The sequence below is a fragment of the Diadema antillarum genome, unplaced genomic scaffold, assembly GCF_040938485.1.
Source record: "Diadema antillarum isolate AM-2024a unplaced genomic scaffold, OU_Dant_1.0 seq00001040_RagTag, whole genome shotgun sequence".
Lineage (NCBI taxonomy): Eukaryota > Metazoa > Echinodermata > Echinoidea > Diadematoida > Diadematidae > Diadema > Diadema antillarum.
Window position 1 is genome coordinate 5,195 of NW_027271871.1, and position 72,089 is coordinate 77,283.

Consider the following 72,089-nt stretch of genomic DNA (forward strand, 5'->3'; position numbering starts at 1 on the left):
CAATTTCACAGACGGTTTTCAGGTTATCTTGGCTTGTCGTTAGGTCCTCCTCCCCAAAGACAAGCTTGTTCTTAAGGAGGCAATACAGCGCATCTTTGCTGAACTGCTGTAAACAGTCCTTACCTTGCTTCATTTTTTTTGCCTGCTTCTTCTGGCTTTTCTCCTTTCCAGCATAATGATCAGTTAGATGGCGAATCAATTCTTCGAAGAGTTGAGCGAATGTTTCGAGTCCTTGAATTACGCTGCGGCTTCCTTCATTCTGCCAAATGAAACAAAGCATGCTGCAGAAGATTGGATAAGGCGTCATATTTTCTGCCACAAGATTGTCTTCTTCTGTCATTAACCTGATGAGACCGTCTTTCGCTTCCTTGTTGTCGGGGAAGAATTTTGAAATGTAAGAAGCCACATCTTCTTTCTTGAAGCCCTCAACTTCAACAAATTTATATCGCTTTTCCAATTCGGTGTTAGATTTGATTTCCTCAGCTCTCCACGGTCGAGTGGTGACAACAACTGGAGAGCATTTGTACTTGTTGCCTGTTAGAACAGCAATAACATCATCGTTTAAGGCATCTTCTTCCATGTCCTTGTTGTATTCGTCAAGACCATCACAGAGAATCAACACTTTTCTTTGGTTCTTTCGAATGTGTTCTTCTACTCTTGGTCCATCAAATTCCACTTCATCAGATATCTTGCCCATGATGATGTCACCAAAGGATGTGTTTTCCTCGATTTCCCTCAGAGGAATTAAGAAAAGGAGATCAATTGCCTCCAGGCATTTCCCCGAAGCCCAGCCCAGAGTGAGTTTAGCAAGAAAAGTTGTCTTGCCAACGCCAGCCTCTCCAAATAGTACAGTACAGTTTTTCGACTCTTTATTAGCGCAAATGTTCTCCAAGTGCTTAACGAAATCATCGTACTTCATGTCTGTTTTTTCACCCTTCATACCTTTAGAGAACATCGCCAGATTCGTATAAATGTCGTCTAGACTCATTGATGATTCGAAATAAAGTGGAGAAGTGCGCACGGCGCTACACATGCGCTGATAATACCTTAGCAGTTCTTTTTTCAATTGCAGAACTTCGTCAGGTGTAAGGCATGTGGATTTTCCCTCGGAAACACTGGCTAATGCAATATCAAAAACAAACAAACAAACAAACAAACAAATAAACAAACACGAAATTATATAAAATGCGTCCATGGAAACTGACTTCGAAATGCATTTTTCTAATCGATATCATCGCTTTTTAACCACACGAAGGGCTTGATTGTCTTATATTCAATGCTAAGCTATCACTGAATGTGATTAATAACCATTTAAAACTAAGGGAGTTGGCGTAATCCAAAGGAATCATTTTTGCAAGCTTTAATTGACAAAAATGTTCTCATCACGGAAATATATATTGTTCCCGTTGACGACGGAAAGGTTTTGCTCATTTTGGCCATTTTGGTCACATATGCCATCTTTCAAGTCAAATTCTCAAAAATTAAGAAAGCTTCCGATTCCTAATATTCATTAATGATGATCAACTAAAACTACTGTTTCATGGCGACATTTTATTAGACAGTGAAGAAAGATCAAATTTGCATATCTATATACTATAGCTGTCACAAGTGCCGAAATTCAAGTCAAATGTTCAAAACTGTAGGAGTTAAGTCAATCGAAAAATCGTTTGTATGCTTTTTTTTTTGAAAAAAAAATGTGACCCTGCACCACAAAACAAACAAAAAATCGTCAGACATGGATATTTGATTAAGGGCAGATCATAAAAGAGCAGACTCTAAGCTTTAAAATGATGTATTTCAATTCAAATGGACTCCCCTAACCTATCTAAATACTGGAAAGAAAGCACACACTCTGGAAAAGTGTGAACTGAGAAAAGAGGCTCTGAAGTACACTGTCTATTCAAACGCTTAATCTTTATCAAGCCGTGCTAACTGTGCCATGAAAGGGACAAAACACAGGATGTAAACCACTGTAACAACAACAATGAAGGGATTATTAGATTAAGTTGAAATTGAGCATATTCTATTAGCACATTCTGCCCATGATTAATGCTAACTTTCAAAGCAGTAGCATTATCCCTTCAAAAGTTATTAGACTTGAAAGTGAAGAGTGTGCAAAGGACTTCAAGACATGAAAAGCGGCTTCTAAGTCACACCTGATCATTCTACTCTTCCCCAAAACAGGGTTGTAGAAAAACTGCCAACAAAACACTTTCCCATTCATGTTAAGATACTAAACTGAAGAGTAATGTAGAAGAAAGATAGCTCTCTCAGAAAATATGAGAAACTCAAGATTGACTTGGTTGAATCATTAACTTTTTTTTTGAGTCCTCGCTTAAAATCAAGGGATGTGACTTTTTGTTTGTTTTGTGGTGCACGGTCACAAATGCTTTTTGCCATGAAAAAGTGTTGTTCAACATTGACAAAAGATGTGCTTTTGCACAATTACAGTCATATTACTGAATGTGCTCCATCTCAAGTCAAATGTTTATAAAATGAGAGAGTTAGCTAAATTCATAAAACTTTTGCATGATTTTCATAATAGAATGCTGCTACCATGGTCACACATTATTCAATGGAATTGAACATTGAATTGCTTTGAAATTGTGAGAGCAGTACTACTCGATTGCAACTGATTGACAAATTGCCCTACATCTAAGTAAATAAGCACTGAATTGATCAGTGCTTTAGTAGTAGCCATGATAAAGAATCATGGGCGTACATACTCGAGCAGGATTTGAACCTACGAACCTCTGATCACCGGACAGGCATCATCTCAACTAGTTCGCCCGACAGCAAGTGTTGATTCTAATCCTTATAGCGAGCAGTGGGTACTGCGTAATTATTCAAATTCATGAAATTCTTCCGTCGAGATGTTTTCACTAGGCGTTTTCACATCAGCCCGATGTTTCGAAATAGCGCGCCATTTTCTGACTTGGGAAAATAAAAATATCTCGAGCTTGGATTTTTATCGGGCTGATGTGAAAACGCTTACTGGGCGTGTTCACATCAGCCCGATGTTTCGAAATAGCGCGCTATTTTCTGACGTGGGAAATAGGAAAATATCTCGAGCTTGGATTTTTATCGGGCTGATGTAATCTCGAGCTTGGAATTTTATCGGGCTGATGTGAAATATCGGGCTGATGTGAGAACGCCTAGTATAGGCGTTTTCACATCAGCCCGATAAAAATCCAAGATCGAGATATTTTGCGCGATTGCGAATTAGAGCGCTACTTCATTTCTTATTCACATCAGCCTGAAGAGAATTAGCCCGAATTTTTTTCGAGCTAATTCGACAGCTGAGTATGTGCAAACAGCATCAGTAATGTGTGTACTCTCTCAAAAATTCCTCTTGATTTGTGTGCAGTTCGATCGATCGATCGATCGGGTCACACACGCTAGGCATGATGGGATGCATCGCGCTAATTTCTCGAGTCGTTTTCACATCAGCCCGATAAAAATCCAAGCTCGAGATATTTTCCTATTTCCCAAGTCAGAAAATAGCGCGCTATTTCGAAACATCGGGCTAATGTGACAAAGCCTACATTATCAAATAGCGCGCTACTATCCCGCTATTTCAGAAATTTCCCGAGAAATTTTCTCGATCAGAGCGATACAATTAGCGCGCTAATTTGTGTTCACATTATCAAATAGCGCGCTATTTCGTGTTCGGGTTAATTTCCCAAGTCAGAAAATAGCGCGCTATTTGGAAACATCGGGCTGATGTGAAAACAACTATTGCAACAGATTGACAAATTGCCCTACATCGACGTAGATAAGCACTGAATTGATCAGTGTTTTAGTAGTAGCTATGATATGATAAAAGATTATGGGCGTATATACTCGACCAGGATTTGAACCTACGACCTCCTGATCAATCCTAAAACACTGATCAATTCAGTGCTTATTTACGTCGATGTAGGGCAATTTGTCAATCAGTTGCAATGAAAATATCTCGACGGATGAATTTCATAAATTTGAGTATTATTCGATACTGACAAAAAAAAAGGTGTCTTGCTCAGCCTATTATAATGGTCACACATGCCAAATTCTAGGTCAATCACATGCTTTGGTGTGAATCATTGATTTTGTCCATGGTATTCATTTTGTGCTCCTCAGACGCAAAACAATTAAAGGTCCCAATTATATCGGCAGAGTTCTGATATCTCTGCTATAAGCCAGTTCGTAGTTAGCTCATGTGCACGTTTGTACAAATGACCTTTCAATTTTCTTAGTTGGTTAGGCACTTCACTCATATTCAAAGCAACATAATGCATACCGGTAAGATTGCCCGGCGTAACAATTTATGGAATTCGTGTTACGGGCAATTCCACGATAAAGTGGACATGACCATCACATTTTCAAAATAGCCAAATCTCATTCACTTTGGTATCAAATGAAAGCTTAAGGACTGATTTTTTTTTTTCATATTTGACCATCTTGTTAAGAAATTACATCATTAAATTTGCTAAATATGCGCATAAAATCAGCATAATCAAATTTGACATATTTAATATCTGAAAAATATAATGTAGTTAAATGAATGAAGCATGGGAAAATGAAAAAGGAGGTAAAAACTTTGCCTTTGTTTTCAGAGTTTAAAGGTTGAACATCATTACCAAATCATCAAAATGAAAGATTTTCTATGTGTTAAGCTTCAGCGAACATCGCAAATACGATCATCAATAATGTCACAGTGTTACGGTAAAAACGGATGTTTTTGGTATTGTTTGAAAAGTACAAACACAAAAGGGTGTATTTTGATAGCCCAAATCATGACCACATGTAGCTACCATATACAAGTACTAAAATGATGGTATCTCATTTTGTTAATTAATTAAAGCTGATTAAAATGTGTCACGGTGTTACAGTAACTGTAACACCGTGACTATAACACTCTGACTTGCATTGCAATAACACAGGGCACATACCAGATTGCACATGATAATTAACTGTTGAAGTGACCATCTGATTTGTCTCTCACATTTACTCAAAAGATAGAGATTTTTCAAGAATTGTTCATAACAGATGGGTCAGGCTATATCCACAAAGACCATCACTTGTACTTGTTGCCAGCATAATGCAGTTTTAACCCTTTCTGTGCCAAAAATCAAGAACTGTACGTGTTTACAATGCAATGGGGTTTGATATGACAATCAACACTCAGAGAACATGGTAGGTTAAAATAGAAGTTGTTATCTACTCCCAGTGTGCCACCTACCAGATTCATAACTATCCAGAGCAAACATTTCTGAAGGTTTTGAACTTTTAATTACGGTAAAGGCAACAGTTTCAGTTGAGTTACCCTTTGTTTAATATCTTTATCATAATTGACCATTTTATCACATGGTTTGACTCTTCTTTTGGAGACTCAAATGTGTTCCTAACATGATAAACAGTCTGAAGTCTTGCCGCAGCGTCCCTGGTATCCTAAAGAATTACTTAGGGCATACTGAAGCTAGATCGATGTGTCCACCAAAAGTTAATCTCACTGGAATACTTCTTTCCTGTGCATGGTGCTGTGCACAATCTTACAAGTTTCACCATAAAGAGAGCCAGACTCACTAGGATTTATGTGTATAAATGAGAATTTGCATTGTAATCAGTTTTATGTACATATGTTCATTTTCCAGTACATCTTTGAACAAGAATAATGATTATGGTACATATTGTACCACACAAATTGCTTGAATGATTCTTTTTATTGCTACTGAAATTGCTAAGTGGGTTCACCTGGCTTTGTGACCAAAGGTATTAAAATCAAAGTTTCAAATTTGTATGTCATCTTTAAATAAACAAATTGGACTTTTAAAGAGTAGTTGTAAACGCTAAAAGTTCACTCAGAAATATTTAACACGCTTTCAATGATGACAGAGTGAATTATGTCTCAAAACATAAAGTATATTTTACTGAAAGAGCAGTGTTCCTGACTGTAACGTGTACAAACGTACATGTCACGGCTTTACAGTGCAAAGTTTTTCTTCACTTTGTTATTTTTGTTAATCTGTTATGATTTCAATAATTTTCTGTTATATCTGGAAGTGTTATACTGTGATGCCAAACATTCATCATGAATCATCATTTCATTCTACCTAATGGAGAAACAATATGAGCTGAAAGTAAGACAACAGGATTCTCCATAGGTTTTCTACACACATTTCAGAGGTCACGGTGTTACAGTCACGGTGTTACGGTGCACTTATTTAAAATCTATGTCATACTTTTCATGTCAATTGATTCTTTAATCAAATTTTGCTTCATTATTATCATTGAGTCTCTAGTACATCCAATGAGCAGATCCACTTATCAAAATGTTCATTAACTTCACAGAGTTTTATCTGTAAACAAAGTGCACAAAAACCCATGTCCATTTTGGGTCACGGTGTTACACTGCTAATTAATCGTGCACAACTCATTTACCACAGCAGTTTTTCTTCCTTTCTTTTGTTTTCAAAATTGCTTATGACAATATGCATAGATAAACAATAAAAGATTTTTCTCAAGTCTTACATTTTGATTATTATTTACATTTGATGAGTGAAATTATACTCATAAGTGTCACGGTGTTATCGTGGAATTGCCCTTCAACAAAAAAAAAAAAAAAAAATGATCTTGCACAGCGAGACCAGGTGACCAGAATAGTCCGTCAGACAACCCTCGGGGGAAGCGTCCATTTCTTTGTTTTTGTATTGAATGCATTAAAACATGTTAATACACGTAATGCCAAATACCAGTTTTGCAGTCAGGTGGATGTAATGGCAAGTATCATGTACAAGGATTGCATGAATAATCATTATATGACAGATGCTTATCTCCGTGAATTAAAAAAAAAACATCATGCGCTTTAGTGCCAAGAACCTTTTTCTGCTCATGCGCAAAGTGTAGCTACGAACTAGCTTATTCTGACTAGTCTGCTTACAGTGTAAAGAAATTAGGTATTACAGAATGTGATTCCTGCATCTCTTCTCATTAGTGGCGAGTTCTCTATTGAAACTGAAACAGATCTGCAGGGAAAGGAAAGCCGAAAGAAATGTACTTTGGCTGCAGAAGGTAGGATATTGGTGAATTTACCCTGTTACCGCATTAAAATGTTATAGTATATATCTAATGACAAATGCCTAAAAGTTCAAGTCCGATACAGAAAATGACATGAATGTTGATACAGTCACACTCTAAAGACTAGCAGAGTGTCATATATCTGAGTAGAGAGCTGATATTTCTTTTATTTTTGTTATTTGACTATCTTCTATAATTTGTCCAATGGATGTGCTATTCTTGAATTCCACGAACCATGAAGATTTACGCTAAACGCAATATGATGCATTTTTATATTAGGTATTACGTAATTTTGTTTTACGTGCTGGAAAGTATTCTAGTTCATTAGTGCTGCTGCAATCGGTTTTATCTATGACTACTGTTAAATCGAAAATGGTTAATCACACACTCATACACACAAAATTCTGACATTTTGTGCCATCAATATTTTACATTTTATGGTCATGTATGTTAAGAAAAAAAATAGAGAAAGGAGCAGGTGGTGAAATGCAGCATTCAAATCACACACAATGAAATCTTTCTTTCATATCTGCTATGAATTGCACATGTAAATATCCTTTTTTATCTTTTGAATTCCTATCATCAATACATTACACTGACAATAATCTGTTTTGTAGCGACAGTTTTTTTTTTTAATTTTCGTTTATATTCCTCACTCAACGGGCCATAATACATTATACTAAGTGTTACAAAAAACATTTCCCACTTTTGAGTTAGCTCAAGAAATATACATCAGATAACACTAACCTTGATATGAGCAGGGAGGTGTTAGAAAAGGAGAGTAACTCTTCGTAATTCATGCAAACATATGTTTTGGTTCAAAACGTTACAATGAGATGTCTAGCATTCCACTATACGCTTTGAAGTCATGCTCTGCACCGCTCTAGTTGCAAGGCGAAGTTCGGAGACGAAGAACGCATTTCACTTTTCGTTGAATTACAAGCTTTATTTCCCCGTAAAATTTGAAATGAAATGCTAAAATTGATTAAGAGTAGTTTAGGAAAGAATTCAATATTATAAACATGTATTTCTAGTTTCTTCGTAATGCGCAAATTGAAATGAAATGAAAATTAGGCCATCTTAAAAAAATAATATTTTTCTATAATCCGCACATTTTCGCATGTCAGTTTTCTATACTTTAATCTGGGATATTTTGATCTTTCAAATAAAGTACTCCGCTAGAGCGTGCACCAGCGTGCTTTTAAACTATTTGCTGTTAAAATTGTCAGTTTTCACAGCATTTTGATTCGCTGCTCCAATTCAAGGTACACAAATTCATTGTTGCCATCACATTGAAAGAGAGAGAGAGAGAGCAAAATGCAGTAGGGGCAAGTTAGTATTTCTAGATGTGAGAGCGTTAGTCCCGATTATTGATGCTCTCTTTTGTCAAAGCACCTGATTTCCACCTGTAGTTATGCGCATAACTTCTCGGCGGTGCCGCGCATGACTTCGAAGGAGAGCAGGAGTTGTCTCTCCTCTTCTAACACCTCCCTGGCCAAACCTTCATCTGTTGTTTGTTGGATAATTGACATAATTTCACTTCAAGGCAAGCTCGCGGATTGACGGAATCTACACTGTTTCCGTACGTCATGTTTCTGAGATATTGTGTGTAACAAGTTGAACTATGTCACTGACACTTGAGGTGAATCCTCGGCTATCTTGTTATAGGTTCACTGAGGAGATCCTCATTTTGTCAATTAGCGCATAAATTTGCATTATATTTCCTTTGGGGATTATTGGGGAGAAAGGTGAAACTGCCCACTTATGATTACGATAGTAACAGACCAGAAACTGCATCATCCAGACAATCATACCTATTAAATTTGAGCTCTATAATTTTGTGACTTGTAAATAGGATTATCATCGCAGCTTCTTATTTGCGTTTATGAATAATCTTGATGATCCACGATTACACATCTCCTGAAGGTTTTTATTTTGATATTTTAAAGCAATCAAAGTGAAACAAGGGAAGTCTATTTATTTTTTCTTTAACAAGGCGAATTAGTCAGCAAAGTGAAAATAACAAAGGCTTACGACAGTGTGCACAATCAGTTGCTGGATTTTAGTTTCACATTTAAAATTAATTACGATAAGATGCCACATAACCAATAAGCCATTTCGTAATTAGCTCATGTGCACGTTGGTACAAATGACCTTTCTACTTACTAGGTTAGGCACTATACTCATATTTAAAGCAACATAATGCGTACCGGGAAGTTTGCCCGGCGTAACAATTTATGGAATTTGTGTTCAACGAAAAATGATCATGCATAGCGAGACCAGGGGGTGTTTCATCAACGTTTGTCGGCGCTGACAACTTATAAATCACCATCGTAACAGTCAGTGATGAGAGCATCTCAGCCATTCAAAACCAAGGAATTTGCTGAAATTGGTCAGCGCCGACAGTTGTCGGCGCTGACAAGCGTTGGTGAAACACCCCCTGGTGACCAGAATGGTCCGTCAAACAACCCTCGGGGGAAGCATCCATCTCTTTGTTTTGTATTGAATGCATTAAGGCATGTTTATATTCGTATTGCCAATTACCAAGTTTTCAGTCAGTGGATGTAATGTCAAGTATCATGTTTCTGGACTGTATGAATAATCATTATATCACAGAACATGCTTATCTCCTTGAATTTAAAAACCATCATGCGTTTTGGTACCAATGACCTTTTTCTGCTCATGAGCAAAGTAAAACTACGAACTGACTTATTATGAACAAGGTTGAATGAAGCATTTCTTCTCCAACGGCCGAAAGGCAACTATACTGAGGACTATTGTCTTGATGATATGATGCTTGTCTTCCGAGTCGCTCTTTCCAGAAAGATCACCTGACATCTCATTTCCTAACGATATTCTGCAGATGTATACTTTTATCTTTTTTAGTCTTTTAATGGGTAAAACAGTGTGATGACTCACCGGATTTCAGATGTGCCCTAGCAGTCCGTCGTTCCTCGGCTCTCATCAGAGCTTCTTTCAGCTCCGATCGAAGTGATGATGGGCTCACTCTCTCACTCCACGTGCGAAGCATGCACGCGGTACCATAGCTTGTTATTTCATGGTAACGGTGATTAGTTCGTATGAAATTCTGGATATCTCCCCTTGAGAACCCCAGTTCTCTCCCAAGATCCTCGATGCCTTCATTGTCAGTGATATTACCGGCAACAGCTCTCAGATAAGAGTCGATATCACTTGACTGTTCCGCAGCCCTCCTGCAATAAATTGTGCAATGACATTTATGTTGTTTTTTTTTATCAATTGAAGCTCTCTGTACACTGGACAATGTATCCATTTTGTACCATCACAACTGCTGATCAACATTTTTAGCAAACATGGGGGGGGGGGGGGAATGGGATTAGAACTTGTCAGCTAACTTTTCGGCAGCGACTCTCCCATCAGGTTATTCCTGGTTGCCGACGATTAACTTGGAACATCAAGGCTCTGACATTCGGATAAATGGTCAGAGGTATAAAAGGATTATTGAACGAAAGCAATACTACTAATGCAGGTGGGTGAAGGTGCGCTATGACAGATTTTTTTTTTTTTGTCTCGCCCACCAGAGGTGAAGGCGAGAGTCAGACTAAGGGATCCAAATGGCGTCCGTCCGTCATCCGTCCGTCACAAATGTTAAAGTTTACCTGCAAGACTCTCTCATGATGCATAACTTGGCAACTGTTGTAGCAATGGCAGCCACAATTGGGTGATAGAAGCACTATAGGGGTATCTTTATGTTAAATGGTGTTGTCGGAGGTCATGTGATGATGTCAAAGGTCATTTCGAGGTCATATATTAAAAGTACGTGCAAGACTCTCTTTTTCGATGTTAAAGTTTACCTGCAAGACTCTCTTTTGACAAATAACTTCACATACGATGCTTGGATTACAACCAAACTTGGTTCACAGATGCACCGGGGGTACCTTCATGATATGGTGCTGTTGGAGGTTCAGGATAAGGTCAAAGGTCATTTGAGGTCGTACGTTAAAGTTTACTTGCAAGAGTCTCTTATCACACGTAACTCGACGCATGTTGCTACAATGGCAATCAAACTTGGGTGATGGATGCACTGGGGGTACCTTCATGTTATGGTGCCGTAAGAGGCCACATGATAAGGTCAAAGGTCATTTGAGGTCATACGTGAAAGTTTACTTGCAAGACTGTCACAGACAGGGGTCAACATACTTTTAGGGCCAAACGTTAAGTTTTTGTGGCGCGTTTTGATTATGGCTCACAACTTTTGATCCCTTTGTCCCTTTGTGACCAAACTTGGATGGTAGATGTCCCTTGGGGACGTGAAGGTCACCACAAGGTCAAAGGTCATAGGCTGGTCAATGAACTTCTTGGAGTTAGAAAAATATTAATTTCTTGTACGCGAATGGGCGAGACACAATTTGGCACTTGCCTTGTTTCTTCTCATAAATCATTTATCATGTAGGGATTTCTTTTCTTTAGAATTTTATTGATTTTTGGGTGATTTCTTCTTTAACCTTTAAAGTGATGCATAACTTAATTCAAAAGGACTTTAATAACCTATTTATATAAAAGAAAACACATACTCTGGAAAAGTGGTCCCAAAGTAAAGGGTCTATTCGAGCGCTTTATTTTACCAACCTGTGCTAGCTGTGCAATGAATTAGTCCGACCAAAAAAAGAAAAGAAACTTGTGAAACTCTATTCAAAACCACTTTTGTTGATTAAGTGAAGTGAAATAGTGAAGTTATTACTACCCAACTTAACTTGATGTTACTTTAGCTTTTCCTTATTTGTTGTTCTTTAAGGACACTTCACTAAACTTTTATCCACTCCCGAGGCATTAACATTGAGAGTTATCATCATATGCATGTCACGATTTCCATAAGACGTTCCTATCTGAATGAAATATTCCGCTTTGGCAATTGCATGACTTACCTGCTCTCATCAGACTGGGGTTGAAGCTCGACATGCCTTGCAATCTTGGCCGGCTGTTCTTCCCTCTCAGGTGTCAGCGAACGTTTTTCAGACATGATTGCTTGTAATATGCTGACAAAATGGGTCACCCAGATAATAATGCCCAGATTGCATGAAGACGAGACAGATGGAGGAGGTCCAGGGTTATGGGCAGTTCCACTTGGTGGACCAAAATAAGCCGGAAGAAGGGCGTGGCTAGGACCGGCTTATGGATGAACTGATCATCACACCTTACCGGACACTACTTCCCACACCGCACTAAGCTTTTAGTCTATGATCTGGAAAGACAAAAGATACAACTCTGTTTAATTTTTCATTGACTAGTTGAATTCATATTTGTGCGGGGTATCTGTCTCCACAATGTCAAAGAAGAGATATTCTTATTAAGTTATATGATTAGGCATTTGTTTTGTATCTGCATTTAGGTACCAATAACATAGATTAAAAAAATAATACTGGTGATGAATAAGTCCTCTTTGGGGATTCACTAATTGTCTTTATTCACGACGCTCTTTGTTTTGTTTTGTTTTTCCTCTTGTGTGTCATGTGTGTGTGTTTTCTGTGTATAGGTGTGTGCATAGCAACAGATTTGTGTTTGAGTGATCATAACTTCTTTTTTATTCAAACATCAGGTTTGATACCGTAACACGAATAAGAAAAACCGAAGCAATGAAGCAAATAAAAATTTAATTTTTGAAGAAACTGATACAATAGCTATAAAAAGTTAAAGTTATGAATAACGTTCTTTCCTAATTGTTGATTGGTTCTACTGTTTCATATGCGACCGTGCATCACAAAACGAACAAAAAGTCGCACGCACTGATTTTGCGTGAGGACTGAAAATAGGTGATCTTGACTTTTTCGTATTTTCTGAAAGAGCAAGTCTTCTTTCACACTATACTAAAATTTGGTATCATAAAACGGGCAGGAAAGTGTATCTTTTAGCAGTTTATATCGAACATTTTTGGTAGAATAGTGTGATTATGTGTGTCTTTAGAGTCCCCTTTTCATTTCGAAAAAAAGCCTGTACACATTCTTCACTTTCAACTCTAATAACTTTTAAAAGGATAATACTGCTTTGGAGGTTGGCATGAATTATTGACAGAATGTGTTAATGAGGCATGCTTAATTTCAGTTTAATCTGGTAATCCCTTCATTGTTGTTACTCTGGTGGTTTACTTCCTGCTTTTTGTCCCATTCATCGCACAGCCAGCACGGCTGGGTAAAGATTAAGCTCTTGAATAAACACAGTACTTCAGATCCTCTTTTCTCAATTCACACTTTTCCTGAGTCTGTGCTTACTTTCCTATATTTAGATAGGTTACGAGAGTCCATTTGATTTGACATCTTAAAGCTTAAAGTCTGTTCTTTCAGAATATGCTCTTAACTAAAAATTCATGGCTGGCGACTTTTTGTTTGTTTTGTGGTGCAGGGTCACATATTGGCTTTCATGCACACTTTCATAATTATTGGTTATCCACAGGGTATAAGCGTGACGGAAAAAAAAAATATCCAAGATGTAATGTGTGTAATAACGTGTATGTTGTTGCGCGTATGCTCACAGTGTTGGTTGGATACGAACATGGTGGACTATTAAAAGCAGACCATGACCATGAACCTACAACGTAACTCAGACATATACGCTCGAATTCACGAAGGGGGTACAATCTTGTCTACGGTTTAAACCATGGACAAAATTAAACCACCTTCGTGAATTCACACCATAATTATTATTGGTGGACTTCATTTGGGTGAACCACCTCGCAGAACAGGGTGGCTACTATAGTGATTGTCATCTCGATGAAAGAGGCATAGCTGTGAGGATTTTGTGGATTTTTTTTTTTCATCGGTGGTTACCGGCGCATCTTCAGAAATTTGAGAGCCATGCATGCATCGTGCATCCAACAACACCACCTTTGTAAGAATTGTAAGATTTGTAAGATCATATTGACTCTCTCGACCCCCAGCCTCTCACGGTATGAGAGTACAAACATATTTACAATTATATGGATACAAAAATGTAAGTGAAAATATACATGTGAAAATAAGAGATATGAATGAACATGTTTACAAAACCAGGCTTAAAGGACGTTTAACTACTCTATACCACTACGTGTACACATATTCACATCTACTTTTTTCATAACTACTGTCTTTCTTTGGTTTTGAAGAAAACTAAAAAATAATTATTCTGACAAATTTGGCTAGTTTTCAAATGGCAGGCATTAGCTGAATTGAATAGTTTGGCCATATGTAATGCACTTGGTCTACTGGCCACCAAGCTACTAGGTGAATACAATAGTCTCTCTTTGTGGAAAAGGAACAAATAAAAATATAATGACATTCGTCTCCTATATCTGCAGATGAATATACAGTACAATACAATTCATCTGTCAGGCCTGCATCAAACTTGCCCTTTGATCGACACCTGGATTTACTAAAAGTAATATAATCTTTGTTACACATGACCTGTAAATACTTCTCAAAACATCTAGTCAATTATCCTTGACTCTTTATGTGCCATGGTGAAAACCCCCTGTGTGCCATGTTATTCTGGGACATGAAGGTACACATGCTTTGAGAAAGAACTCTGTTTTTCCAATTTGTATAACTTTTACGAATTTCTGTTGAGCTGCACATAATAGTGAGCAAAGTTTGGAGGAATGCCAAACTTTGCTTCGATATAAATTGTATGGCAAAAATCTATTTAATCTTTTTTTTTTCCTTTTGAATGACCAGTTTGCTACATAAGGCCTACTGTGAAGGCATGACTATAAGCACAGGTACCGAATGCATTTTTAGATACATCACTGAAAAATAGCCAAAGCTGGTCTGTCTACACCAGTTGACGGCGTCAGACATCGATCTAGGGTGGCCTCGTTTAGATTCTGCATCTCAGCAAACAGATTTCTCCACTCCGCTTCGTCTTCTCCAGACAAAGGATCATCCCAATCATAGCCTCTCTGCAAGAGTTTCTGCAAACCGACTTTTGCTCGGACTATGATTGGTGCAGCATATACAGTTGGGTCGAATATGTGAGCAATTTGACCAAATACCTTTCTCTTTGTCAACTTCGGCGTTTCTTGGTCATTATCGGCTGATGTCACATCTCCCGACAGCTATATCTTGTATGAAAACATATCTCGTTTTCTGTCCTAGAAAACTCCAAGAACTTTCTCTTCTGCTATTTCCTCCAAAAAAATCAACTTTCCATTTGGACTTCTCTTCCAAGTTGACGATTTTATAACCAGCTCTTTATTTTGAAGCCTCCATCAGCCAGGACCTGATCTACATCTGCCATTAGCTTCTCTGCCTGTGCCACGGTCTTTACGGAATCGTCAATGTCATCCATATACACATTTATTTTTTTCTTCAGTGTAGCTGCTACCTCAGGATGAGTACCTTGTGCTTGTTCGGCAGATAACTTCAAAGCAATCTGTGCCATTGCTGGTGCAGGTTTGTCGCCACATGTCACCACTTGCATCATGTTGACATCTGGTTCTCTCTTATATACGATCCATGTTTCCCCACATGAACCTGTTTATGTGTTGGTCCCTGTCTGGGATGAGCACCGTCCCGATTATACATTTTAGAGATGTCTGCACAGACAGCAACCTAGTTTTCTCTGAACTTCAGTAGGACTCCAAACAAACTATTTAGGAGATCTGGGCCTTTCATCCAGTAGCTGTTCAAACAGTGGCCGTGGTATGAAGCTGATGAGTTAAATACTGTCCTGATAGGTGTGCTCTTCTTTTCTGATCTCACTACTCCATCCCATGGTCAAGATGTAGTGAACTGCTCCTTTATACTCTTTCATTTTCTGAACAAAAAGTTTCTTATAGAATCCCATCTGCTCCATCTCTCTTTTCTGCTTATCATAAACTTCTGCATACTCTGAGTTTCTTTCAAGTCTTTTTTTCTGTAGACTGGAGAACTTGCTCTGCTTGGATATTGTTGTCTGGCAGTAGTTTGGGGTTCTTTTTACATGGGTAAGCAATCTCCAACTGCTTCCCTACTTTGCGAGCAGGCGATCTGATCAGCTGCTCCTCTACAGCTCCCTGGTGAATCATACCTATTTCTTTGTAGTAACAAGCCTCGAATTGGATACCCTCGATCGGTTTCAACAGTCCAAAACTCCGTCAAATCTACAAGACCCTCAAGTTTTACATGTAGTACTGCATGACTGTGTACAGCATCATTTGGTGTGGTTCCAAAGATGACCCATCCAACTGAAGATTTCCTAGCAGTACAACGTCCAGCCTCTCGTACTTCTCCGGTATGAAGCCCTGCATGATCTATCCCGACCAGTAAATCCACGGCTCCATTCCCTCTGTGTAGATCCCCAGGTTGTAGGTCAAACTTTCTGGCCAGATCATCTATGTTATCTCCAGCAATATTTTCGCTGATGCATGGTATTCCGACTACAGTTATCAGGAAAGGTTTACTGTTGCTGTTCATCTCTCGTATGTATTTCTGTGTCTGAAGACTTTCCTCTTCTCCACCAATCTTGGTTATCGTGATTGTATAGTTGGTACCCCACTAAAAATCGTTCCCTGGTTTCCATGCAGTTCAACTGTCACAAGTGGAAGCAACCACTCTAAAAAATCCCGGGTCAGAACTGACCCGGAACTGGGTCTATTGGGGTCACACGCCGTTCCGGGTCAGAAATGACAAGGAATGGAGTCAGATATGACCCCATCTAGAGTCACGTATTAGGTCAGGGTGACCCCATTCCGGGTCTTCAAGACCAAATTCCAAGTCATTTTTGACCCGGAACGGTGACTCCAACGGACCCAGTTCCGGGTCAGTTCTGACCCGGGACTTGTTAGAGTGACAGTTGAGCTCACTGATGCTACTCCAACTACGCTGTCATTGGTATTGCCTTGATTACCTGTAGCCTCATCTTCTGTGTGCAGGAGCGGATGATGGTAGAATTCGCATCTCTCCCCATTCTTGACTTCAAGATATTGTTTTCTGCGTTTACAAGTAGACATATTGTAGTCTTTACTTGCCCTTTTGAAACAACTGAAGCAGGTATGGTTATCTTTCATGTACTTCCATCGTTTTCGTGGCGTCTTCACCGATAATTTCCTGAATTGGTCACCCCAGTGAGTTGAAATCTTCCACATCCAACATCTGTGAGACTGTGGACAACTGTGCATCTTAGTTGATATTTGGTCTGGCTGTTTCTTGTCTAGGGAGCGTGCGACATGACCCATGGTTGACTGCGTGAGATGATCACTTCGAAGGGGGGGGGGGGGGCCGTACATCTGATCCTGGTCTTCATTTCCGCACTCATCCAATATAGCATTTGTAGTGATGCAGGATCCTTTTGGCTTTCTTGATACCGGAACCAAACTTTCCTGTCATCAATCCACATCTTGCTCTCGACTAAGGATGATATGTGATTATTGTTCATGTCGTACTGTTGTCCAGTCTCCTTTAATGTGTTGTAGCTCCTTCTAAGTAGATCGACTAGTTCACAAAAGCGGCCATCTTCACTTTCTTTCAGCGGTTTGAATCTATTGATGTCATTTATGATAGCATCTGCTACAAATCTCGGATCCCCGTAGATTGCGTCTAACTTCTCCCAGGCAGCGTCGTAGTCCGATCCAATCCCTCGGATGATGTCTAACGTCTCACCCTGTAGGCTTGTACGAAGAATTGCGATGGCATCCCTCTCACTGTATCTTGATTTGACTAAGTGGACAAAGTCTGGCCTTAAAACTCTGTAGTCTCTTACGTTGCCAGAAAACTTGAGTAACTTGGGTTTCCGTATGGCGCATGCTGAGGGACCAGGTGTGGCAGGGGCTGGTGATACCTCTGGCGTGGACTCTACTGTCTCGTCAGCTTCTAGTCGAGTCGGTCACGGTGTAGTCGTTGACAGAAAGCTTGATCTTCAAAAAAATCTCTTGACATTCGATGATTAACTGCTCTTCTTTCTCGAACTTGTTATCATCGACAGTTATGTTGTAAGCTTCTTGCAAGTCAGTATAAGTCTGCTCATATTATTTTGTTGAATGCTGCTTCCAATTCTTTACGTGGTCTTTCCCTGTCCATTATCGTCTTGGCCTCTTGGCCAAACCTGGTGAACCTCGCCATAGCACCTCGTCGTTTCAACTTCGGTGCGTTACTGTCAGCCATGGTAGTTACTCAGTAAGGTTCCCCCCAGAAAGTGATGATAGTTATTCAGCAATGCATCCTTCAGACGCTGAGTGGGGATTACTCAGCATAACTCCCCGTAGAACTTGAATGATTGTTGCTCAGCAAAGCATCCTTCAGACCATGTCATATCTGTGCAATGCTTGAAGATATTTTATTGAAACTTAGTGTATACGTGTACTGTCAAATGAAGATTTTTTAGCGGATTAGGTCAAAGGTCAAAGTTTAAAAGGTCAAGTAAACATGTTAAAATTTCACTTTTTCACTGGGGATACAAAATTTTCGAACATGTGCTATGACAGAGAGCGTGTGAATGTAGCTCGCGCAAATTATCCTGCAAAAGGGTCTGTAAAAAGGAAAGACTAATATTCCTTACTCTTAAGGATAGTGAGCACACTTTGCGGAAATACAATAGGTGTTTAAACGCATGTAAGTCGAAGCGGTTTAATCGGTTGCTATAGACTTTCCACTTGAAAGCAAATCGCTTGGGTCTGAGCCAGATTCGGGAAATTCGCTTCCGTTTTATCCTGTATAAGGAATTTTGGCGTTATCCTTCACAGAGTATTTATCTGTTAAACATAGTAGAACTTCTTGATTGGATAATACAGACCATGATGTACTCTAAGTTTTCCAGGTCAAATGTCCACCGATATAAACCGTCATTGCCAAATAGGTAGTTCAAATGTCCATACAGCTAAATAATGTTCACGACAGAATATAGTATCAAATTAGGCAACTCAAATGTCCACTTAGGTATGAAATGTCCGCATATTTTATATCAAATCTCAGACAAGAAACAATTCAGTTCAAATGTTGCGTACCAAAATATTACAGAGAACAATGCTCCTGGAAACCAATGTCAAATAATGTTTTCAAATGTCCATTCCCAACTGTACAATACAATTAAAAAAAAACATTATTTCACATAGGTAATTGTATCGTTCAGGACACGTTTTACAAGTGAAATGTCCACTGGATCAAACACATTGTTCAAATGTTCATGTGCATTGTAAGAGAGATGAATGTATGTCTCCAATACAATGCGGTTATAGCAATAGCTAGTTCAAATGTCCATGTAGCACATGTCAAATATCAGACTAGGCAGTTTAAATATCGCATGGCCAAATAAGTATACAAATGACTGGAGCAATATCCCATAAGGGAGATCAAATGTGACATTGTGATTGCAAATGTCTATAGTCTTTTTTTTCGTATAAAAACTACAACAAAGCAATAATCGTATACAGTCAACAGAATGATATACAAAATACGGCTGGATAGCCCTACTCAGCTGTACCTACACGACACCGCTGTTCTACCGAGGGGTCCAGGAACAGAGAAAATTATGAATGCAATAGAGAACATCGAATGTGAAGAAAAAAACATACATTACTAAAAATTTAACGAGCAAGAATTAAGTAACACCCCACCCACTCACCCTATTTTATAAACTTTACCTTGATATGAACATTATGAAAAAGGAATACAAATATAAAAAAAACAGTTTATTATATGCCACATTTGAATCAAAAATATTTCGGAATGACTTCATTAATCATTTTATTAAAACTGGTCACACTTGGACAGCACTTGGGCTCTGAAGGTAATTCATTATAACTGGAAGCTCCTCTGTACGAAAACATTTTTTTTTTTTTGACAATATTCGGTCTTGGGTTTTGGCAGTGAAAGGGTACCATTTGAGCGGAGAGAGTAATTTCGGCACATGAAATTAAATGATTCTTTAAGATATGGAGCACTGTAGTCATGGAGACTTTTGAAAAACCATGGAATTTAAATGCTTTTTGCGCCTTACATTCAAAGAATCCCAGTTTAGAATTTGATGAATTTCATGATTTGATACATGCTTATATGGATTTATTCCAAGAATTATCCTACCTGTTTTGTAACTTTTGTAATTGCGAAGTATATTTCAGCGAGGCCTAGTCATAAATTTATTTTTAAATCGGCATAGTCAAAAAGAGGGAGTATAAGAGAATTGTATAATAGTTTTAAACATGTTTTATTAAGAATATGACGAAGTCGACCAAAATATTTAAAATGTTTACCAGCTTTACCAAATAATGTATTAATATGAACATCCCACTTTAACTGCTGGTCAAGTGTAACTCTAAGGTACTTAACTGTTTCTTTGTGTTTGATCACCTGCCCACATAACTTTATGTGAAGGGCATTGCGGCGTGATAATACAGAGCGAGAACCAATCAAAAAACTCTCGGTCTTTAGGGGATTTAGACTAAGTTTGTTAACGCACATCCAAGCGTACACTCTTTTTAGTTCAATTCTTTTTTTCAATATGGTCAGGGTCATTATGTGAAAAATATGGTGTCCCACAGGGCTCTATCCTAGGGCCAGTTCTGTTTGTTATTTATATTAATGACATTGTCAGTCAAGTAAAGCATTGTCGAATTCACTTGTATGCAGACGATACAGTGTTATATTTTTCACATGATGACCCTGACCATATTGAAAATGTTCTAAACAACGAACTAAAAAGAGTGTACGCTTGGATGTGCGTTAACAAACTTAGTCTAAATCCCCTAAAGACTGAGTTTTTTGATTGGTTCTCGCTCTGTATTATCACGCCGCAATGCCCTTCACATAAAGTTATGTGGGCAGGCGATCAAACACAAAGAAACAGTTAAGTACCTTGGAGTTACACTTGACCAGCAGTTAAAGTGGGATGTTCATATTAATACATTATTTGGTAAAGCTGGTAAACTTTTTAAATATTTTGGTCGACTTCGTCATATTCTTAATGAAACATGTTTAAAACTATTATACAATTCTCTTATACTCCCTCTTTTGACTATGCCGATTTAATTTATGACTAGGCCTCGCTGAAATATACTTCGCAATTTAGGAGCTACTTAACAAATCGAAAAGTCGGTACACTTTTAGATTCTTCTTTGTCAATTTTTTTAGATATGCACCAATGGTGTATATCTAAAAAATTTGACAAAGAAGAATCTAAAAGTGTACCGACTTTTCGATTTGTTAAGTAGCTCCTAAACCAAGCAAAACAGGCGTCAGAAAACCCCATTCGCTTTAGCTTTTGCAACATAATGAAAGGATCCACCGTGTCGAACGCTTTCTTCAAATCAATGAAGATTGCCCCCGTGTAAAGACCTCTGTCGATGGCGAGCAACCAGTCATCCGTAACTTTTTTGCAAAGCAGTGGTGGTAGAATGTTTATCTCGATAGCCTGACTGTGCTGTGGATAGCAAATCGTTTGTTTTTAAATAACTTGTAAGCTGCTTTTGCACTATTTTTTCATGCACTTTGGAAACACAGGGTAAAATCGCAATGGGGCGATAATTTGTAGGACAAAATTTATCACTGGACCTGAATATAGGAATGAGTTTGGTCATTTTCCACTGAGAGGTAAAAACACCTTCCGCTAAGGATTTGTTGAAGAGATGTGTAAGTGAAGGAATTATGACAGGGGTGGGCATTTTCAATATGTGCATGGAGATACCATCTAGGCCCACAGATTTCTTGTTCTTCATACACATTAATGTTTTAAGCACTTCATTCTCGGTTACAGATACAAAGTCGAAGGTAGATTCAATACTTTTCCTTTGATTGGCACCACGTGACACTTGGGGTATTTTAGACGCTAACTCTGACCCAACATTTGCGAAATAATCATTAAATTGATTTGCAAGAGATATAGTATTTAAACTGGAACGGCCAGTTTGTGATGAAGTTTTGTTTGGCATAACATCTTTTAGAATATTCCAAATTTGGTTGGAGTTTTCAGCGGCAGATAATTTGTTACTGTAAAAGCTTCGCCTTGCCTTCCTGATTTAGTTTGTTACACGGTTTCTTAGTATTCTGTATTCCTTCCATAAATTATCATAACAAATTTGTTTATCATTCTTTATCGTGAAATCATTTTCATTCACAAAATTCAATTTGGCTTTGTGAGCTTTTGTTTTTAATTTATCTCGTTCCTTAATTAATTTCAAAATAGCCAAAGTCATCCAAGGGGACGGTTTACTTTTTACACGTTTTGGGCGGCAGGGCATATGCCGATTTACAACCTCTAGAAAAAGATTTTGCCAAACTTCAACTGCATCATCTAGGCACGTGCAATCATACACCAAAGACCAATTTTGTGAGGGTAAATCCTCCAAATATATATCTATACAAAGATTATCTAGTTTCCTGTAAGTGACTATACGAGGAGTTTTATGCTCTTGGTTAGATTTCCAGATCACATAGCACAAATAATGGTCACTAATCCCTGTACAGAGAATACCATGCGACTTGATCATCTCCTTTGACTTACAAATCATGGGCAATCAGGCTCTTAGAATTTTGACAAACTCTTGTAAACTTGGTCGTATTCAATTGGATTAAGGAATATATCTCGTTGATCTGATTAAGACGTTTAGTGTCACTGTTAACAGAGTGTTTCATTAAATCACAGTTGAGGTCATCCATAACAATAATGTTATGATTAAAACCATCTAAGAAGGAAATCAGTTCTTCATAATGATCAAGAATATCAGATTTACTATTTGGAGGCCTATACCATGATAAAAATATGAACGGTTTCACACATTTGCTTGGATATATTAAAATTGGCAGGGCTTCCAAGTAGTTTAATGCATCATGATCTAGCAATCTAAATTGTAAGTTGTTTCTGATATACACAGCAGTTCCACCTCCGTTCCTGTTCCTGTCTTTCTGAACTATTTGAAAACCATCAATATCAATTTCATTGGTCAAAATAGAATTATCTAATCAGGTTTCATTTACAGAAAGTGTATGAATATCATTCTTTGTAAGTAGTTGTCTGATTTCACAAATATTTCTGAGTAAACTTCGTACATTCAGATGTAATAATTTCAGGCCTTTTTGTTTAAATTCATCAAATTCCAAACTTTCTGAAAAAAAATGAAATTCCAGTAGTAGTGGACAGATTCTTATGTAATGATGAGTTATTTCTGATTATTTGTTCCTCTTCTTGTTTTTCAATCACATTCAAAGGCAGGAAGAAGAAAGTACATTTTGAGCACATTGTAGCGGTTTCCAATATCTCTGTATTTTTTCTGCCTGGCTGCTGTCAATTATGCTGTCTGACAACCCAGCATTCTGTCAACATCCACGCGAACTTTCTTTGTGCGCCGGCACACGACAGGTGCGCACTACATTTTTCGCCTTTGTCATCTTGCCGAGGTACGCGTATTTCACACTCCAACAGTAGTCGGATTTTCATAAACACACCCCTTGTTTTGCTGTCACGGAAACAAACTGCCAATTAGTTGCGAGCTGTGCATTCTCACCAGCCAATTACAACTTCCAAAGCTCCAGTCCGTGACACGTTTTCTCCGACCACGCTGTTTTATTTTCCACGCTTCCTCACTTCACGATTAGCTTTCATCCCGAGAGCACGTCCTAATCGTTGGAGTCACTCACGTCCGCATACTACGTCGGTATGTACTTCCCACGTCTTCTCTCGCTGACGATACCTCGCGCCGTGGACTGTCATTTCATACGGATTATACTCGATACGGATACACTTTCCCGGATTTCGTACTTCGCGGCATTCGCTGCTTTTCACATCGCGGCTCGCCCTTTCTTCAGGCTACACTCCAACCTGGGGATCTTTACATCGCTACATTTAACGCGATCGGCGCCTCGTTACATCGCTGCATTCAACGCGATCTGAACGCGATCGGCGCCTCGTTACGTCGCCGCATTCAACGCGATCTGCGTCCCATCACATCGCTGCTTCCGTCCTGCTAGCGAGCTGTCCGTGGTGTGCAGACTCTACCACAACCAGGGACCGTGCAGTTCTTCTATCCAGCGCTCCAGCGGTGGATCGACTCTACCCTCGCTTGTGCTAGCCGCGGCACTCGGAGGATACTCCACGCTGCCGCTGGATCTTTTGTACATAATTATTTCTATGGGACACTGTCGTCTTCGGACACCCTAAGTGCATTCGGACTTAGTCCATATTATTTCGGGAAGTGCAATACAACCCACAAGGACACTGTTCACCTCTTCTGGTGTCCTAGTGCATTCCACTACCGATACGGTCGTCTACCACTCCTGCTGGTGGTGCCTTCAGCTCCAAGTCCCGTTAGCCACTCGGTGAGTAATAATTTAGTTTAATAGGTATTTCATTATAGGCCCGCACAACAATACCTACAACATCCAATCAACGAATTTGTGGTTAGGATTATCGTATTCCCTAAAGCGGGGTTCCCATTATCACGATTGGCGCCACGATTGAAACCGTGGTCTTTAATCGTGCAGCAATCGTGGTGATCTTATCAGATCGCGTTAATCGTAGAAAATTTTTGGACGGTTCAAAAATTGTCTACGATTAACACGATTAATTTTTGATCGTGATCATCGCATCAGATTGTCTTGGATCGTATCAAAACGCAACAAATCTTATCTAATCGTGCTTCTTAATCGTGTTGATCGAGATCGACTTTTTCACTTTCTTTCTGCTTATTTTGCACATTTGCCCTTATTTTACTCTCAAATCGTATATATTTTGTATTCTGCGAGGTTGAATAAGGGAGGGGTGGCACAATGAAATACAAAATAATAACACCACTGAAATATCCATCAGAAGCAGAATGTTTCACATACCCTCTAAGTAATTTTTGTGACTTTTGAATAGTAACCATTGTCGTGGATGTACGGTCACTCTTGCATAACTATGAAGATCACTGCCATTATTTTTTACAAGTTAGTCAATAAGTGTAGCAATACCCCTGCGAAATAATTTTGCTTACACGGCAAAAAATGCGGTGTTGAATATGAAACACTGAGCTGGTGTTAAATTTCCGGTGCTCATTCATGGTGTTAGATTAACACATCCGGGTGTCATTTCAAAAAAATAAAATTGTTTTTTGAATAGTTTCTTAGTTACTGCACTTCTTGTTAATTTTGAACTTCAACGAGACGATAAAGAATTTTCCGATAAAGGACTTGATTTTTGAAAAAAAAATGTGTAAACATATTTACACCACAGTAACCCCAGTTGGTGTGGTCTCCTATTGAAGCTGGACGGGTGTTATACCATTGAAATTGACACCACAAATATCAAATCAACACCATGCGGTGTCATTATTGAATTAACTCTAGCGCAGTGTCAAAAATATCACCAGCCACAGTGTCAAATTAACACCACGAAGTGCCAGGGGAACACTTTTTAACACCGTCACAATACACTTTCTACACCTGTGGGTGTGGTCCTCTATTGAAGCTTGATCGGTGTTAGATTTGTAACACCGATGTTTTTACAGTGTACGACTTTTTTTTTAGTAAAAAGTGACATTATTTTAGGGGAGTTACCTTTCTTTTGTGTATGTATGTCGGATTTGTTAAACACTGTTGAATAAAAACAATAAATCAAGCCAAACCAACCAAACTTTCTATACCCCATGAGATAACGACATTTTGAAATAAAAATGCATATGATACATACTATGCGAATATGAAATCAAACACACAAGCTATGCTATCAGTTCGGTCAATGAGCGTATATAACACATATTGTGTAAGCATTCAAAAAGATCCCATCCTCTTTTTTAGCTTCAATTTCATCATGTTTTCTCCATGTACTTAAGTATTTCAAAGGAAGGGAAAACATTTGTCTTGATTTTTTTTTCTGGAGAAGATGGGGCAATTTGTATTCGGTTTTTGTTTTGTTTTTGTTTTTGTTTTTTAGGAGGGAAAGGTGAGCACGTCGATTCAGTGATCTATTAATTTCTTTAGGTTAACTTAGAGGAGGGACTATCTGAGGCTGTGGCTGGCCTAGGTGATGCTTTCTATCTGATGATAACGTAATCGTCATTCGCAGTACTGCAAAGGTCACGTTCTCATCATCCTCAACCTGTCATCTCTTGCCATCATCAATGGTTGTGGATAGTAGGCCTAATCACTCTGCAGAAGTTGAGGAAACAATAAAATCCATCATCAGCCGGACTATAATATTCCCATTCGGGTCCAATCGCACCTTAAATGGGGGTCGCTTTTGATCCCGATCGTGAAAGATATCGTATCTTATCTCAACAGCCCGCATTGGTTCGCGGTATTCGTATTGGAACGTATCAGAGGATAGCTGCACGCATCAAATCGGGGATCCCGATCGTAATGATAGTGGTAGATCGGAACCAATCATGGACTCTATCGGGACAATCCTATCGGATCGTATTTGAACGGGAGACCAGATCGTGACAGATCGTATTGCTTGAAATAGACCAATCGTGACCCTACCGCATCCAAGCGAAGCAACACGTATTGACTCGCATAACCTCGTATCCAAACGTGAAATTTCAGACGAGTTCAACGAAACTTCCACGATCAGTTACGAATGTCCAATCGTGGCGTTCGTAATAGATCGTACGATAGTGGGAACCCCGCTCTATGCTAATACCAGCACATGAGGCATGAACCCAATGACTACAAAGCGTACATTGTAGACCTCTTTGGTTACTTTTAACCGGCTTAGTACAACCTACACAAGGATAAGCTATTCCCATTTCGAAAAAAAAACTACGAAGAGTAAAATCTAGGGGAAACTAGTGAAAATTCACTCACACAAAAACATGAGAAAACAACATTATAGTACTTGAGACATGTTAATAATCAATAATACCACAGGGAAAATCATGTAAGTGAGCATATTTGGAAACAATTCGTAATAGGAAGTCGAATGTCATATAAAATCTAAGTGACTCTCTCTTGTGATTAAACGTTTCATTGTTCTTCCCCCCACTGGCTGGGACTAGAGCAAGGATTCTGCCGTCTGAAGGCCAGGCTGCAAGAACCTTCGAACACTCTTTGGTTTTTTTAGCAGTTCGGCGTTGGCTTTCGTGAGGTCCTCTTCGATCCCCATTTTCGTCCCTTTGAGAACGCGACGCCTAGAGAGGACCAATTTGCGTACGCGATAGGAGACGAACTTCACGATGATGACACGCGGACGCATCTCACGAGGCTTGTTGTTCCTGGTCACTCTTGCGTTTCCTGACTGGGGCTGATCGAGTCTGTGCGATCGCTCGATGTCATCTTTCGAGAGGGGTATGTCAACCCTAACTAGGCCGGGCTATTTAGGTAGTTGATAGAGGGGGGGGGGGGGCTCCCAGGCCCCCCCCCCCTCCAGATCTCGGCCGTCGACCGCGCGATCGCGACGAAAATTGGTACACACATTGCCTATGATGTAATCTGAAATACCATGAAGTGAATTTTTCAAAGCATTATAATTTATGCTAAATTATGCCAATTTATGCATAATGATGCATGAAATCAGTCTATTTGGTATAAATCACAAAATAAAGCTCAAAACAGGTATATTTTTTGTGTAAATATTCTTTTTAGTGTTCTTAACAAGTGTAATAAAAAGATTGTAATATCGGAAAAAATTCTTAAGTATTTTATTGTTTTTTGAATTTCTTATATATTTCTTTGTTTTTTCGACTTTATTTTTTCATTGTTTTTTCGATGAAATTTGTCTGCGACATCGCTCCGAACAAGAAAATATGTTATTCATTGATTTTAATCAATAAAACAGCAAAATAATCATGCTTTTATGAAATATGCCTGTAAGCACAGTTTGCATTGAAATTGTACACGAATTCACGTTTTCGAGCAATTTTTGGTCTGACATGCATGTGCATATTTATGCGTAACTTCGGAACCGCGCGCCCGGGCGTCGCAAATTTGGTGTCAAAAGATGCAGGAGACTCGAAAGAAAAAAAGTCATGAAACGTCGCGGAGATAGCTTTTTGCGATTGCGATACATCGCGCGGAACGTCGAGGGGGGGGGGGCTCGGAGGCTCGGAGGCCCCCCCCCCCCCCCCCGGCTTAAATAGTTAGGGTTAAGCTTATCTTTCGCGATTTGGCAGATCAGTGCATCTGTATTCTCCTCTTCTGATTCGCTAACACCATGGAACCGCAGACAATTGCGCCGGGAGTATTGCTCTTGGGTGTTGATTGCACGCTGAACCGTGACCAATGTGTTTTGTTGTTTATTATTATCATTATTATTTATTCGGCAATTCAATATACAATATACAATGTGTGCTTGGATAAGGGACACTTTCCTAGGGGATGGAAGAATGCCTCTGTGTGTGCTGTGCCGAAAACTCCCAAAGCAACTACATATGATCAACTCCGTCCGATATCTGTCACGTCCGTTCTGGCAAGGGTTTTTGAAAGCTTCATTGCGGAGTGGTTGACAGCTGACCTCAAACCAAACATCGATCCCTCACAATACGGGAATATGAGAGGAAGCTCCATCAACCACTACCTCGTTCATATGCTTGACACAATTCATCGAAATCTCGACAAACAGGGTTATTACGCCAACATTTGTACCGTGGATTTCAAGAAGGCCTTTGACCTCGTCAACCATACGAAGGTCATTGAAAAACTCATCCATTTAGGCGCCAATGTCTCCATCATACCCACTGTGTGCAGTTTCTTGACCGGTAGAACTCAAACCGTACGCTACCTAGGGCAGAGTTCCGGACCCCTCGACATAACATGTGGAGTACCACTGGGAACAAAGCTCGGCCCGATCCTATTCCTAGTTCTTGTAAATGATGCTGCCCTTACTACTGACCTGCGTTGGAAGTATGTGGACGATGTCAGTTTGGTCGAAGTACTCCACAAGTCACAACAGAGCTCCTTGCAGACACATATGGATTCGCTCAGCGAGTGGTGTCAAGCCAATGACGTCACACCCAAACAGGAGATATGCAAAGTTCTACAAGTCTCCTTCCTCATGAGTTCCCCGCACCCGTTTAACATAATCATCGGAAATGTCTCGTTGGAGAAAGTGTCATCACTGACCCTGCTGGGTATCACCATCCGTTCCGATCTCAAGTGGGATGACCAGGTCAGCCAAATGGTCTCGCGTGCTTCTAGACGCCTGTACATACTCTGCACCTTGCGAAGGAATGGTGTCTGTGTCTCCGACCTCGTCCTCATCTACAAAATGTACATAAGGCCATTGCTAGAATTCGGGGTGCCTGTGTGGGGATCTAGCATAACTGCAGCCCAGAGCGAAGCTATCGAAAGGGTACAAAAACGCTCCCTCCGGTGTATTACGTACCCAAACACCACTTCGTACAGCCAACAGTTGAATCACTCTGACATTCCTACCTTGAAGGACAGAAGGCAGGAATTACTATGTCGCTTCGGCGCTGCCCTTCTTAAGTCTGAGCGGCACCGCAACATGCTCCCACCCACTCGTAGATCTGTCTCTCGCTACAACTTGCCTCTGAGAAACGCTGAACACTTGAACTTACCTTTCTGTAGAACTCGGAGGTATAAACAGTCATCTATACCTCATCTTGCTGCATTAAGGCCACCGCACACTACACGATTCGACTGGTCTTAAAGTCTTAAGCCAAGCTGGGTCTTAAGACCAGTCGTACGACCGGACACCGCACACTATACGACCCGACTGTAAAGCGCGCGCAGTGCGCACTGCGTGCGTTTGCATTTTGCTGCATTGTGAATGGCTGAAAGCTCACGACTGGTCGTAGAGATTCAACATGTCAAATCTCTACGACTGGCGCTAAGACCCAGTCGTACGACTAGAAAATGGCAAGACTGTGACGTCACACTTCTAGTCTTAAGGTCTTAAGACCGGTGAATCGGGGCAAAATCGTGTAGTGTGCGGCGGGCTTTACTTAACTCCAATCTGTAATGTAACGTGCATTTGAATGAGTCTCATACTGTTGGATATCAATATAATTTCATATCTCATACTTCTGGCGATTACAACAGAAGCTAATGATGTCTACTCTGATTTTTTATATTACGTGATCGCTGTCTGCTCGGTTTTGATGTTTATATTTGATTACTGATAACTGGATATTCATGATACCCCAAGCAATGTGTATAAAGAGTGTACTGAGTATGTTTGTCATGAAGTGCTAATCATAAGCATGACACGAGGCGTGCTTCAGTTACTGTGCTACAATTTGTAATTCACTGTGCTGTTGCTCACTGGTGTTAATACTCGCTTGGCCCTCATTCGTTTTTGATATATGGAATGATCGAGATGCCCTTTTTCCTTGGTTTTTTTTTTCTTAATAGAATGACCGAGATGTTTTTTCCCCCTCCCCGGTTTCAGTTCACGTATAATGGTTTTAGATGAAACTGGGCTTTTTGGCTGTAATAATTTTGCTGCTGGACAGTGTGAAGTAGTTTTGTTTGTGAATAACTCGGGTTTTTTTTTTTTTCATTGCTTCCTCTTTTTTTCACCAAAAAACCCCACAAAACAAAACAAAACAGGTACAAGATGATAGATATAATCATATGACGAAATGATAATTTGAATTGTTATGGAGTTTTGCCTGTGGTGTTTGTCAGATATCATGGCTCTAATGCATTTTTTTTTTTGTGTGTGTGTGTGATTTGTAATGAATAGCGCCCCCATAGGGAAAGTCCGAGGACTGGAGATCATCTGGAGTTATGAGTTGTTTTATCTGATATGTATAGCAATCTATGACAGTGATATGTGAAATACATATGTAATATGAAATTGCAGAGGGAACTCATGATTTTAATGTATTTGATATGCATTTTTTGTGTGTTGGCATTGGTGGCACTGCCTGTGGATGACCTTGAGAAGGCTAACGTGTAGGGTTATTCAGATTTTGAGTTGTTTTATGTATAATTTAAAGACATGGTTGCGTAAATAACAATGTTTAAATAGTGAGGTTTTGAAGGACTGAAATAGTTGGATGTTTTTAAAGTCAACGTGGTTAAGGGAAGACATTTGTATATGTGATATGATATAATATGAAGTATTTGTTAGTTTGTTTTACTTTTTTGTTGTTTTATGGTATGATTCTGTATGCGTTTGTGATGCCATCTGTCATATTTTATGCCACCTCAATCGGTTATTTTCCCCTTTCATTAACCATGGGAAACACATCCTCACGTTTTGAATGGTATTGAAATTTTGATATGTCAACCTGCAATAATTTTTAGGTTTTCCTTTTCAATTTTATATCAAAATTTCGTCTCCTTTTTTTTCCAGTATTTGAATATATATCCCTTTTCTATCCTTTTCTTTTTTAATAATTTACGGATTTTGTATGATAACTATAAAATATGTATTTCCGCTTGATGTTGTGTCGATATGACAATCTTAATTTGTAGTTTTCATGCTTCGGTGCATTGAAATTTTTCACCCACTTTAACATTTTTACTTCCTTGCCCGCTCGTCTCCATCTTGCAATATTGGTTATTCTCTATACAAATACATACTGTATCTCTTTACCTGTTGTGCAATACTCTCACCTATCTCATTTTCTGATGCCCCGGTCTGATGTGTATCATGTCTTCTTTTTTTTACATATTTCACGCATGCTTATTCTGTCAATGTCATTTTATTTTCTAATGATTCTAATGTAAAGCAACCGTACCAGCCTTCGAGCTGCTGGATTGTTATTTTATTTTTTTATACTTGCACAATAAGCCATATTGAATTGAATTGAATACAGTACAAGCTGACATAAAATACAATCAGAAAATCGTAAATACATGATATAAAAATTGTGGTGGTTCCAGGTGCATGCTGCTGGTTGCCAGGGGAGGAAAAGGCACACTTAATCAGCGAGGCTCGAGACCTTCCTCCCCGACCAGTGCATGCACCCAGAATCAGCTATATCAATGTAAAACAGATACAATCATTATCAAATAATACATCATTACACAAAAATGCTCTGGATTCAAACACAACTAGACTTGGACTTGTCGATGACTGACTTCAACTTGGTGATCTCCTTGTCCGTGCATCATTTCGCTTCACTGGTCTCAGTTCGATGAATGATGTCATTCGGTTCTTCATGGACAGCTTCTTTGACTGCTGTCCGGATAGTGTCGATAAACATCGATACTTTTATGTAGCGCTGAATGGCGTCGTTGACAATTGGTGCAATCGAATCACGTGACGAGGATGCCGCCATGTTCAGAAAAGCATGTACGATGCAAGTTGTGTCAGAGGCTGTGTTTATCAACTCCTTTTCTCGGCAGAAACAGGTTATCCAAACAGCTTTCAAGGAATTTTTACGAGTTGATAAACGCAAATCTGTTTTGAAAGCCCTTTAGGAAAGCCTTTTACGAAAGGGTGCATTTATCAACTCTCCTTTCTCGGCAGAAACAGGTTATCCAAACAGCTTTAAAGGAATTTTCACGAGTTGATAAACGCAAAGCTGTTTTGAAAGCCCTTTAGGAAAGCCTTTTCGAAAGCCCGAAATTTGTGACGATCCAAACAGGTTTCCTAAACAGGTTATCAGAAACCTGTTAGTAAAAGCCTTTCGAATTTGATAAACGCAAAGCTGTTTTGAAAGCCCTTTAGGTCGCCCTACTGCGGTTACGCAACCATGCGTTTCCAGTTTCTGAAAAGACGCGCGCCACGTAAAGTGCACACGAGTACGTGTACACAGGTGTATACATACAGCTATGTGTACTGCACGCATATGCAGAACAAGGAGGTGTTTCTCTCACCAACAAGGTTTGAGAAATAGAGTAACAACAGTCTCATTCCCTTTGATCCCATGTCTAATGCCGCCACTCAGAAATATTTGAAGTATGTGCTAAACTGGAGCTGCCTCACAGATAGGAAGACAATTGGTTCATGTGGCATTGTATCATGACTCGTCACTCTCAAAGGAAGATATCACTTTATGATGGTAATTGCTTTTCGCCGTCCCTTCTTAGAAAACAAGCGCACGTTAATAGTACAGGCAGCCAGGGCTATGGAAAGGGCTCTCGAAAGGGCTATGGAAAGGGCTATCGAAAGGGCTATCGAAAGTTGGTAAACGCAGCCGACGAAAACAAGCGGCACATTAAAAGTACAGGGAGTGGACAGGGCCTTCGAAAGGGCTATCGAAAGGGCTTTCGAAAGTCGTTTAAACTGGGGAAAGTTGATAAATACAGCCAGAGTCAAACACACGCAATATTTGGACGTGTAGATGAAAAATATAACTAAATATGCCAAGTTATGAAGTTGATTAACGGTGAGGCGAAGATATAAAGTCAAGGTGATTCCGAGAGAGTCGTTGATTCACGATTAATGGCAAAAGTTAACTCATTACTCGTTGTATGTGATCAGAGAGAAAAGAACGCTTATAAAAAAAAAGTGAAATGTTAAAATATATGCGTTCCGATCATTGCAGCTAAATATCTGGTGCACTCATAAAAGACTTACAAATAGGCCATGCTGTTCACAGTCTCAGCATCACATTTTGAGATCATAGGTTCGTAAGTTCCACTTACCAAATTCAACCAGTCTATACAGTGACACATACATGTATGTAGATCGTTGCACGTCTCGAAGTCCCTATGCGTAACAACAGTAGATGTCTTTCACCTTCACAACAAGTACGGAGTATAAAGGTTCAACAAATGATATGACAGTGACGGAAACAATGTGTTTGTTCACTAGAACTCCAGATGAAAGCCAAATACAGACATAAGTGACAATAAACACAACACCCGCGAACAAAATGCGAAATTTTGATGAAAAAACTGTGGCTAAGGGGAGAGCTCACAAATTCGCGTCACACCACGCTCACGCCCTCTAGTGCACTCTAGTGCACTCGAAAAAAAAAAATGCTTATTTAAACCATATAAATCGCATAACCTTACATGCATAAACGCATTCCTCAGCAATTAGTCTTGCATGTACTTGCTACGCACACAAACACAGGTCCATACGGTGTCAAGATAAAAACATTCTTTTGAAACCTTTTTTTTTTTTATGTATACACAAAAAATCAATAGAGCTAAACTGACATGAATCTCATGATAGCGGTGTGACTTCCTTACGTGCAAATCATTGTTTAAAGAATGAACATTTCTGGCATTAGACTATTCACTTTTATTATCTAAGACATAATGGAAGTCATTTTCTTCAAACTGTTTTCTGTGATATTTTGCATCATCTCATACATAGAATGGAATACCAGTAGTTGATTATATATATATATATATATATATATATATATATATATATATACGTTTGTATATACAGAACGGCCAGAACTGTTAACCTGTCATTTTGATGTAAATTTCTCAAGTTTCAGTTTTCTAAAGAGCGTTTTCTCTCAGGCTTGTCGGACGGAATTTGAAAGTGGAACGGTTTCAGTCGGGGCTATAACCATTTACCCTTTATCACCATCCAAATTATCTTCTTTCTTATTTTTCTAACTCTTTCCTTCTCCCTCCATTCTCTCATTTCTCTTCCCAATATTTCTCCCTCCCCTTTTCTTTTTCGGCTAAAAAGTGGTATAAATGATACCTCGCAATTCACTTCGGAAGACCTTCTTTTGTATTTCTAGATTTTTTTGAAATAGAAAATCAACAAGAGAAACGAAGTTATTTCTGTGATGTCACTTAAACTGTGTAGCATAATGTTGTCATAGTCTCCATACGCAATACTTATCGTCGTATTTTCGAGTCAAAGGATATTTGAATTACCCTGAATTCTCTATGACCGACATGATACTTTCATTGACCTAAGATGACGAAAGAATTTATATTGTGTGGACACTTGACTTGACTATGGACTGCTTATGTACCTATATGGACATCTTAATGGCATTAGAATGGCTATATTACTGTATACTTGCTTCGCTACAGAATTTGATTCAGAAAGCCTATGTTGTTATGCGTGCAGATCATCATACATCAAATGCCAGACTACGGTGGCAAGAAAATCTTTGCACACCTACACAGAATTACCGAAAAAAGAAAATATTTGTGAATCTTATGATATGAATTCCATCAAATATCTCATAGTTTTTGTCAATAGAACTTTCTAAGGTCGGACTATTAACTTCCTTGGTCAGAAAAAAAAATACAGGAGGTCACTCTTCGTGATAATGATTCTTCACTCTTTTGCATCACCCTATACGTGTGATACTTCTTTTGTCCATTTTCTTGCAGTTCATTAATGTTTTCCTGTCATTTTACTGCAAATGCAAAATTGCGTCTCAAGTTTCGAATTTCTAAAATATGCTTCATCACCCTTTTGAAATCCCTGGTTAAAAAGAAAAACAATGCTCTTCAGACAAAGGAAAAAATGATTGAGACTCGCTTTGTTTTGACAGATTGTCTGTGAATGAAAACGCAATTGTCTACGCCTGATAATGTTCATCAATAAAATGTGTATTAATTTCATATTCTTGAGAATGATGATTCTTTTTGCTGTGTTTTGGAGTCAACTGATATCTAAATTACTTACGTGCCATCTGAATCACCTATGAATGACATGAAATGCTCTCATTGACCTGAGGTGACGCGAAAGTTTACATTTTGTGAATATTTGACATGATGGACATCTTACTTACCTTACAGGATATTGGTTTGCTAAGTGGACAGTTGATTTCCCTGTTGACATTCGAATTAGCTAATATGATGCTTGATCTGATATTGCGGATATTTGACCTGGAAAACCTACACAAATCGGTTGGTATGGAATTAGGCCGTTTTGCCAGGAAACCCTTCATATGGCTGCATAGAATAAATGTCATGTATTTCATTCTATAATATGAATTGCATTATTTCTTTAGGAAAATAATCCCAATGCAATCCCATCTCTCGAGTGGGTTTCGACCAAAATTAGACAGAATTTGGAATGGCGATACTTTAATATTAAAAAGCACGTATTTTTGCTTAAAATTATGTTGCCAGTTAAATAATAAAATAATCATCTCAGTGGGATTTTTTCCATAGAGAAGAACGATTGATCTTATGCTCGATTTATTGAGCGTAACTTGGTGAATCCAGTGTAAGTTCACTATTGAGCCTAAGTCATATTTCATAAAGACACACTCCATACCCACATGAAAAATCACGCATAAAATTTCAATAGATAAAGCGTAACTTGCGATCAACTGCAATTGCGATTGATCGCAACTTATCCTCAATTTTTATCAAACAGGCGTCAGACATTCAAATTTGAAAGTCGGTCTCGATCAAAATTTCAACTACTGTGAAGCCCTGATATTAATATCCCAGATTTAGCGCGCCACATCATTATGTACTAGTGTAGGATCCTCGGCGAGAGAGTGAAGCTACCGAGCTTTGGGAGGGTGGATACCTCCGTCCCACGATAGGGACTCTTTGTCAATAATTTAATATACTAGTACAGTATGAAATTAGCCAATATAGAGCATTTCTTTTACCTTTTGGGGAGCAAAATTTGGACGGGGCACATTTATGAGACAGTATGAGATCCTCTGCGAGGGAGCGAAGAGAGCGAGTGGAGTGAGGGTATGGGAGGGGTGACTATAAAGAAAATGTAGTATAAAAGTCGCATTTATAGCGAATTAAAGAATTCCTTTTAGCTTTTGGCGAGCAAAATCTGGCCGGGGATATTGTGAGATCCTCGGCGAGAGAGCAAGGAGACTGAGCGGGGTAGGATGTTATACCCCAGAGGCATAACACTCTATGGACATTTTGTAAAAACATATACCATAAAGTCGGGTTTAAAGAGCATTGCCAAACCATTATTTAGGGAATTATGACATTTTGAAAAAAATACAGCACTATGAACATGAAACTAAAAAAAACAATTAGCAGGATGAGGGAGAGAGAGAGAGAAAGGAAGAGAGCTTCTTAAAGGGAAGCAGTCCTGAGATTTTCACTGTACTGATAATTAAGAAGAGTAAAAAATATAAACTTTCACCAATTTATACGCTTGGACATCAAAAATTGTCTCCGTACGCGATTTTTGAAAAATAATTCCTGCAAGCGATCATGAAAGAGCCGGCAAAAAGATGCTACGTAGTGCATGCCCTACTCACCAAGTTGACAGCCGTGCCTCTAAAAACCAATTTAAGTGTTCAAATGATTAGTTGCAATTTTATCATATAATGTGAAAGTTTGTGGTTTTATAATTTCAAACAAAATATTTCAAGCTTAGATATATATAATTTACGAAAAATTAATATTGTAAACATAAATCTATATGTATTTTTAAACCAAATATACCATGAACTTGACATCAAATAGGCACGGTCGTTTTCTAGCTTCCGTCCGTGTTGCATACTTCTTAGCGTAGAAACCACTCTCGCGCGCAAATCCTTACCATACCAATGTATACATACACAGTACACTCGACTCCGTCCAGTCAATTTTGGCATTCAAACCGAAGATAACCTGTGCATGAGAGAGTCGAATTCTTAAGAAAATATTGTTTGTATCTCAATATTTCTGTAAGTAGTCAGATAATCGCCTTTCCTCGAAAAAAAAAAATTGACGTGAGCCGGGAAGGATAAACACAGGGGGTCGTAGGGATATGATTTCGCTCCACTTTGCCGTGCATGTCCAGTCGGCACTGGCAGCAGCTAGCTCAGTGGCACTGTACTGCAGTCCAACCCCGGCTGCAGGCCCACGGTAAATTAAACATAGCTAGCCACTTTCCTTACCTCTCTACGCTTTTTTCCCTCGGTTCTCTTCGAAGTCGATGCTCGAGGTGTTTCTGTTTTATAACTCATGTGAGCAAATGGTCAGGATTGCATCTGGTTTCAGGAGTTTTCTTGGTTTATAACCGAGGGCCACAGCCTGCCGGTCCACGTAAAAACATCGCTTCACAAATTGTCCACGCACAGGTAGGTCACAACACGATTTCGAGATTTTGTAGGCCCTAAGTTTCTTATGTTCGGCATCGTTGTACCGATATTTCCCAGCCATACAGCTCACCTTTCACGATACTTTTGTTGGTCTTGGACGGAAAAAAGGATTTTCCTGGGAAATTTTCTGCACGATTCGAGCAAAACTACTGATGTAAGATAGCCTGACCAGACGACGCTGAATGCGGTCGCCCCTGTAGTGTACTAGCAGGCCTGTGTAGAATCGTTTCTACCTACAAATATGTACACTCTGTACGTACTATAGAACATGCATGAGCGGTGACAGGTAGGGCTGCAGCTGCGCTTGAGACTGGAAAAGTGCGAAGGGCAAACCGCGTACGGGGTGCGTACGCGTATCTACTGTAGATCTATCATCTAGTTGTACCGTCCACACGTGCGAATATAACACACAATACATACACAACGTAGAAACAATGTCAAATACGAGTCGGAGTAGCCACCGACGTCTTCATGCATCCGGGTAAACTAGGGAGCGTACGGATAACGAGCAGAACACGGCTGGGAAGAGTTGTGCATCGACGACGTATGACTCTCCGCCAAGACTTGCTCATTAGCATATTCACCATGCAGAGTCACACTTTTTCAACCAAAATGTACGAGCTTATTTGGTGATTTTAAAGTTTGTTTTTGGTGAAAGTAGTTCATTGGAGGTACCAACAACAACATATTTTTTTTAATTTCGTGAGGACTGTGTCCCTTTAATAAAGTGAAAAAAAAACTAGTTATATCAGTTATGAAAGTGACAATTTTTAGACAAGAAAAGTGTCTTGATTGCCCCTGAGTGAAAAAAAAACAACAACAACAAAACTTCAGGGTCATTCCTATCAAAAAAGATCAGGCTGCAGTCGCGTTTACCGTCATGCGTGGGCAGCCATGCAAACTTCAGCGTCGTAATGCTGAGTGGAGGCATACAAACAACGGGGATTCCCATTTCGTTACACAGAGTAGCCATTTTGAGAAAGGGTCTATCAGCCCACTCCCCTCCCATATGCAATGCAACCAATGAAAACATATAATATTGCATTTGATTAACAGTTCTCCTACAACCCTGGAAATAAAGCCATGCCAAGCTCTATAACCCCTTGGTGAAGAGTCCACATGTCTTCTGTAGAACAAAAGTAAAAGTATAGGTATCAAGTACATTTTGTTTTTCTAGTGATGGTTGTCTACTTACCAGTTATACTTTCGAAACACAGATGGCACGTAGTCCAGTTGTGAATACACATACTAGTCTCAGAATTGATGCAAGGAACGGCGATTTTCATTCATGGACGTGCATATTTTGCACACTACATGACCGCAAGAACCGGTGATTATAAATGAATGATTACATTGCATTAACACAATTAAAATAGCGAGTCACAATGCATTGATCGGAGAGTGAAAGTACAGGGTTGATGCGACGACAAGCATACTCAATTATGCAGAGGATACGGATGAAGTACAAAGGTAAAGTACAAAGTCCACATAGCGCATTCATGATAGGAATTCCCAGTGCGATACGTAACCAACGAGGTTGTATACTATACACGCGCGAGCACATTAACGTGGGGTTAATCCAACAACCTGCCGCCATTATCAAAGAGGTAAAAAAGGGATTACTAGAACGTACGGCGTGCGATTGTTTTCTACGAGGAGATTGTAAGGGAAGTATGGCTGACTTCTGTCAGTCAAATATTTGACCACTGATTTCAAACAGTAACGTCGGTAAAGACGGTAGTGCGTCACTCTGCGCCGATTGGTAACGACGCCTTAGGCCGTAAGTTAAATCAAACGAGCTGATGAAGCGTCCGGGATCGGACGTGATACTGTTCTCGTAATTAAAACAATAAGTCCAGATGAACTGATTTGATTTTGTACTTTTATTGATCACTACCTTGATGAATCAGAACTTATACCATTTGTCAAATATTGCTTGTTTTCATAGATAATATATGATTTTTTTTTTCATGTAAATGCTACATTTTCACAGGACTGCTATCTCCATGGTTTTACGTTTAATTAAAAAAGGGACACATACAACTACGCGGTCAAATAAGATAAATGTATGCTCTCTCCAGTAGTTTCGTTGCTTTTTCGAATGTATAGGCCTACTTTAAGGTCATTGATTACTCAATATTCTTCCACATCTAGCTCATTCGTTGTCTCTTACCATCACCCGCACCGTTTTCTTTCCGCATCCAGTACAAAAACAAACAATTTATAATTATTATTTATATCTTGGTTCTACTCCAGTCTCAGCTAAGTTCACTCAATCATAACGTAATCATAAAAGGAAGATATGAAATAACGCAGGTCAATTAGACTGTGTTAATAATATTAGTTATTATGAAGAAATAAAAGAAAACGAAATTGAGATTCTTGTAGGACAGAGTAGTCCCCGCGTATTACAAAGTCAATATTGCGCATGATTGTTATATGTTACAGAAATAAAAGCAATCGTAATTGACACAGCGGATGCAAGTCATCTCAACAAAACCCTCCTCTCTATTTACACACACACCACCACCACCACCACCATCGCCACCACCGCATTAAATCCCTATGGAGGAGGGGGGGGGGGGGGGAAGGATCGTCAAAAGTCATCATATACAAGCCCGAGTACAAGCCCACGAAACGCACCCGCGCGCGATATGCACTTCAGAAATGAAATGAAGTGAAATCAAGAAAATGGTAATGTACTTGTATATATGTATGTATAATACATATACATATCTGGGCCCTGTTTTATCAAAAGATGAATTTAACGTTAAGTCAAAATAATCTATGATTACCTCTCAAATCAACTCTAAGTCCACTTAATCTATGATTAACTTCCAAATCCACTTGAAGTCCGTCTTATCAAGACACCCAGAGTTGACATCAAATCCAACTTCCTAAAAAATCAACACATAAGTTTTCTCAACCGCTCCAAATCTATGATTAACTTAACAGGTAATAAATATCAACTTTAAGTAGAAACAGTCTAGGTAGACTCAATTGTAAGGCAATTTACAGAAGAAAGATGACTGTCACACTTTCCTAGTCTAGCTGGGGTCTTGTCACAAATGTTTGTCTGTTAACTGCTCACCTTTCTCTAACATTTAGTTGCGTTTCTTTCATGTAATTATGGTCTTTTCCTTGCATGAAATTCACGATCGGCACGCACTGCTTACGCGACTGCTCCACGCAAACACCCTCGACAGCAGTCGCAATCCCAGCCTGCGCGCCCGGCGCCTCGGCACGCCGTCCGCCCGCCAGTCAAGCTATCGCCAGCAAGCAAGTAACCGAGTACAATACTGGAACTGGAACCGCGTCTGTGTGTAATGCATATCTTGCCAAAGAACCCATATGCGAGGAAACCAGTGATATCTGACGTGCGTAGGCCTACGTAGAGCTAGTTCGGCAATAGATACTAATTAAGAGTTTAGTAGGCATATGCAGAAAATAAAGAGTTTAATTCTATATAGCACCGAGTACCAGGTACGACAGTAACTTGAGATCCAGCTTAACGATAGGCCCAACTGGTTATAGATAACGTTCAGCGAGTCGTTTGTGCTTACCGTAACACGTAGTGGCGTACTGCTGATTAGAGCGTCTAAGTCATTCTAGAATTTCGACATGTTGATGATGTAGATTTGCGATCTATTCTTTACAAAGCCGATATGCGCCGTAGAGGTAAAAACAAGCTACTGTAATCACCACACTCTCACAAGTTTTCATAATCCTACACCAGTTCTGACCCCATCGCTACCTCTTTCAAACAGGGGACACGACCAGAAACTCCAAGTACCATTCGCAAGAACACAAGTCCTACAAAGAAGCTTCTTCCCAGATGCAACCAGGCTTTGGAACTCATTACCCCAGGCCACCGTCTCCTGTACCTCTCTGTCAAGCTTTAAGAGAGAGGTACTCAAGACCCAGCTTCGTTAAGACACGGATGCCTGTTTTTTAGCCGCACATAGTACGTTCCATGTAGATTTTTCTTAATCCAGACACTGTACATATGCCTGCACAGCACAACAGTACGAAAATACACCCGACGGTGGCCTGTACTTATAGAGAAGTAGGACACGTACCACGTATGTGTCTGCTAGAATCCTAGCGGCCCTTCGCCGATGTATTTTCGCGCATGCGCACACGCGCTCTATGTTCGTCCCCATCCAGTCAATCATATGACCATATTTGGGTTGACTTTTGTTAACCACAACCCCAAACCACGCCCTTTTTAAGAATGATGGAAGTCCGATGTGGCTGGTACAAATACTGAATGATCGAAATACATCTTACAAGTGGACAAAATAAATCATTTTGACTATTTATTCTGCTAAAAAAAAAGACCTTACAATTTTTAAAAAATGCAATTAATGTCATCAAATTTTTTTTCTCTATTTTTAGGTCTAAATATCAGCTAAATAAAAGTTTTTCTATATTAGCCGACAAGTGTCGTGGAAACAGCCTATTCTCATGAGTTCCTTGGTACGTCGACCAACACGTAAACATTTTTTCCCTCGTCGGAAGAACTACTGAAAGTGACTGAGAAAATCAATTTCATCATTCCGAGGTAATGAAAATGTCCGTTTCATTAATAGCCCCATTCGTAGAATTCAATGTATGTTATTTTATCTACATATAGATACGAGGACATGCTGTGTTAGCTGTGTGTGGTCATTTGTATTTACTGAATCCTGGCTTACCTTGTAATGTAGGCTGCATGCTGCCTAAAATTGAATCATTCGACACGAATGGCCAATGTTCATACTTCCAGCTCAGACCTCCCACGTCACGTCACGATAGTACTTTCTTATAAATACCAGTACCTAGTAATTTAGTAAAGTTACATGTACTCTCTAAAAAAGAAAGAGTGAATTTTCACTCGATTTTCACTCCCCTTGGTAGTGACGTCAAGGATCACTAGAAGTGGAGTGAATTTCGAGTGAACAGAAATTTCACTCCAACAGAGAGTGAAAAAAGACGGAAATGTTTTTGGTGGGATGTTCACTCCTTTCTCACTCTAAATTCACTCCTGACGTATTTCACTCTTTTGTCAGTCGTTTTTCACTCCTTTCTCACTCTCAATTCACTCCTATTGTATTCACTCTTCTTTAACTCCGGAGGTTTTTCACTCCTTTTTCACTCTTTTTTCAATCCTTTTTCAATCTTTTTTCAATCCCAAACGGAATTACACTTCACATGAGCACACATCTCTATCACCATTGATCACAGCACTCAGTGCACTAGTTATTCAACCCTGGAAGAAAAAGTGACAATATGGTGATGAATTTGGGAATAATCTAGGTGGTCTGGAGTCATTTTTGGAATAATGAATACCAATCAAACCGATACAAACAAAAACAGCAAGCAACGTTCATAATATAGATATTTGTTAATATTAATGCATGTATTTAGAAGCCAACGATCCACCACTGGTAGCCCAGTGCATTGCCAACTTTGTGTTCCAGTTTTGAAAGTGATTCCTACCCGAGCTGGATCAATACATGAAACTGAATAAATATAAGCTAGTAATCCAAATGGCTGTTGTTTCATTCTTTCTTATTAATTTATTCTTTCTTTAAGTAGCATTGAGGGGGATATAAGAAGATAATATACTAAATGCTACACATGTTATGGTTTTTTTTAATGAGCTGATTCTCTATATTAAATAATGTGTGATGTCCACTAGATCACCTGAAATTAAAAAAAGGAATATACCTCTTGAAATATCTAAACTTCAACTGCAGAGCAGTACACCATTACAAACAGTCTTCATGTGCTGAGTATCTGGTTTTCCATGAATTATGTAGCCAATAATAATTATACATATTTTTATCATTTAAGAACAACTGTCACCATAATCATCACAAGATCCCTGTAAATATGCTATTCTAGCTGTCATTCCCAAAGCTCTACAAATGGAGAGTTTGTTTGCAAAAACTGGTAAGTCCATATGTGCCAAATGGAGATATTTGCGATTAAAGGTCAAGAAAAATAAAGAGAATAATAAGAAAATGTTTGCTTCTTTTGATCATAACTTCAAAAATGTACCTTTATATGTAGTGACCAATATATGATTTAAAAGGTATTATTTTGTACTTTATGACAGAGACCATACTTCAAAATCTTCAAAAATGGACATATCGTTTTTTGCGAACAAACTCTTCAAATATTAACATCACACATTTCCCCGAAAATATGCCAAATTCATAAAGTTTGTGCAAAAGTGAAAAATTTTACAAGTACCCTTCCTGAACATGTTTAATTTTCGACTACAAGTGAATGTAATTATTGCATGTTCAATGATAAGCTACAAAAGACTTGCAAAGTATAGTCACCATTATCTATATTATGATACAAAAACAATTACACATGTAGTAGGAATTGTGATTGCTTCGAAAAATTGACAAAAATACAGAAATTTTCAATACTGCATGGTTAATCAAGTTTGGATCCTCTGTCATGTAACACAGTGATGCTCTACAAGTACATTGTACAAATACCTAAACATACTCGATCAGAGAAGCATGGTCTTGACTTTAAGTAGGCTTTAGGTATTTATGTAGATGATAGAGCCAGAGGGGGGCCTCCCTGGAACCCCCCAGACCTCGGCCATCAACCGTGCGATCATTACAAAATCCACACACAAATTGCCTGTGACATAATCTATAAAACGGTAATGTTGATTTTCAACAACAACAACAAAGTCACTTGGCTAAATTATGCTAATTTGAGCATGAAATCAGACCATTTGCCATAAATAAAGTTCCAAAAAGGCACATTTTTTGTTCTTTGTGTAAATATTCTTTCTAGTGTCCATAGCAAATGAAAGATAAAAACTGTGCCATCAAAAAATTCTGAAGTATCTATTTTTTTCTATTTACTCATGTATTTCTTTGTTTCTTACTTTGTGTTTTTCATTGCCTTTTCAATGAAATTTGTCAGCAACACGTCCAGCATGAAAATATTTATGTTATTGATTACAATCAATAACCCCCCAAAATAATCATGCCTTCATGAAATTTGGCATGGAATGTCAAAGGGGAGGAGGGCTCGTAGCCCCCCCCCCCCCTCAACCGGGCCTACTATTTATGGAAAAAGAATTGCAATCAATACAGTTGACACAACATGTATCATATCATTGATCTTCTTCACCTAAATAAGGCATCATTGTACAATATTGAACACTTGTAATCCTTTTGCCAGATGTAGCAACAACTAATGCATGCAAACTGAATTTCTTATAGAGTGATTTCATGTGACGTCATGTTGGCCACCATAATGGTGGCTTCCATAGCAAAGGCGATCAATATTCATTCATGCATGCCTCTCTAACAAAGGTGTTCTTTTGCCTTAGGTTTCCCTGAAGTAAACATTGCTGCAGCTTTTGTATGCAGTCTTGATTTCTAGTCGGTTTAGGCAATTGACTTCATTAGGCTGCGTTCACATAGAAGTATACGGTATACGGTATTCGCTATTCGGGCACCCAGTAGGCCTACACCATCACCCGCACCGTCAACTCGCCATCCCATGCAGTGAGGATTTCTTCCTCCTACATCCCACCAAATCTTATTAACAATTTCTAAACTGCATCAGAATGTCAGTCTACATGCTTATTTTTGCTAAAGGGCAAATCCAGACCAAAATTGTCATTATTTCATAAACGAGAGACGGTATACACTGCAAGAAAATCGAACAAGCTCATTTCCCACTTTGCTATACTATTCTATGCTATTTGGTACATTCAAATAGTGCCCTCTTATGTGAACCGGTGTTAGGAAATCCTATCGTTCGATTCAAGCTATTCGCGTGCCCTCGAAAACGAGCCCCAAATACCCAAATAGTATACTTCTATGTGAACGCAGCCTTATGGTGGGCAATTGTGACATCACTGCTAACACTCTATATCAAAATATGATTGTCAGTTGCAGGTTATCTTAATAATTTGTTACGAGATCAAGGGAAGAATTATCCATAAGTTTGACTTGGCACATTAGTGAACTAATCTATTTAACTCCATCTACTCTAATGCCGTGGATTTATCAATGATCGGCTGCAGATGTTTCGTGGAAAAAGAAGTTGAACCAATTGAGCTTCTACCCACAAGTTTTTCAAAGTACAGTACATCAATTACATAAAGGTGAAAATGTACAAAATAACTCTGGGTCCCGTAACCCTAGGGATCAATGATTCCCATCAATTTTGTTTTATTTTTTTTAAAGATTTTTACCCCTACTCCAAAGAAGATGGATGCAATAAATTTGAGCACATGCATATTGTACTGCATCAATGCTAATCAAAGGGGGAGAAAGGTATGTGGTAAATTAATCACACCATGGAGACATGATCTTCATCCCAAGAGCATGGATGACCATTGGAAGATTCTACTATTTAGCTGCTATTTGTAGCATCCCCCCCCCCCCAAAAAAAAAAAAAAAAAATGAGGGAAAGAAAAAAAATTACATACGAGTGTCTGTCAACAGTTTTCTCTCTTGAATATTAGACTATGAAAAGGTTTTATTAAAGCAAGTCAGAATTGCCTGGAGAGAAGGGGGTGCTTAATCATGAGCACAGCCAGATTCGTATCATGCGGAATGCCAAGCTGTGTGTGGCCAAACATTCTTTGATATGCTTGGAACACCTCACAGATGAATGTATTGATTAACATGTGGCCATGAAGAGGAGATTTTTTTGACTATATAAGTCAAAACTATTTCCAGTTACTAGTATATACCACAATCAACAATTTAAAACATTAACAATCACACATTCTATGCAACAAACTCTTTTCATCGGCGAGCCCTGTTCTACTTTTAATGTTGAAGTGCTGCAGTACATCCTGGTAACAGCTTCATGCTAAACTACCGCTGAGCCTGATGAGGCTGACTCTTCAACAAGAATGTAAGTTCCAACGTCAGAGGAGCATATGCTGTATCTCAAAAGAGGAAAAGGCAAGGGTATTTAGACCTATACACCGATGGTAGCTGTCTCTTCTCATTGGGCTTCTAATCTAACGTTGGAATGGTGCTCGGTCAGGGGCTTGGTGGGAGCTGCAACTACTCTCTCTCTCTCTCTCTCTGCCTGAGGTGATGTGTGGTGTCATAGCTCCTCAAGGTCTTCAAACGATACTCAATGAATCCATGATCCTTGCCATACAGGTATACTCCTGAAATATAAAAATGCATTGTAAGTCAAAGCTTTTTCTTGAGTCTCAACAAATTTTACTTTGGCACAGAGTTGACTATAACTGATGAAGATCTGATAGCAGTAGAAATACATGTAGTGGCATTCTTATGGAAGAAAACGAGAATAGGTTTATTATAAATGAACGGCGCAACTGGCATGTTGGAACTTAAGTTACATTATGTTACGTTGAAGTTAACGTTCATCGAACCTAAGTCATGGAATCAGGCCAATCTGCACACAACTTTATTAGACATCTATGAGAAGGTACATCACAATCCCCACATTGCCTGTATATTTGCACAATGAGTTAATTAAGAAATACATGCAATTTCCCTGTAAAGGCCATTTTTTTTGGGGGGGGGAGGGGGGGGGGGGGTCATGCCCATAATCTGAAAAACTTTGGGTCCTTGCCCCCTAACTAAACAAGGATGATCAACTCCTCGTTTGGTTGCTTAATTCTGTCCACTAGCTCTTGAGAAAAGTTGAAAATGTTGAAGTTTTTGCAAGCTAGATGAATAAGATACCATGTATGTCACTTAATCTTTCTGCTAAAGAGGGCTAAAAAAAGTTGTAGATCACATAAACTTACGAGTATAAACTTACATGTCCTTTTGCACCTTGTGTGGTGTCTCACAAAGTGGGGTACTGCATCGCAACTGCCTTGGCTCCAACATCCTTTGCTCACTACTTGGTATCTGAATTTAAAAAGAAAGCAAGAAAAATGTTAATCATATTCTACGACGCAAACATCAAAAATGTGGCCCTCATTTTAATCTTTTAAGGGGCTGAACTAGTTTTATGTTTTTTTTTCTTGGCATTAATTTCTATTGCTATTCAGTACCACTGTTTCAAATACATTTATTGCTACTTAACTAGATATCAGTTAATACATATGACAATTTCATGCAGATAGGTTAAGTGTGAATGTGCACAGTTAGCAGAAAAAATTTATACAAGATGTGATTATCCATTGAACTTCATGGCACATCAACTCCCACTTTTTTATTAATCATTGTGATGATTAAATCATAAGTATTAGGACTATTATCAAATCAATATACATGTGGCCCGATGGGGCTACCACGAAAATAAGTCAGCGTGGAGTCTTGTACGTACACTCTGTTTACATGTTTCATACAAGTATACCAGTCTTTATTTTTAAATCTATAATCATCACTTCATTAACAATGTTATACTTACCGGTCCCTTCTACTTTCTTTCCTTTTTTTATTTTTTTATTTCTATTTTTTTTTGGGGGGGAGGGGGGAGCAAATTTTAGTCTGCTTTTCTCTATACTTGGGAAGACCAAAAAACAAAACAAAACAAAACAAAACAAATGCACAGGCAAATTACATGGTTATATATTGGATGGAAATGTACATTGTAGTACAAGACATGACAATGGGAAACTGGTATTCCAGACCAATTTTCAAATTATAATAATGATATATGAATAATAATAATATTTTAAATAATTGAACTTACACTGTACAGTTTTCTGCTTCCATTTTCAACAACAAATATGCTGCAATGATCTTGATGTGCAGATGTCTCCTCGGAACAGTCAGAACTCCTTCCCTCAGCTTTTGAAGTATCTCTTCCCCCTTGAAGTGATGTGTGTGTTGAATTCCTGGGCAAATAAGTAAAATTTAATGGTTTTATGAATAATACAAATGGCATGAGGATAGTAGGTTCCTCCAGTTTACATTATAAACTTGAAGAGCAAAATCATTTAACATACATATTTGACATAAGCAACAGCTCTACTTACACAACTCAAGACTGACCATAATATGGTTTTCACTTCTGTCGATACGGCAAGTACACGGTACACATTTTTCTTACACTGTAAATACAAGTACTAACCTGTCAAGACATTCATTGTCAGAGGGAAGGACAGCTCCAAAACTGCTCCATGAAGTATCTTGAAAATCATTTCTTCAAACAAAATAAAACCAACCAAGCATTCAGTCTCTTAATGTAGCCTCTTATGTAATTACTAAGACTCTAGAATGTAAAATAAATATAAATCAATTTCAAACTAGTCTCCCTTCATTAATCATTGTGGAAAACAACAGAATAGCTTACAGCAGGGTTAATGCAATGGAAGTCCATATCTCAGAGGCTCCGTCGCTGATGTTGGCCCGGTGTTTCCAGCATTCGTCAACCCTGAATTCAATGGCTAGTCGTTGTATGACCACATCTGGCACTTTGCAATCTGGTGATCTGCACCCTCTTCGTGTGACAGAGACTGTACAGCTATCAATATCTGTCTTTGTTCTCCAAATGATGACCCCTACACCGAGTTCCTTTAAAATCACTCCCGAAGAGCTGTCATGTCTACGTCCTTTAATATCTGGAGGAAAGTATGAAAACACAAGGTTCAGAAATGGATTTAGAACTCATTTCCACAAGACAATATGCAGTTGTTTTGTCCACACAAATACTAAGTGAGCACCAATACAAAAGCTAGTAGGCCTAATTACTTTTTAGCTACATCAGCATATTTAATGTTAGAATTAAAGACCCAAAGATGATCTCTGCCAAATTTCAATACCTAAGGTCACCTGTAACTTTCATAAAAAACAATGTTGAAAATAGTACCAGTCATCGTCTGCTACAAGGGGGATCGATCTCCATGATGTGTGAGCACGCTGATCTTCAGCTAGAAGTGTGATGTCACCGTGGACCAACACTAAACACGAACAGTACACGCATCATACTTCTTACCTAGTACAGTAGTAGATGATCACGACACATGACGTGGGAGCTAGTGTACGTGGTATTCTCCCAGCTGTTTGGATGCTCAAATGTAGCGGCAAATAAAAGTCCTTTTTACTAGGGCCTACATACAGTGTATATAATGAACAATAATCATAACTCACCAAATTTCACCATTCTTTATTACCGTACTGATCGAGATCACCATCTCATCTGGCAACACAGACCAGTGTCAGTGATTCGGCTGTCAACTCAACAATAGCAATGTACGTGTCTGGCGCTAGGCGCTTCTAATGTATTGCTTTAATTAGCACAGCTTAGTAACAGTTAGGACCCTATAGTATAAGTTCGATCTCTACACTCGACCACAGTAATCTCTGTGTGATGATATACTTACGAATGTCAATTCAATGACTAACGACCAACGTTTCATTCATCACTCATTTTTTTTTTTTTTTGAATAGTTCAAGCCCTAGATCCCAACGTGTACAATTCAGTTCAGTTCAGTTCAGTTTTTATTTTTATTTCAATTTTAATTAAAGTGTTGTCTAAAGACTCAACGTATTATTAGATCCCAACACCTAGCGTGTACCATCAGCTGAGTTTCGGCCTCGGATTCTAGCTGTTCGTAAGGTGTTCTATGGTATGACCAGCCCCATATAGCTAACTGTGTACAAACCATTGTACATTGATTGTTCGAAGGAGCGCCAGTACGGGCCCGGGGTTATTCGTATAGAACCCTAAAGGTAACTTACATAAATGGTCGTTTACGGAGAGGTATATAATTAGATCGATCTATGGTTTGCTTACCTTCAAAAATGTGAATAATATCTCCGCCCCACTCAATTTGAAGACAGACATTTTCTCCCGTCCATCACGACATCCAGGCTCAGATTCTCACGATTGCACTTACACGCACGTAAATCTGTGATCCTATGCATAATACACGCACAGCTAGCACACAGCACGCAATTGCACACAGTGTCACAGTCCACACACAGGCGACGCGTCGCTCTTCAGGTAAACCTGCCCGCGCCCAAGCCAGGGGAAATTGCGGCTGGTGATTGGCTTAGAGTAAACACATGACAGGGGAATTCTCAATTTCTATTGGCTTAGCCAAATGCGTTTAATTATGTATTCACTCGGAATTTACTCGGCTTAATTTTCACTCGGAATTCACTCGGCGAATGGGTTTCACACAAATTTCACTAGTTACAAGAGTGAAATTCACTCGACAACGAGTGAAAGTCACTCTTAATTGAGTGAAATTTTATTCACTCCTTCCGAGGAGTGAATTATTCACTCGAAATTTTTTAGAGAGTAACGTTAGAATATAACGTTAGGACTTGGGTATTCACTATTGTACTATCATGACTGTGAATATGTATAAATGACTGAAAGTTAATGTATGAATTTTGTTTGATAGTCATGCAGTGATACCGGTAGGCTACTACTTGAAATAATCTAACTGTTACAGACAGACAGAACAGAGACTCGGTAAAATGCTCAAGAGCTCAAGTGTCAGTGTGACAGTAACCAGCATGGCATGGTATACGTAACCTCGCATTTTATTCACTAGATAATCTATTTTGTACGACTTCACCAAGCAAGGTACAATACTGGTAGCCTAAAACAAGTCGACATTCGTTCCTAACCATTAGACCCTCTATTACCTGGGTATTGATTGTCCATATTGCCAACCATTAAAATGATACCCATGCCATATATAGATTCTAGTCTAGTGCCAGCTGAGAGAGAGAGAGTTGAAAAAAAAAAGGCGCCGAAAAAATTCAAAAAGAATAGAAATAAAGATGCTCTAGCTAAATGGAGCTAGTCATGTCATGTAACAAATATACTGAGCTGAAGCAAAATTTTCCTTGCTGTCACAAAGGAAATTGAATATATAGGTTCTATGAACACAAAGATGCACCGGTATAGAAGGCACACCGTACCGCAGTAGTACATTACTGTTACCAGTAGAAATAACTACCAGTGTTATACCCCTGGTACCGGTACCGGTTATACAGTTCATTCACTGTGTGCTTCACACGGCGTCAGGTTGGGCTACAGTAGAAAAAAGCATCCATTTCATCAGGTAATTTCATGATAAGACGTACCGGTACCCGAGTATATGACATTAAATTTACATCAACACAGCAAGATTTAGAGACTGAAGCAAGTGGCATTAATGGTACCAGTGCTGATTTGTGCCATGCATCCTTCAAAATGTCCATGCTAAATTGCTGTCATAATAAGTATGAGCTGCAGAGTGCAGAATGCAAGGCTTGGTTTACAAGATTTACGGTAACGGTATGTAACAGCTTGTACTGGTACATGATACAACTATGTTATCATCTGTAATGTCACTGCTCTGTAGGGAATTGTAAACAAATATCGAGAGCTCTAGTTACAAGCTCTTTGAATGACAGAGCATATGTCAAGCATGAATAGAAATATCAAATCAATCTACTACCAGGTACCGGTACACTTATTTTAAGGCACGTCATCAATAAGAGTACGAGCCTATCAATGCTAGTAACAAGATAATTACTGGTATGTAAATCAGCAAACCTTATGCAGGCCCACATACGTTAATCAAACTGGTGCAAATTAAACATTTGTTTGAATGCAAATATGACAGGTACTTTACTGTAATGTAGGAGCATTTTCTAGACTCTACTATAAGTTGCATTAGTTCAAGTTACTATATGCCTGACCCTCAAATACCATTCCTTGCCCAAAGTTCTGAAAATGCCCCCTCAGTGAGACATGCATCTGCACTGGCTGCTCAGCACATCAAATGACAATCAAATCATGTTGATTTGATGTGTTATAAAAGGCCCTAAATATAAATGCTTACATAATGTAAAAGCTATATCAAATGCACAAATGAAGCACTTGTTCAAGCTCCAGTTTGAATCTTGTACATCAGTCTTACAAACACAGACATTAGGCAGAAGTTCTAAAAATGTTATTTTGTTGCAAATCTCTCATAAAATGGAAAGTGACACAAGATGATCAAGCATCTGCTTCTGCAATTACAACTTCCAATTTATGGAATAACTTTCCATTACAAATCAAGAGTTTATTATCTTGGTCTGTTTTTAATGAAAAACAAAACAAATATATATGTGTTTAGTATTTGTTCAACACGTGGAGCTCTTTCAGTGCAGGGCATGATACATTGCATTTGGGAAAGATTGAATGCACTACCTTCTCTTGAAGCAGTCATGACAAAAAAAAAATATATCATTCATCACCTTGCTCTTGGCTTAGTGCCTATCAGCACATCAAGATAATGGAAAGTGATACACACTCCCTACTGTAAGCTTATGCATTAAAAAAAAAAAGAAAAATCCAGATTGTGATATAAAAACTTTCTAAGATGTACACGTATAGAGAAGTATGAGATGATTACCGGTACAGGACACAAATATGTGTATCATTATTACTGCATCAAATAAAAAAAAACTTTGCTGTTCATAATAAATGACACCAGAGAGTTATTGGATGTGAAACCTAATTATCCTTTGCATATGCCACAGGATTGCAGGCCAGCCATTGTCCCTTGATGCTCCTGAGAAGGATGTCGAGATCGTTAGAGAAGCCACGAAGATCGCGCTCGATGTTGTTTAGTTGGGCATGGACGCTTTCTCCACCCTGCTCCCCCATCATCCCAGGAGATGCCCCCCATTTCCGTAGCCAGGGAACAACATGCTCCTCAAGTAAGTGTAGCTTCGGTGGTGTGGATTCGCTTGGAAAATTGGCCCGGAAGAATGTAGTGTATGCTTTGATGTCATTCTCTGTTAGAATAAAAAAAAAAAAATGGGAAAAAATTATTAACAGTTATTAGACGTTAATGAATACAGAAAGAGCAGTATATTCAAGACCAACCAATATCTCGATGTTCTATTATCAAGATTCATTGTGTTGATTAGCATATTTTACTTTTGTGCACTGCATACACTTGGTCATAACAGCAGTATTTGATTTTTTGATGATTTGTTTAATTTACATGGCAGGTCTGATCTGATTTCATTTGTGTGTTTTTTTTTTTTTGGTCTTTTACAAGTGAAAATTTGATACCTAGTTCATCTATCTCCTCTTGCTCCAGGAAACGGCTTGTGTTCATTCTGCTGTGGCAGCGGCTGTAAAGGAGGAGAAGAGTTTCGTACCGCTTTGCTACTCTTTCTGCTTCGCCTATCACCGCTGAAGCTCCAGGACATACTCGTTCTGTCGTTGCCACAATCTTCCTGGTTAGTTTTCCAACATTGCTGGGCTGAAAGATATAAGAAATGCTTTATCCTTTAACCATAGTACAACATCAACTTTGAGACATAATGAATATATATTGTGTAACTTGTTGTGTCAGTTGGTTAAATATTAGCTTCATTATCAAAAAATAGAATGATATTTCTTCCAGATTTTTCAGATAGACAGTGTAACTTTTTAAAGATATGTTCATACCTGAAGGCACTTGTGTGCATGGTTGCCCACGAACGTTCTTCCGTAATAAGCCTGCCTGTGAATTGTCATTTCGTGCAGCGCCTCATCAAGGCTGGCAGTTATCTCTCCTGAACCTTTATTTTCTTTTGGCTGCTTCATCAAGTCGTCATTCTGTAACATAAATAATTTTCATCATTAATCATAAGAGAAAGATACCCGGTATTAGGTGATTGTTAATTAAAGGACAGTTCATTCACACTTTTTTCCAATATGCATGAAACAAGTTGGTGTGTACATATGTGTGTGACATAATTCATTTTGCTTACTGCCTTCTTTATCTCGGCGTCCTTCTCCCGCACAGCTTCCTGAAGAAGTGCCACCGGCTGGCTGGTTGACTCCTCGGGATAAAGCAGAAGAAAGCATGCCAGCTGCTCAGCCAGGTCAGTTCTCTCTGCTTCCATCTCCTTCAGAACTCCCAGCATCTTCTCTCTCTGCACAAGAGCTGCCATACTCTTTGAGAGCTGCTGTTCAGTTGGTTGTTCTCTCCTGGCAAGGTGACTTGCAGCTACCCTGTCCAATGTTTCACATGACCTTTCCAAACTCTGGAAGTGCTTCAGAAACAGGCCGAGGGTGATGTGTAAGCCAGGGGGGCAAACCTTTCGAAGCAAAATATAAAAGTGCATCTTGTTAGTAATTGTGAATGATAATTCAGGCATGCAGGGCAACAGATATGAATACAGGTTTCTTCAGGGTTTTTTTTTTTAATTTGTTTAAGTGATATCATACCTGGTCTATTGGGATGTTTAGAATGGGGGGCCTGATGACATTCATGTAGTCCTTTGCCTTGGCCTGTGGTGTTTCTTCGAACTTCTTGAGTTGTTCATGGAGGTTGGGGAGAGATCGCGATGGACTTGGTCCTCTCTGTGCCAGTGGGATGGCCATATCCCTCTTTGATATCTCGCAGTAGAGGCAAGGATGGCGTCCTGTATGCCAAGTAACATTTATAAAGTAGATTGCATAAGTTATTACTACCTTTCAAAGTCTTTGCATTTGGTTAAGGATTTCATTTTAGAATTATTGGCTTCCTCTTGGTGCCAAACATTAAAAAACCTACTGAGTTGTTTCATATTGACATTTGTTTTAATTAGAGCATTGGTGTATTAGTAACTTGCATTTCAATCTAGCATATTTTTTTGATTGGTCTATGTATATACATTATTATCATTATCGTTATCACTTTTGCCACAGTTTACTCTTCAGCATGCATTACAGGTTAGCTTTGATAACATACCATTCGGCCCCGTGAGTCCATACATCCTTGTTAAGTACTCATAATCCCCGAAATGGAATATCCGGATTGGTCTGCCTCTGAGTGGAAGATAAATTGGAAATATACATAGAATTGAAGAAGTAATATTTAAAATATTTCATCAGATTTGCAATTGTTACTGGCTATTGTATTCCAACACACAATGTTTCCACTTGCTATGATAAAGTGTTCGTTTGTTTTTTTTTTTTTTTTTTTTTTTTTTTTTTTACAGCTTCATTGAGTATTCTTCATGCTGATCTAGTGAAGGCCATGGTGCTTAGTCTGCCCATACCTCCAAGTCTTGGCTGCCAGTTTGTCCACTTCGATGGAGAACTTCTGGAGGACGAGACTGAGGTTGTAAGTATTGTCTGTTGCTTTGAATATCGCAACAACAATTGTATTTCTTAGGCTGTTAGGCCGGCTCACATTTGCAATCTGCATCATCAGTTTGAAGGTCGAGCCTCCTTTATCTCCTCCTAACTTGAGCCACACTTCCCCTGACGTCTTCTCAAATGTCAGGAGGTTTTGTCTGGAGGGATAGAAAAAATATATATACACGGATATATAATGGACTTTATATTCAAACAGTTTCCACATAGAGGTTTTGAGTAATATGCACTTGTTTTATCGTTGGATACTTTTTTAGAGATATGACATGAAAATAAAATGAACCAACCTTTCGTACTCATCCAGCTGCTGGAATGCTTTAAGCTCCAGATGTTTGACTGCAACCATTGCTGTCTTCTTGATGACAATTTCTTTGGTGTCTTCATCTGTGAACTGAAGTGGCATCCACTCTGCTGACAGATTGTTGCCCACTATTTGTGTTTCAATTGCTCGAACATTTTTTTCAGCCTGAGTTTTGACTTTTCTCTCTTTCAGCCACCTGATAAGTGAAACAAAGTAAAGCTAATATCACTTCTTGTGGTCATATTGCTGGGTAATCACTGAATGAAACAAAAATTAATGTAATATTTGATTACCTTGGGCCATATTATTAAGTAAAATCAATTGAGCCAAGCATGTACCTATGTGTGCATGTAAGAGCTTAAAGCTGTAGCATTTTCATACTAGATTAATGAATTTTCAAGATACCTGTGATTGTTTTCTTACTTCTTCAGTGTTCTTGTTTTCTTCCAACTCAGACCCAGCATGCACCTGACTTCAACGAGATCCCCGTCTGGGATTCGGATGGTGGCTGGAAGCAGGTCGTCCAGTTTGCCCCGATGATGAGCTGTGGCAATCTCATGCTTCAGCTGGCTCGCCGAATTACTGGCAGAGATGGTCTCTCTCAGTTGTGATATTGTGCTGCTCCTATTTCTCAAGCTTGCCTTGCAGCAGCGTTCACTGGCAATCCGTGGACAGGGGATTACTTTGGCCACCAGAGGCTTTATGAGAAAGAACATATTTACCATTGATTTTAGATTTATCTGTACTGTGCCAAAATTATCAATGCACTTATAGATTGTTGGGATCATGTTTAACCCATTGAAGCCTATAGTTCCGAGTATACTTGGGCAGGTGTCTATAGGAAATGCGTGTTGTAGCAATATCAGTCCGTCCTCAACAGGTTAAAAGATAGTGAAGGTTTCTTCAGTCTAGAAATCTCATATTTAAAATTGGCCTACAGTGCACTTCCATTTTATCAAATGCGTTAATAATGGAAATCTGGTTACAGTGAAGTAAAAACTTAGATCTCAACAATATTCTCTCTTTGTGTTTTTATTGTTTATTCGTTCAGTTATGATGAAATTTTGATATGTTCTTAAAGAAAACTGCTGGTTGCAATGACTTCAGATATAATGGGAGACCACTATTTCTACCTCTTTCTTGTCTTGGTTTTTATCTCAGGCTATCATACTGAATATTACAAAGAAGATTTTGTTTGTTTGTTTGTTTTAACAAGCTACCCTTATAGCTACTGTAATAATTCATTGATTTATAATTATACTACGGTAGAGTCAAGATAAGAAAAGGTATTCAAGTACAGAATGAAACTAATGCTAGTGTTATAGTGGAACCTAATGGAAGTACCAGGCAGCATTGTAAAGAAAAGTTATAGAAAAATACATGTAGTTTTATCCACCTGCATACTTGCTGCAGTTATTTTGAATTATACTTTCAGTAAATCCAAGATAAGAAAATATATTCAAGTACAGAATTAAACTAATGCTAGTATTATAGTGGAACCGAATGATGGAAGTACCAGGCAGCATTGTGAAGAAAAGTTATAGAAAAATACACATATTTTTATCCACCTGCATACTTAATGCAGTTATTTTGAAATATTTAGGCATACATAAAATTTCCGATATTTATTGGAGTTATTGTGCAATAAAAAATTATCCATATCAATCTATACAAGTGCCCTATTTTGTGATTTACCTGTCCACCTGTCCTGAAGGTTGCTGTTACACCGTCTCGTGAGCATTGTAGTTTCTCTCGTAGGAGAGCAGTGCCAATTTTTTCTTTTTGTTGTGGGGTGAGCTGGTGCAGTGCATGTAGTTGTGTAGTGTGTGCATATGTGTGGTCGTGTGCGACTGGTTCTGGGTCTTGATGTAGGTGATTGTGTGCGTCGTGATATGTGATGGGTCTTTTGCATGTAATGCATGTTGACAATGTTGCATTTAGAGTGTCCTGGAAATATTGAGGCGCTGCCTTGAGTTCTTTGAAGTGAGTTTCCCTAGAACAGACTGGACACGTTATGTGAACTTTGGTGTCACAGGTATACAAACGACGAACACAAGACAAACAAAACACATGTTCGCATGGCGTACAAACAGGAAACACAAGAACAGAACTGCACACTCGACAAGACAGATTAGCCAGTCCTTCGCCCAACATGAAAGTTTGCTTTATTTTGTTTTCATTGACTTCATCAGTCACCCCACTAAAGCTTGTTGCTATTGCATTCAGTGTTGCTTCTAGAGAGTGGTCAATAGGGGGACGTCCTGGATGACATTTCTTTAATGGTCTCCCTCCTTTTGACAGTTTCTGGGCCTCACAACAGATTTCACAGCTTCTGTTTCTTTTGTGGGGTTCCCACTGTGCAGGTGGTTCCCAGCTGTGCACACTGCCCTTTTTCTTATGAATTTGGGCGTAGCATCCCAAGCAAAATTGTGCTGGGTGAACACCATCTACATCGTCTACAACCGAAATTCCAGTGATGACCTTGATCAGGTCTCCATACTTGATCACACTGAAAGATTTGTTATATTTTGATACTCTCCCCCCACAAAATCTACAAAGTATTTTCAAGTTTGCCATGTGCTCATCCAACCCCACTCCCACCCCGGCAACGCCCCCCTGTTTACTGCCCCCGGATTGGTGCATCACGTACGTCTATTGTATACAACACGCGTAACTTGGTGGTGTACGCGGTAGGCGTGTTTTATGTGTGATGAATGACGGGTAGAATCAAAGGAAAATGATACCGGGAGAAAAAAAGTTTACTGAATAGAAATGGTTCCTGAAGATTCGTTTACTCTTAAACTTTCAGAAAATATACTACAATAAGCTTTAAAAACTTTTACGTAATAGTGACAATTGTCAGAAAATCTCACAAATATTGTGTTTTAAAAACTAAAAAACGCTCACCCCACCGTACGCCAGGACATGTCGTCCACGTACGATCGGGTTTTGTATCAAATAATCAGGAGTCTGTGGGGTACTGAATGCATTAGGTGAACGAGAAGGGTTCCAGTGAGCATGGGTATGTTTCTGAAATTCCATTGGTCGGTTAATTTTTTTTTTATAGGCCTGAAGACCCACCCCTTTCTCCAGATTTTTTTTTTTCAATTCAAACGCGAGACGAAAGTGTATAGCGCCACCTCTCGACCAGTCACTGCAGTATGGCGCAGAGCGCTAAGTTTCCACCAAAGAGATTATACCACAAGAGGGCGTAGTCCAGTGGGGAGGCAGCCGCGCGAGGGAGCTGCCATTTCGCGTTGTGGGAGCCGCCATTGCACGGATCCTGTACAGTTATTAATCAATAGATGGCAGCGCACTGTTTTATGCGCTCGACTTGAATATTCGGCGCAGTGACCGTGCGTTGTTTCATTGTGACGTCACAATGGTCATGTTTAAGCGTCATAATGGTGCTGATGTTGTTTGATTTTATGGCATGAGTGGGAATGTACGCGAAACAAACGTCATAATGCTCAAGTACTGTCTAGTCTACACCCAAGTTTCCACTATTTATTTTGCGAACAACAAAAAGGTCTGGACTCTACCAAATGGTTCAAATGATATGATATCATCGTAGAAATTAATATTTAAACAATTAACCACATTCTTATTCTGAAAATGAAAATGTGTAATGAAGAATAACATATCATTCCAGATATGATATGAGAAGATATGACTTGAACGTAGACTTCGATCCAGTGCCAGGAGCTGAGTGTGCGCTCCCTCTTCAATTTTGGACGCACTATTTGTACGCACGCGTATGGCGACTACTTACTCTATAGGTATAATCTCTTTGGTTTCCACAGAGCCAATGGCGCGCGCACATACGTGACGTAAACACAAAGGACTTCAGCCTGTACAATGTATGTGCGGAAACTTTACACGGTACACGCGTGAACGCAGATTTTCGTTGAGCTCGGGATGTGCCAGATCTATCGACCTACTTTTTTTCAAGAAAACGCAAACGGCGTATTTTGCGGTTTTGTTGCAAACTTAATACTTCTAATTCAGCTGCTGTATAGCGCTAATAATACTGCGTCGCACTAGCAGACTACGAATCCGTGGCCATGGCAAACAATCATGTTTTTGTTGTTTGTTTTGCTTAATGTATTGTTTCGTTTTCAAGCACACAGTACCGGAAACCAGCCTCGTCCCGTGTTTTTAGTTTTGACTAAATCACTAATTAAGTCATGGTGATGAGCTATAACTATAATCGACTATTAAGTCTCTTCGTAAAACGGAAACTTGCAGTTGATTTAAAGTTATAGCAGACTTCAAGTTGGATAAAGTTAGCGTTGATTTCACAATCAACGCTAACTTTATCTTGATAAAACAGGGCCCTGCATATATATATTATATATATATATATATATATATATATATATATATAATATATATTATATATATATATATATATATATATAATATATTCAATATTATATATTCTTAATATTCTCCATAAGAAACTATGCATTTAATATATTTTCTTATTTCTATCGGATTGGTTAATTTTCTTGAATGCATTCCACTAATCATCTTAGCAGGGACGTCGAACCCTAATGGGGGGGGGGGGCAGAAGGGAGGGAAAGGGGCAAAACTTGGAAGGTTTGAGCAAGGGATCGGAGCGAGGGAGGGGCGGGGTGTAGAGCTCACTAATGTCAAAATCGGCCACTAATGTTATAACACGCCGACGACAAATGTCAAAATCGGATTGACCACGATGTCATAACACGTTGACGACAAATGTCAAAATTGGATTTAATATCGCAACACGTCGACAATAATGTCAATATTTCCAAATTTACTGCAAATGTCATAATGTGTCACAAGGGCGGACCCCTTCACACCAGAGGTGGAATGAGCCGGAATGCATTGGAATGACAATTCTTCCTGCATTTCTGCATATTCGAGGTGCATATTCTAAAAATTCTGACGCCATCCTGAGTGCGTTCCAAGCATTCGGGCCCATTCTTGTGGCCAGCTTGAATGTTTTATCAACGCTTAAAACATTCAGGGAGCGTTCGAAGTGGAGAAATATCGATTTGCATTCGACGGATATTCTAATTGGACTCTGATTGCATTCTAAATATTCCTACGGCATTCTAACAGCATTTGAAACAATCTGACCTCAATTGAGGGAGGATCGTTACGGTGTTGCACCTCAAATTCTGCCAAAATATCTCAAATACTCATATGCTCAGAAAACGCTGCTGAGTGAAAAGTTTAGAGTAAAGATTAAAGTTAGGTTTATGTTTGGAGTAAGAGTTTGGGATAGGGTTATTAGGATTAGATTCAGGATTAGGAGTAGGTTTAGACTCACGGGAAGGGACTGGGGTAATTGCCCATGGGGTAATTGGCCTAGACCACTCTCTTTCAAGGAGGATTTGCTGGAGGACAGCAATCTATATCTAAGCAACATGGTCCAAGGATGATCGGGTTGAGACTAGTGAAAGCACCATTTTGTACGCTATCGGAGTCCATTCCGGCGGCATTTTGACACATATGGGACATCCGTGCTGAATTCTGAATACATTCAAAATGTATTCTAATTTTTCGTCTGCATTCTGTTTGATTTCGTGAATATTCAAAAGTATATTTGTGACCCTGCACCACAAAACACACAAAAAGTCGCCAGACGTGGATTTTTAGTTAAAGACAGATTCTAAAAGAGCAGACTCTAAGCTTTAAGGTGATGTATATTTCAATTCAAATGGATTCTTCTAATCTATATAAATATTGGAAAGAAAACACACTTTTATGTTTTTGTGGGAGGATGAAGTTGGATGCTTACGGACTCAGGAGAAGAATAATGGAAGCATGACTGCTTGGCTTTGGAGTCAAAATGCAAGTGTTTTTTTATTTACTCTTCTCCAGTGTATTCAACACATTTACACTTGATACATCACTGTACATCATGTTTACAAAACATGTCCCGGTGTCTTTCCGATGTTGTTTAACATTTACATCGCTGATGTGGTGTGATGAGGTAAAGATAAATGACAGGGGGAGCGAAAAGGAAGTGGGAACAAAAAGTGGCTATCGGCTTATTAGAAGATCATGATGAGAGAAAGAAACCAGAGAACGATAGGAACTTTTTTTAATGTTTTTATTGAACAATAGATAACATAATATTATATGTACAAAAATGGGTATGAACACACTTGAAGCAACAGAACAAAGCACTGAAAAATAAGACATAAGAAAGTAATAAAAGAGAGAAACTAGAGAGGGGCCGTCAAAGGCGGCAGACCCACGCCTTGTACAAAGTTGGGGTAAACATAATGTGCATTCGGTCATCTACCAGAATTCGGTCACTTAATTGCCAGTGTGCTTAAAGGGAACATAAACCCCAAGAGCAATGTGGGTTGAGTGAAAGCAGTAACATGAGTAAAACACATCAGTGAAAGTTTGAGGAAAATCGAGCAATCGATGCAAAAGTTATGAATTTTTAAAGTTTTGTTGTTGGAACTGCTGGGTAAGGAGACTACTAGAGGTTATGACGTATGAGTGGGCTACAATATAAAGAAAATATAAGGGGAATTTAATAAAAATTCATTTTTCATGAAAATTACACATTCCATCAACTTGATACTGACATATGTTAGGGGTAGCAATTATTCTCCCTGCTTTCTGGAAACGGTTTGTCAAGTACTCTTTCATTTTGCTAGAAAAGTAAATTTTTGTGGAATTCCTTTTATATTTTCTTTATATTGTTGCCCACTCATACGTCATAGCCTCTAGTAGTCTCCTCATCCAGCGGTTCCAACACCAAAATGTTAAAAATTCATAACTCCTGCATCGATCGTCCGATTTTCCTCAAACTTTCACTGATGTGTTCTACTAATGTTAATGCTTTTACTCAATCCACATTGCTCTTTGGGTTTGCGTTCCCTTTAATCACCAGCCAGCGAGTTCTACCAAAGATCGTACACTGAAGTGTACGATCTTTGGGTCTACAGTCACATCACACGCAAATCACATCATTTCACATGTTTCACATACGGTAACACTCATTCACAACAGGAAAGTCCTTTAGTCTCCTCCAAAAATCCATCGAAAATCCCAAATACCACCGTCAAAAGTGCAGAATCAGAACTTTTCCAAGCGCGCGCGAATTAAGTCCAGTTTTAAGAGTATTGTCTACGCGACGGGTCGCCGAAAAAGCGCTAAAATTCGAGAAATACGCCGTTTTCTTGCGGGATATTTTGCTCATAGCAAGCCGAGAGTGTGATGATATCAAAGGTCGTATGAGTGTACGATCTTTGATGGTATCCACAAAAGCGCAAAAGAAAAACAAAATTTACGTACTCCCTAGGAAATTACCCCTAATAGTGCCCTATGATTAGTGTCTACGGAAATTATTCAATGCAAGGGTTGAATGCAAATGTCTACTGCACCCAGTATTCGGTCACCAACGAGCGCCGCAACGTCCCCGATGCAATTTTGCACCAACAGTGTAGAGCGCGATGCATTTTCAGCGGCCTTGCACACGCATTGACATTGAGCGCGCATATAGTGCGTGCAGTGTGACTGACCGAGCAAATGCTCCTCAAACGAAAAAAACAATCAATGTTAATTTGAAAAATCATCAAAATACGGGCCAGTTTGTGACGACGGAGAACGAACTTTCATAAATCTAGAAGGACATAGTCCCTCAAATAGGCCTAAACGTAAATTTCGGAATTCTTACGAACATTTGAGCAGCGAAGTCGGATCGTTTGGGAGTTTATGTGTTCGTATGGTAGCGGAAAATCGCAAAGTGAGAAACGGGAAATTTTCGGAGTGGTCACTATACCATGGGGTCAAAACTTCAAGGTCACACAGAATTTGCAAGGGTCAACCGATTATCACCAAAATCTAATCGATTCTTTCTTGCCATTATCCAAACATCCCCTGAACATTTCGTGCAAATCCGTTTACCCGTTCTCTTGTTATCTTGTACACAAACAAACAAACAAACAAACAAACAAAAAACAAACAAACAAACAAACAAACATACGGAACCCTTTACATAACCCCCTGCCGATTTTCATCGGCGTGGGTAAAAAAGAAAAAAGAAACAACTAGAGAGGGGCCGTCAAAGGCGGCAGACCCACGCCTTGTACAAAGTCGGGGTAAACATACTGTGCATTCGGTCATCTACCAGAATTCGGTCACTTAATTGCCAGTGTCCTTTATCACCAGCCATTGCGTTCTACCAAAGATCGTACACTGAAGTGTACGATCTTTGGTTCTACAGTCACATCACACGCAAATCACATCATTTCACATACGGACTACGGTAACACTCATTCACCACAGGAAAGTCCTTTAGTCTCATCCAAAAATCCATCGAAAATCCCAAATTCCACCGTCAAAAGTGCAGATTCGGAACTTTTCCAAGCGCGCGCGAATCAAGTCCAGTTTTAAGTCTACGCGACGGGTCGCCGAAAAAGCGCTAAAAATCGAGAAATACGCCGTTTCTTGCGGGATATTTTGCTTATAGCAAGCCGAGAGTGTGATGATATCAAAGGTCGTATGAGTGTACGATCTTTGATGGTATCCACAAAAGCGCAAAAAAAGAAAAACAAAATTTACGTACCCCCTAGGCAATTACCCCTATGATTAGTGTCTACGGGAATTATTCAATGCAAGGGTTGAATGCAAATGTCCACTGCACCACTATTCGGTCACCAACGAGCGCCGCGACGTCCCCGATGCTATTTTGCACCAACAGGGTAGAGCGCGATGCATTTTCAGCGGCCTTGCACACGCATTGACATTGAGCGCGCATATCGTGCAGTGTGACTGCGACCGAGCAAATGCTCCTCCAACGAAAAAAACAATCAATTTCAATTTGAAAAATCATCAAAATACGGGCCAGTTTGTGACGACGGAGAACGAACTTTCATAAATCCAGAAGGACATAGTCCCTCAAATAGGCCTAAACGTAAATTTCGGAATTCTTACGAACATTTGAGCAGCGAAGTCGGATCGTTTCGGAGTTTATGTTTTCGTATGGTAGCGGAAAATCGCAAAGTGAGAAACGGGAAATTTTCGGAGTGGTCACTATACCATGGGGTCAAAACTTCAAGGTCACACAGAATTTGCAAGGGTCAACCGATTATCACCAAAATCTAATCGATTCTTTCCTGTCATTGTCCAGACATCCCCTGAACATTTCGTGCAAATCCGTTTACCCGTTCTCTTGTTATCTTGTACACAAACAAACAAACAAACAAACAAACAAACAAACAAACATACGGAACCCTTTACATAACCCCCTGCCGATTTTCATCGGCGTGGGTAAAAATGCAGTCACAGTTAAATAAAAATATATGCTGACCCGTGGGTATCCACTTTGATGTATCGCATTAATTTCAGCGAACTACCAGTATTCGGGCCTCCCCCAGGATGACCCGCAACCCGACCACCGACAATAACCGACTGATTTACTGCTTGGACCGGGACGGCCGGGGCAGATTCCATTGTCTTGCGTTACGTATTTTAGAAGGTTATGTAATTATCCTGTAAATATATTACTTCATTTCAAACTGCCACTTACCAGGAAGGTCGGCCCTTATCTGGCAAAAGGGTGTATCTGCAAAATTTCGGATTTTTTTTTTTCATTTTTAGGTTTTTGAGGTCAAAATTTTCATCTGGCCAACTCTCATTGGTGCTCGAGCTTTAGTTTTCGAGATACCAGAGGTTACCAAAATCAATTTTCATCATTTTACTGGTATTTAATCTGGCAAAAGGGTGTATCTGCACATACATCCTTAAAAAAAAATGGTGTTAATCTGGCAAAAGGATTTATCTGCTACATACATCCTTTAGCCAGATTAAATGATGGGGAAAATTATTTTCATTTGATCAGGCAGAAAGGTCTATCTACACATACATAATTTGCCAGATTAAATGATGGAGAAAATGTGTTAATTTAATCAGGCAAAAGGGTCTATTTGCACATACACCCTATTGTCAGATTGAACGAATGAGGGAATGTGTTCATTTCATCAGGCAGAAGGGTCTATCTGTAGATACACCATTTTGCCAGATTGCATAATGGGGGGGGGGGGGGAATGTGTTCATTAAATCAGGCAGAAGGGTCTATCTGCAAATACACCATTTTGCCAGATTAAATGATGGGGGTAATGTGTTCATTAAATGCTTCCCTATTGAAATTTATACACTACATTACATACACGCGCATGTAACTCAGCTGCAGCTGCGGTGCTGCAGCTAGCCAGGCTGTTGTCTCTTATTCCCAGGATTTACCTTTGTCCCATGCGAGTAACGTAAAAACCACTTTGCACGCATCTAGATCTAGTCTAGTTAGATCTAAATATGTGATCGGATTTAGGACCCGATCGGAATTAGTACCTTGTCCTTGGTATAACTGTGAAAAAGTGATGCCATGGCTCCACCAAAAAAAAAACAACAAACACACAAACAAACTAGAGAGGGGCCGTCAAAGGCGGCAGACCCACGCCTAAGTACAAAGTCGGGGTAAACATAATGTGCATTCGGTCATCTACCAGAATTCGGCCACTTAATTGCCAGTGTGCTTTATCACCAGCCAGTGAGTTCTACCAAAGATCGTACACTGAAGTGTACGATCTTTGGTTCTACAGTCACATCACACGCAAATCACATCATTACACATACGGTATTAACACTCATTCACGTACAGGAAAGTCCTTAAGTCTCCTCCAAAAATCCATCGAAAATCCCAAATTCCACCGTCAAAAGTGCAGAATCGGAACTTTTCCAAGCGCGCGCGAATTAAGTCCAGTTTTAAGAGTATTGTCTACACGACGGGTCGCGGAAAAAGCGCTAAAAATCGAGAAATACGCCGTTTTCTTACGGGATATTTTGATTATAGCAAGCCGAGAGTGTGATGATATCAAAGGTCGTATGAGTGTACGATCTTTGATGGTATCCACAAAAGCAAAAAAGAAAAACAAAATTTACGTACCCCCTAGGCAATTACCCCTATGATTAGTGTCTACGGGAATTATTCAATGCAAGGGTTGAATGCAAATGTCTACTGCACCAGTATTCGGCCACCAACGAGCGCCGCAACGTCCCCGGTGCAATTTTGCACCAACAGTGTAGAGCGCGATGCATTTTCAGCGGCCTTGCACACGCATTGACATTGAGCACGCATATCGTGCAGTGTGACTGCGACCGAGCAAAATGCTCCTCTAACGAAAAAAACAATCAATGTTAATTTGAAAAATCATCAAATATCAAAGGTCGTATGAGTGTACGATCTTTGATGGTATCCACAAAAGCAAAAAAGAAAAACAAAATTTACGTACCCCCTAGGCAATTACCCCTATGAAATAGTGTCTACGGGAATTATTCAATGCAAGGGTTGAATGCAAATGTCTACTGCACCAGTATTCGGCCACCAACGAGCGCCGCAACGTCCCCGGTGCAATTTTGCACCAACAGTGTAGAGCGCGATGCATTTTCAGCGGCCTTGCACACGCATTGACATTGAGCACGCATATCGTGCAGTGTGACTGCGACCGAGCAAAATGCTCCTCCAACGAAAAAAACAATCAATGTTAATTTGAAAAATCATCAAATATCAAAGGTCGTATGAGTGTACGATCTTTGATGGTATCCACAAAAGCAAAAAAGAAAAACAAAATTTACGTACCCCCTAGGCAATTACCCCTATGATTAGTGTCTACGGGAATTATTCAATGCAAGGGTTGAATGCAAATGTCTACTGCACCAGTATTCGGCTACCAACGAGCGCCGCAACGTCCCCGGTGCAATTTTGCACCAACAGTGTAGAGCGCGATGCATTTTCAGCGGCCTTGCACACGCATTGACATTGAGCACGCATATCGTGCAGTGTGACTGCGACCGAGCAAAATGCTCCTCTAACGAAAAAAACAATCAATGTTAATTTGAAAAATCATCAAAATACGGGCCAGTTTGTGATGACGGAGAACGAACTTTCATAAATCTAGAAGGACATAGTCCCTCAAATAGGCCTAAACGTAAATTTCGGAATTCTTACGAACATTTGAGCAGCGAAGTCGGATCGTTGGGGAGTTTATGTGTTCGTATGGTAGCGGAAAATCGCAAAGTGAGAAACGGGAAATTTTCGGAATGGTCACTATACCATGGGGTCAAAACTTCAAGGTCACACAGAATTTGCAAGGGTCAACCGATTATCACCAAAATCTAATCGATTCTTTCCTGTCATTATCCAAACATTCCCTGAACATTTCATGCAAATCCGTTTACCCGTTCTCTTGTTATCTTGTACACAAACAAACAAACAAACAAACAAACAAACAAACATACAAACAAACAAACAAACAAACAAAAAAAAAACAAACAAACAAACAAACAAACAAACAAACATACGGAACCCTTTACATAACCCCCTGCCGATTTTCATCGGCGTGGGTAACAAAACAAACTTCATAGGATTAGGAAGCCGAGGAATGCAGCTTGTTCGTCTGGCCCTGAAGGAACAAAAAAGTGAGTAGAAACCTAGGTCTTGACTTACATGTCTAATGCTGGAGAGACTTAGACATTACATCTAACTTTATATAAGTTATAACTATTTCTGTAACTTTTTACCTTTTCATTGACTGCAACTCTAAGTCTAGAGTTTAATATGTCTAAGTCTAACTTAATGAAAACTTTAAAAGTTTAAAGCTTCTTATAAAATAAACACAACAAAAAAGTAAGTCCCCAGAGACTCCAACCCCAAGCACCTTCCTGATGTGGAGATTCTCCCGCCCGATTCTGGCCCTAGCAAACGGGAGACTCCAAGTTGATGTGTGTGAAGCGCGAAGTTCCTATAGGGTTCTAGGTGTTCTCTGGTGCTATCTAAGGCTTATTTTGTCAAAATACAATAGCAATAAGTAAGAAATCCTTTCCACCGGGAGAAACAGAGTAAGGGTGGGAGAAATCAAATCTCAAGCGGGAGAACGGGAGATTTTGCAAAAATGGGCTTTCGGCGGGAGATCTCCCGTCGAAAACTGGAGAGTTGGAGTCTCTGAGTTCCCCTTTTAAAAATTAGCATAACTTTTTAATGGAGGGGTGTCCAGTAACGAAATTTGGCAGAAATGTTCCTCAACTATCTGGCTAACTCGTGTATGAAAACCAATGTTCCAATGTGTTATGTCTGAGTGCGTACTCATAAAAGGGAAAAATGTCACTTTTCAAAAGTCAAAAGGGTCTTTTTCTGACATCTTCTACAAAGAATTTAATGAATTTTGTTTCTCGTGTACATTCAACGAGAGTATTTGCTTTAATGCCAATCTTTAGACCCCCAGCCACATATCCGACATTTTTTATGGTTGAAGGGGCATAGATTTAAGGGGTACATCAATTTGTTTGACCCCTTTTCTGGCTTTGATCGTTATTTGAGGAAACGCTGTGAAGTGCAAATTTCCTTCGAAAATGAATTTCTTGAAAATGACCGTGAAAAATATCCAGATCCATGGGATAACGTCTGATCATTGAAAACATAACAAAAATAGCACTTGAAACATGCATTTGTAACTGAATTTGCCAATTTTCTGCTCGATTTTTACCGTAAAACAGGACTTTTGAAAAGTGACATTTGCCCCTTTAATGTGTGCTCATTCATGCATAACTCAGTGGATCATATTGCTTTTGTTTGTTTTTTTCACAGAAGTGAGCCTATTAATTGAGGAACATTACTGCCGAATTGCATGGCTGGAGACCCCCTTTTCAAAAAGTGTGTCACCTAAAAGGGGGACTTACTTTTTTTGTCGTGTTTAGCTTAGAGTCTAGGTCTAAATAAACTCGACTGTCGTACTCGTAGGTACCGGTAACTTAGAGTTAGACTTAGATCTAGTTAGACTAATTTAGAGTTGTCTCAACTGCTTGCATGTAAGTTGCAGTCTCGTGATGTCTAGCTTAGAACTGACACTTTAACGTTAGCCACTTTTATATATAACAAGTATAGACTCTAGATCTATAGATCTAGCCTTGGTAGTAGGTCTTGAGTAAGTTAGAGTCTCTATTTTTTTTCTATAGGATCTAGATCTATTCTAACTCTACCGATCTAAAGTTAAATCGAGAATGCCTTTTAAGTTTTATTAGACTTAGAAAGACAATGTTGAATTGAATCGTGTAACATGCGGGTTCAACTCTAACACTACAGTAACAGAGCCAGAAGTCTTTGTTTCTAAAACTAGGCCAAGGTCTCTAGAGTTTAAAAACAGTCTAAATAAAACGGGATGTCTAACTAAAAGTTAGATCTACATCTAGACCTAGACTCATACTCAGAGATGATCTAGATCTAAATTCTAGATTTTGTCTAAACTAGACAAGTCCAGATTCTAGACTAAACGTGTTGGTTGTGGAATGAATTAATTCCAAATGAAGACTTTAACGTCTAACTTTGATATTTAATCTAGAGTATATAGTCTGGACTTACTTTTTTTGTTGTGTTTAGCTTATAGTCTAGGTCTAAATAAACTCGACTGTCGTACTCGTAGGTACCGGTAACTTAGAGTTAGACTTAGATCTAGTTAGACTAATTTAGAGTTGTCTCAACTGCTTGCATGTAAGTTGCAGTCTCGTGATGTCTAGCTTAGAACTGACACTTTAACGTTAGCCACTTTTATATATAACAAGTATAGACTCTAGATCTATAGATCTAGCCTTGGTAGTAGGTCTTGAGTAAGTTAGAGTCTCTATTTTTTTTTTTTTTATAGGATCTAGATCTATTCTAACTCTACCGATCTAAAGTTAAATCGAGAATGCCTTTTAAGTTTTATTAGACCCGACAGATTTGGTAAAACTGTGCAACTTACAAATTCTACATGACGCAAATCTCTCGTTTGAAGAGTCTACACCCCAGTAAATAATGCCAGTGCATATCTTGGCAATCAATGACTTAAAGTCAAAGATACAAAACACCTGTTTCTTGACCCTGGCCTAATCTAAGCATCAGTCATCGCCACAGCGCCACAGGAGGGGGGGGGGGGGGCACCGCGAGAGGAGGAGATTGTTTTGGTTTTGGCATGGGCCATGTAGCTCCATGGTGCGTGTGTGTGTGTGTGTACGTGTGTGTGTGTGAGTGTAGACATTCAGCGTATGCAGACAGAGTATGCCTGTACTGTAGTGACCGGAACTATACGCTAGGGTTTCGAAATTCCCATAGAAACCAGTAGAAACCAGTAGAGACCTTCTACTGGTTTCTAATGGTTTCCGGATTTGAGTGGTTTCTATGGGAATTTCCAGAGGGTTCCAGTAGGATTCCCATAGAGACCATTAGATTCAACTGGTCAAAAGACCAGAACAAACCAATAAAAACCAGTAGAGTCTACTGGTTTTCAAATGGAGTGTTAAATTCAAAGTTAGACCAGTAGAATCCAGAAGAAATCAGTACTGTTTAATGGTTTCAAGTGGAGAGGGAAACCTGTAGAGAACAGTACAAACCAGAAGAGTCGACTGGTTTCAAAACTGGGTTGAAAAAAGACAAGTCAGACCAGTAGAAACCAATACAAACCAGCATTTTTTTTTTATGCATGTTAAGACATTACTTGTTAACCAGTAAAAACCAACAGGTACCCGTGCAGCCTACTGGTTTGAAGATGGCTTTAAAAGAAGGAAAAACCAGTATGAACCAGTACAGACCAGTCACTTTTCTGCATGTATAAACAAGAATTAAATCAAACCAGTAGAAACCAACAGGTACCAGTAGTAATGGCTGGAAGAGGGTCATACAATTGTGATGAAGTAATACCAGCATAAACCAATAGAAACCAGAATATTCTACTGGCTTAAAATGGGGGTGTCGAAATATCAAGTCAAACCAGTGGTAACCAGTACAAACCAGTCAATCTCCTATACATGTAGAAACAAATAAGTCAAACCAGTAGAAACCAACAGGTACCTGTAGAAGTCTACTGGTTTGAAGAGGGTTGTAGAAGTGTGAAGTTA

At 39.2% G+C, this 72,089-nt stretch overlaps 2 protein-coding genes and 1 long non-coding RNA gene across 5 annotated transcripts; 1 reads left to right on the forward strand and 2 right to left on the reverse strand.

Moving 5' to 3' along the window:
- Positions 1 to 906: 906 nt before the first annotated feature.
- On the reverse strand, positions 907 to 41,846 carry LOC139742968 (uncharacterized). 3 transcript variants are annotated; one of them, XR_011711731.1, is made up of 4 exons: positions 41,374 to 41,846; positions 11,961 to 12,277; positions 9,976 to 10,268; positions 907 to 1,119 (listed from the first exon to the last, which is right to left on the reverse strand). XR_011711731.1 is itself a non-coding variant. In XM_071653475.1 (4 exons), exons 2-4 carry the CDS (start codon positions 12,053 to 12,055, stop codon positions 1,063 to 1,065), a joined length of 441 nt encoding a protein of 146 aa, XP_071509576.1. In that variant the 5' UTR covers positions 12,056 to 12,277; positions 39,006 to 39,812; the 3' UTR covers positions 913 to 1,062. The 3 variants fall into 3 exon arrangements, 1 of the variants encoding a protein (XP_071509576.1); XR_011711730.1 differs by lacking the exon at positions 41,374 to 41,846 and adding an exon at positions 39,006 to 39,805; XM_071653475.1 differs by lacking the exon at positions 41,374 to 41,846 and adding an exon at positions 39,006 to 39,812 and having other exon boundaries at positions 913 to 1,115.
- Positions 41,847 to 41,895: 49 nt separating this feature from the next.
- On the forward strand, positions 41,896 to 56,032 carry LOC139742967 (uncharacterized). Its single transcript, XR_011711729.1, has 5 exons — positions 41,896 to 42,374; positions 53,257 to 53,436; positions 53,826 to 53,967; positions 54,519 to 54,597; positions 55,699 to 56,032. It is a non-coding gene; the product is annotated as an uncharacterized lncRNA (long non-coding RNA).
- Positions 52,874 to 57,688, reverse strand: LOC139742966 (uncharacterized). The gene is made up of 9 exons (XM_071653474.1): positions 56,580 to 57,688; positions 56,143 to 56,352; positions 55,759 to 55,995; positions 55,449 to 55,525; positions 54,944 to 55,140; positions 54,484 to 54,813; positions 54,179 to 54,328; positions 53,798 to 53,990; positions 52,874 to 53,514 (listed from the first exon to the last, which is right to left on the reverse strand). Exons 1-9 carry the CDS (start codon positions 56,942 to 56,944, stop codon positions 53,231 to 53,233), a joined length of 2,043 nt encoding a protein of 680 aa, XP_071509575.1. The 5' UTR covers positions 56,945 to 57,688; the 3' UTR covers positions 52,874 to 53,230.
- Between the last annotated feature and the right edge of the window lie 14,401 nt (positions 57,689 to 72,089).

What these genes read in the sequence shown, in the direction of transcription:
- LOC139742968 (XM_071653475.1), bottom strand. Translation starts at nt 12,055, where the DNA reads ATGTCTGAAAAACGTTCGCTGACACCTGAGAGGGAAGAACAGCCGGCC. An exon ending in CCCCAGTCTGATGAGAGCAG is followed by an intron (nt 10,269 to 11,960) that starts GTAAGTCATGCA and finishes AATTTATTGCAG; the next exon opens with GAGGGCTGCGGAACAGTCAA. An exon ending in TAGGGCACATCTGAAATCCG is followed by an intron (nt 1,116 to 9,975) that starts GTGAGTCATCAC and finishes TGCATTAGCCAG; the next exon opens with TGTTTCCGAGGGAAAATCCA.
- LOC139742966 (XM_071653474.1), bottom strand. Translation starts at nt 56,944, where the DNA reads ATGATCCCAACAATCTATAAGTGCATTGATAATTTTGGCACAGTACAG. An exon ending in CTGGCAGCCAAGACTTGGAG is followed by an intron (nt 55,526 to 55,758) that starts GTATGGGCAGAC and finishes TCTTCCACTCAG; the next exon opens with AGGCAGACCAATCCGGATAT. An exon ending in ATGCACACAAGTGCCTTCAG is followed by an intron (nt 53,991 to 54,178) that starts GTATGAACATAT and finishes TATATCTTTCAG; the next exon opens with CCCAGCAATGTTGGAAAACT.